This window comes from Diceros bicornis, chromosome 31, assembly GCF_020826845.1.
Source record: "Diceros bicornis minor isolate mBicDic1 chromosome 31, mDicBic1.mat.cur, whole genome shotgun sequence".
Taxonomy (NCBI): domain Eukaryota; kingdom Metazoa; phylum Chordata; class Mammalia; order Perissodactyla; family Rhinocerotidae; genus Diceros; species Diceros bicornis.
In genome coordinates, this window is record NC_080770.1 from 20,805,900 (window position 1) to 20,877,988 (window position 72,089).

At 37.4% G+C, this 72,089-nt stretch overlaps 2 protein-coding genes and 2 pseudogenes across 2 annotated transcripts; 3 read left to right on the forward strand and 1 right to left on the reverse strand.

Annotated features, from left to right (window-relative positions):
- Positions 1 to 2,497: 2,497 nt before the first annotated feature.
- On the forward strand, positions 2,498 to 3,430 carry LOC131395766 (olfactory receptor 4B1-like). The gene has a single exon (XM_058527593.1). The coding sequence runs from the start codon at positions 2,501 to 2,503 to the stop codon at positions 3,428 to 3,430; it is 930 nt and encodes a 309-aa protein (XP_058383576.1). The 5' UTR covers positions 2,498 to 2,500.
- Positions 3,431 to 34,211: 30,781 nt separating this feature from the next.
- Positions 34,212 to 35,120, forward strand: LOC131395767 (olfactory receptor 4C3D). Its single transcript, XM_058527594.1, has one exon. The coding sequence runs from the start codon at positions 34,212 to 34,214 to the stop codon at positions 35,118 to 35,120; it is 909 nt and encodes a 302-aa protein (XP_058383577.1).
- Positions 35,121 to 43,349: 8,229 nt separating this feature from the next.
- Positions 43,350 to 44,274, forward strand: LOC131395429 (olfactory receptor 4C3-like; annotated as a pseudogene).
- Positions 44,275 to 49,996: 5,722 nt separating this feature from the next.
- LOC131395769 (olfactory receptor 4C45-like) lies at positions 49,997 to 50,916 on the reverse strand (annotated as a pseudogene).
- Between the last annotated feature and the right edge of the window lie 21,173 nt (positions 50,917 to 72,089).

A 72,089-nucleotide genomic window follows, 5' to 3' on the forward strand; every position in this document is an offset into this window, starting at 1 on the left:
ATGGTGGCATCAAAGTATCTGCCAGGTCACACCTGCCTGTAGTTCTCCTGTTACTCCATAGCTTAGTCTCATCTGCTTCAACCCTAATCTCTGTCCAAATCCTTTCCTTGGGCTCATGAGTAAGAATGTGGAAAAAGGAGATTGTTGAGGAGTCTCACAATCTTATCCCTCTACCATTTAGCTGCTTAATTTTCCAAGGTGCTGAGATGGTGCCAGGCATTCCTAATGATTCTGGGTGCCTGGTACCCACAACACTGGGAAAGGGAACCACACTATGATGAATCTAGCAATATTATTTATGTTAGGTCATGGGTACCAATGTAATTTCTCTGCTGCACCCCCCTTCCTAGAAACTTTAGCTCTTGGTCAGGCAGTTTCCTATTGCTTCTGTGGAGGGCTGATTCCCCTCCCTGTCACCCCCACCCCGTTTTTCTGCCGATAACATTTGAGCAATTATATAAATTACAAAGAAAAATTCCATTGAATTTTGATGGAGGTTGTGTAAATTTGTAGATAAGTTGAGGGAGAGTTGAAATCTTCATTATGTTGAATTTTATCATTTAAACATAATTTTGTAAGAATTTTTTTGGTGGATATAAGTATGTTTTCCCTGTTATATATGTATTTTCTTATATTCCCTTAGTTTTATGGTGTTTCTCTATGTGATTGTGTCACATTTTTCGTGGTTTTTATTTTAAAAAATTCTTGGTTATTGTAAAGGGAACATTTTTCAGTTGGATTTTCTAACTGGTAATTGTGTTGTGATCTTTCTTATTGTTGCTAGTGATTTTCAGTTTTATTTATTTATTTTTTCCTAGATTTATATCCTATGGTGTTTTGCTTGCAAGAAACAGAAATGTATCAAAATAGCTTAAGCACAGAGGAGAAGTGATATGAGGAATAAAAGGCTTTCTCTGATACCCAAATACACAAGGGACTGCATCAGGGATTAAAGAGTCAAGGAATAAGGATATTCTCTGCGTCTCTGAGATGCCATTGCCACTTTCTCAACTTTTTTTCTTGCTCTACAATACAAGTTTCTCAAATTTTTTAGGTTCAGTGATTTATTTAATCTTAAAAAAAAATTCTTTACCAAAAATTGTATACATTTAATATTTACAATTTGTTTTTATATACATATATAATGAAATTATTACTATAGTTAAACTAATTAACGTATTTATCTCCTCAATTATATATCTCTTTTTTTTTTTGGTGAGAACACCTGTGATGATCTCTCGGAGGAAATTTCAAACTTCTTCATGTGTCCTACCTGAGGAATTCTGACACACTGCTTTGTTTCCGTCTGTTCACATCACTGACTTTTGTTTTTTCTGTTGATTCTGGTCCTTTCTGTTTGGGTTCATTTGTACTTCTTCAAAATAATATTACTTGAAAATTTCAGTATGAAGCCAGAGATAAAGAGAAAAGAAATGAGGATAAAATTTATAGCAGAGAATCAAAATGTTCGTACTACTTCTTTCTTACTTCTCACGGAGCATATGTGGTGGAAAAAATTCGTAATATGTCACCTTAATCCTAAGAATATTGTTTTGAATCACATGACATTGTTAGCTTGAATGTGTATTGTGATCAATACATTTTCTGTATAGTTGGGGGTGTCTGTAGATGTGTAAGAGGTGCTCAGTAAGTATCTGTTCCAGGGAATTAACTTATAGCGAATTCTTCACTCTTGTCATCATATACTTTTCTGCTGGCTACCAACCTTGAGCAAGAGTGAGCAGGCTAACCAGCCATAACAATGCTCTAGAAGACAATCTCTGCGATTCAGGATCTCTCAGTAGTTTGAACTGTGTGCCAAGAGGTCTAAACGTAATAGTGGAATGCTGGAGACAAACTAGAAAGTTGAATTCTCTCCAGAGTGTTTGAGCATTTGTCATATAAACATAGTTATTGAAGCTGCAACACTGGTGAAGGAATCTGACCTGAGTAAATTGAAGACTGGTATAATTGAGTGAAGAAACAGTACAGAGGACTTTTCGGAAAGGGAAAAATAATCAGTAGGAGGATGATTCCCTGAGGCAGAGAGGAAGGAAAGAAGGAATTGAGGAGCAGAACTGTATCAGGGGGATTCGCCAATCGGAGAGAGCATTGCAAATGCAATGAGATAATAAAAATATCACTATGAACTTGAAAGGGTCCCAAATTCAGAATATCTGGGGGTGAATTAGAAAGAACCCTGGGCTGAAGTCTGAAAGCTTGGTTCTGAGTCCCAGAATCCACCAGTTTCTGTGGGATCCTGGATAAGTAACCATTTCTCTGATAATTTATTTTCTAATATATAAACTCTTGTTAGATTGCTAATATTTAATGCTTAGGAAGAACATATAGGCTAAACAAATGAGTTTGTGATAAGTTTTTATTGTAAAGTGGTTTACACTGTCTAGCATGCTATAAATGAGGTGAATTGTTTACAATCAGTGTGTGTTTTATTGCAGGTCTCTCAGGAGCTCATGCCTAGCACATCTGAATCGATTCCATGGCGAGTACAAATAATGTGACTGAGTTAATTATCACTGGTCTTTTCCAGGATCCAGAAGTGCAGAGAGTGTGCTTTGTGGTGTTTCTTCCTCTGTACTTAGTCACAGTGATGGGCAATGGCCTCATCGTTGTGACGGTCAGTGTCAGTAAGAGTCTGCAGTCCCCCATGTACTTCTTCCTTAGCTACCTGTCCCTGGTGGAGATCAGTTACTCCTCTACTGTTGTCCCTAAATTCATCACAGACTTACTTGCCAAGATTAAAACCATCTCTCTGGAGGGCTGTGTGGCTCAGATATTCTTCTTCCACTTCTTTGGTGTGACTGAGATCTTCCTGCTCACGGTAATGGCCTGTGACCGCTATGTGGCCATCTGCAAACCCCTTCACTACACAACCATCATGAGCCGGCCTGTGTGTCGCCTTCTGGTGGCTGGCTCCTGGCTTGGGGGCTTTTTTCACTCCATGGTTCAGATCATTGTTACTCTCCAATTATCCTTTTGTGGTCCCAATGTGATTGACCACTACTTCTGTGACCTCCATCCCTTATTCAAGCTTGCCTGCACTGACACCTCTGTGGAGGGGATAATTGTGTTTGTCAACAGTGGATTATTCTCTATCTTCTCCTTCCTCCTCCTGGTGTCCTCCTATATCATCATCCTGATCAATTTGAGGAACCATTCTGCAGAGGGAAGGCGCAAGGCCCTCTCCAGCTGTGCTTCTCACATCACCGTGGTTGTCTTGTTCTTTGGGCCCTGCACCTTCATCTACCTGAGGCCTTCCACCACCCTGTCTGTGGACAAGATGGTGGCCGTGTTCTACACAGTGATCACTCCTCTCCTCAACCCTGTCATCTACTCCCTGAGAAATGCAGAAATGAAGAGGGCCATGAAGAGGCTGTGGATCAGGACAATGAAACTAGATGAGAAATAGAGCCTGAGTCTTGATATTGATCCTTGGGTTTAGAATGATGCTGAGTCCAAACTGAAGGGTAGAACGAGATAAAGGACTTATTAGGTCTAGAGTCATTCTAACTGGTTCCCATCTTCAACAACTTCATTGTAATCAGTTGTAAAATATTTTTTCTTATGGATGTACTATTACTTAGCTAGCCATTTTTCTGTTAGATGTTTAGATCCTTTTTAATTTTTTACTACTATGAATAACAGTATTTGTGAATAGAAATTTGTGAATAGAAATATTTGTGAATAGAAATTTGTGACTAGAAATGTTTGTGAATAGAAATATTTAATTATATTTTTGATTTTTGTTTAAAGCTCACTTGCTGTAGTAAATTTACTGTGTTAAAAAGTACAACTTTCGATGAATAGTGTTAAACTGATTCTCAGAAGCATTGTAACAGTTCACTTTCCCAATGAAAGTGCTCTTGATGGAATGAACATTGTCATTGAATATTTTCTTGGAGAGAGTAAGAAATTTACATAGTCTCAAACTATCTCTTTACAAGATAATTATTAATTGCAAGAGGAAAAGTGTAAATTTATAATAGAGAAATCTGGAAGAAACTCCATTAAACAATTACTCAAATTCAACATCATCAGTATTGAGAATGGAGAGGCACACAATATCATTACTGTGGGTTTCCTACCAAAAACACATAACCTGTGTCTAATCATGAAAAAACACCAGGCAACTCCATTTGAAGAAATTCTGCAAAATTATTAGCATCTTCAAAAGTCTCAAGACAAAGAATGATTGAAGAATTGTTCCAGATTAAAGATAGATGATAAGTAAATGCAACCTGTGATCCCTGGTTGGATCCTGTACTAGATGAAGGTCATTAGTGGGCAAAAGCTCTGTAGATGAGATAATTGAGTTGTATTAAAGTTTATTTCCTCTATTTGACAATTGTGCTGTGTCTATGTCAGAGAGTGTCCTTGAATTTAGGAATTACTGAAATATTTAAAGGTAAATAGGCATTATGTAGACAACTTTCAAGCATTTCAGAAAAAATTCTGTCTATTTACCTATTGAGAGAATAAATTATAAAGAAAATATGGCAAAATATTAATATTAGGTGGATGTGGATTAAAAGTATACAGGAATGCTTTGTATAATTATTGCAACTTTTTTTCTAAGTCAGAAAGTATTTTAAAATATAATTAAAATATTTTGGAAATTTGATAATCTTGTGTAATATGTAATTTTTATGAGGAGGGATGTTTTTATATTTAATTAACTTTTAGTATTGTATACAAAGTTTTCAAGGTTTAAAAGCTTTACATTTTTTCCTCCAGTTTTATTGAGATATAATTGACACACAGCACTGTATAAGATTAGAGGTGTGCAGCATAATAATTTGACTTACATCTATTGTGAATTGATTACTACAATAAATTTAGTTAACATCCATCATCTCATATAGATACAAAAAGAAAGAAAAGAAAAAATGTTTTTTACTTTGTGATGACAACACTTAGGATCTACTCTCTTACCAATTTTCAAATACAACGTACAGCAATGTAACTAGAGTCACCATGTTGCACCTTACATCCCTAGTTCTTATTTATCTTATAACTAGAGGCTTGTGCCTTTTGACCACCTTCATCCAATTACATCCCTTGCCTCCAGGCTCCCCATCTTTGCTAACCACAAATCTGATCTGTTTTTCTACGAGTTTTTTTTTTAGATTGCATGTCCAAGTGAGATTACACACATCATGTTTGTTTTTCTCTGTCTGACTTGTTTCAGTTAGGTTATTTCCATGTCTTGGCTATTGTAAATAATGCTTCAATGAACATGGAGGTGCAGATCTCTCTTAACATAGTATTTTCATTTCCTTCAGATGTATTTCCAGAAGTAGAATTGCTGGATCTTATAGTAGTTCTATTTTTAATTTTTGAGAAACCTCCATACTGTTGTCCATAGTGACTGTATCAATTAACAATCCTACCAACAGTGCACAAGGGTTCCCTTTTCTCCACATCCTCATCAGCATTTGGTATGTCGTTTTTTTGATGATAGCCATTCTAACAGATGTGAGGCGATATCTGCGTTTCCTTGTGATTAGTGATGTTGAGCACCTTTTCAGGTACCTGTTGGCCATCTTTATGTATTCTTTGGATAAATGTTTATTCAGCTCCTTTGCCCATTTTTAAATTGGATTATTTGTTTTTTTGCTCCTGAGTTGTATGAGTTCTTTCTCTATTTTGGATACTAACCCGTTATCAGGTATATGGTGTACAAATATTTTTTCCCATGCCATAGACTATCTTTTCATTTTGTTGATCATTTCTTTTGCTGTGCAAAAACTTTTTAGTTTGGTATAGTTCCACTTGATTATTTTTGATTTTGTTGCTTGTGCTTTGGGCTTCAGATTCAAACAATCATTGTCAAGACCCATGTCATGGAGATCCTTTTATGTTCTCTTCTAGGAGTTTTATTGTTTCCAGTCCTACATTTAAATCTTTCATCCATTTTGAGTTAATTTTTATGAGTGGTGTAAGTTAGGGCTCTAGTTTCAGTCCTTTACATGTGAATATCCACTTTTCCTGGTACCATTTATTGAAGATACTGCCTTTTTTCCATTGAGTATTGTTGGCTCCCTTGTCAAATATTAGTTAAGTGTATATGCTTGGGCTTATTTTCTGGGCTCTTGATTCCATTCCGTTGGCCTGTGTGTCTGTTTTTATATCAGTACCGTACTGTTTTGATTACAGTAACTTTATAATACAGCTTGAAATAAGGAAGTAAGATGCCTCTTGCTTTGTTATTCTTTCTCAGGATTACTTTGGCTATTCAGAATCTTTTGTGGTTCCATGTGAATTTTAGGATTTGTTTTTTCTACTTCTGTAAAAAATGCCATTGGAACCTTGATAGGGATTGTATTGAATCCATAATTGGCTTTGGGTAGTATGGACATTTTGACCGTATCAGTTCTTCCAATCCATGAAGATGGGATGCTTTTCCATTTTTTTGTGTCTTTTTGATTTCTTTTATCAATGTATTCTGGTTCTCAGTGTAGAAATCTTTGGGTTCCTTGGTTAAATTTATTCCTAAGTATTTTATTATTTTTGATGCTATTGTACATGGAATAAGTTTCTTTTCAGATAATTCATTGTCAGATAATTCATTGTTAGTGTATAGAAACACTACTGATTCTTGTATGTTAATTTTTATCATGCAAGTTTACTGAATTCATTGAATGGGTATAACAGTTTTTGGTGGAGACTTTAGGATTTTCTACATATAAAATCATGTCATCTGCAAATAGAGCCAATTATCCTACTTCTTTTCCAATGCTGATGCCATCTGTTTCTTTTTCTTGCCTTATTGCTCTGGTGAGGACTTCCAGTACTATGCTGAATAGGAGTGATGAGAGGTGGCACCATTGTCTTGTATCTGAACTTAGAGGAAAAGTTTTCACCCTTTCACCATTGAGTATGATGTTAGTTGTGAGCTTGTCATATATGACCTTTATTATGTTCAGTACCTTCCTTCTGTACCTAATTTGTTGAGAGTTTTTATCATGAAAGGATGTTCAATATTGCCAAATACTTTTTCTGCATCTATTGAGATGATCCTATAATTTTCTTCTTTCATTCTACTAATGTGATGTATCACATCTATTAATTTGCATATGTTGGACTATCCTTGCATCTGAATGATAAATCCCACTTGATCACGGTGAATTAACCTTTTAATGTGTTCCTGAATTTGGTTTGCTAGTATTTATTCAGAACTTTTACATTTATGTTCATCAGGGATATTGACCTATAGTTTTTTTTTCTTATTGTGTCCTTTTGTGGCATTGATGATAGGATAATGCCGGACTCATAAAGTGAGTTTGGGAGTGCTCCCTCCTATTTGATTTTTTGGAAGAGTTTCAGAAAGAGTGGTATTAATTCTTCTTTAAGTCTTTTGTAAAATTCGTCAGTGAATCCCCCTGGTCCTGGGCTTTTCTTTATTGGATACTTTTGACTACTGATTCAATCTCTTTCCTATTAATTGATGTCTCCAGGTTTTCTATTCCTAATTCAGTCTTGGTCAGTTGTACGTTTCTAAGAATTTTTCCATTTCTTCCATGTTGTCCTATAGTTGGCGTAGAGTCAGTCATAGTAGCATCTTACAATCCTTTTTATTTCTGTGATATCTGTTGTAATGTCTCCTTTCTCGTTTATAATTTTGTTGGTTTGTGTTCCCTCACTCTTTTCCTTGGATTGTCTAGCAAAACGTTTTTCAATTTTGTTTATTTTTTCAAAGAACCAACTCTTAGTTTCATTAATCTGTTTTATTGTTTTCCTGTTCTTTATTTCATTTATTTCTGCTCTAATCTTTATTATTTCCTTCCTTCTGCTAACTTTGGGCTCAGTTTGTTCTTCTTTTTCTAGTTCCTTGGGGCATAGAATTAGGTTGTTTATTTGAGGTCTTTCTTGTTTGTCAATGTAGGTGTTTACTGCTATGAACTTCCCTTTTAGAATTCTTTTGTTGCATCCTATAAGTTTTGGTATGTTGTAATTTTATTTTCATTTGTCTGAAGATAATATTTTGTTTCCCCTATAATTTCTTCTTTGATCCATTGGTTGCACAGGAGAATGCTGTTTAATTTCCATGTATTAGTGAGTTTTCCAGTTTTCCTTCTGTTATTGATTTCTAGTCTCATACCTTTGTGATCAGAGAAGATACTTGGTATGATTTCAATTTCCTGAGTTTGCTAAGACTTGTTTTATGGCCTAACATTTGGTCTATCCTAGAAAATGTTCCACGTGCACTGGAGAAGAATTTGTACTCTGCTCTTGTCAGAATATTCTGTATATATCTGTTAGGTCATTTTGGTTGATAGTGATGTTCAAATCCACTCTTTCTTTATTGATTCTCTGTTCCAACTGATCTATCCATTGTTGAGTGTGGGCTATTAAAGTCCCCAAATATTATTGTATTTCTGTGTATTTCTTCTTTTAGGTTTGTTAGGTTTTGCTTTATATATTTACGTGCTTAGATATTGGGTGCTTATATGTTTATAACTGTTGTATCTTTTTGCTAGGTTGACACTTGTGTCATTGTATAATGACTTTTTTTGTCTCTTTTTACCATTTTTAGTTTAAAGTCCATTTTGTCTGAAAAAAGTCAAGCTACCCTTACTTTTTTTGGTTACCATTTGGTTGAAATACATTTTCCCATGCCTTCACTCTCAGTCTATGCCTGTTTTTAAGGCAAAATGAGTATGTTGCTTGAAGCATATCATTGGATCTTATTTTTTTATCCATTCAGCCATTCTACGTCTTTTCATTGGAGAATATAGTCAAGTTAAATTTAACATAATTATTGATAGGTAAGGTCTTACTAATGCCATTTTGTCCATTGTTTTCTGGCTGTTTTGTAGATCCATTGTTCTTTGCTCCTTATCTTGCTGTCTTTTTTTGTGTTTTGGTATCTTTCGGTATCAGTATACTTTGACTTCTTGTCATGTTCTTTTGTGTGATTACTATAAGTTTTTCTCTTGTAGTTAAAATGAGGCTTATCTTAAGCCTCATTTTAAGATATTAAAATATCTGAAAATTATTACATTTCAATGTAGTAGAATCTATCAGTTTTTTCTTTGATTATTTCCATTGCTTCTATGTTTAGATTATCCTATTCCATTAGTTAACTCTATATTGTCCTATAAATTTCTTAAACTTTAGTTTCATGCCATAATTATATATTCATAAGGTTAAAAACATCAATAAAATAATACGGTGCACCAGTGCCAAGTTTCATTCCATTCTTTTCCCTATTCCTCCTTTTCCCTCTCTCATGGCTCCACTAGAAAACATTTTTCTTAGTTTCCTGTATTTCTTTCAGTTTCTTCAACAAATACAAGCATAATATGTATGTTCTCATATAGCTCTATTTTGTACAAGAACAATAAGATAATATGTAAATGGATTTGAAACTTGCTTTGTTTACTTACTATCTTGGTGATTTTTTTTGTATTGATACAAAGAAACCTTCCTTTTTGTCTTATACTTTTGTGGTACTCAATGAATGGATGTACCATAATTTATTTAAATAGTCTTCTACTGATAGATATTTGCATTGTTTCCAAATAGTGTTGTAGTGATAACCTTGATTTAAACATGTGAAACTAAACTGTAGGATATATTATCAGAAAAGAAACTGCTGGACCATATGTATATATTTGTAATCTGATAGACATCACTAAATTTACCTTCATAGCAGTTGTACCTGATTTTACTCACATCAAAAAATTTGTCTTTCCTGCAAAATACTTTGTTAAATTTGGGATATTACTAATCTCATAGTTGAAAAATAAGAGATCAATATAATTTTACATTTATCTTACTTTAAGTGATGTTGAACATCTTTTCATATATTTAAAGGCCATTTGTATTTTCTGTAAACTGTTCCTATCATTTTCCCATGTTTAGATTGTGGTTCTTTTTACTATGTTCCAATAACTAGTTATATATAAAGATTTGTCCCTTCTATTATGAATTATACATTTTTCTACCTGGTTTGTCATTTGTTTTTTGACAGGTTTTTTTTTTTTTTTGACATACAGAAGTCTTCGCTTTTTATGTAGTTAATTATCATTATTTTCCTTTATGGCTTCTAGGATAGCCAGGACCACACTGTTTCTTATTATAGAAGCTTTATGAATGTTTTTAATATCTGTAGGGCTAGTCCATTCTCATTGCTCTTTTTTTTCAAAGTTCTCCTGGGTATTGTTTCGCCATATGAACTTTAGAATTAGTTTTACCTCTCTTCCAGCTCAACATACCCCCCAAATAAACTGTGATAATTTTGATTTGTGTTATATTACTTTCACAAATGTATTTAGAAAGAATCAATATCTTAATGATGTGACTCTTCCCATCCAAAATCACGATGTGTCTTTCCATTTGCTGACATCTTCTTTTATGATCTTCAATACAGTTTTAAAGTTTTAAAAATATCTTTTAAAAATGTTTTCTTATTTTCCAGCTTTATTGAGATATACTTGACAGATAACATTGTATAAGTCTAAGGTGTACAACATGATGATATGATATAAGAATATGTTGCAAAGTGATTACCAAAATGGGGTTAGTTAAAATCTCCATCTCCTCACATAATCACTATTTTTTTTTTTTTTGGTAAGAATATTTGAGAACTCCTCTCTTAGCAAAACTCAAGTATATAATACAGTGTTATTAACCAGGTCACCATGCTGTACACTAGTTCCACAGAACCTATTCACCATATAACTGAAGTTTGTGCCCTTTGCTAACATCTCATTTCTCTCTTTCCCCTTGCCCCTAGGAATCACCAATTTACTTTCCATTTCTATGAGTTCCAGTAATTCACAGATTATTCTCTTGATGGTAGCCCATAGTTCATATAGGCTTTCTTCATACTTTTTTCTTTTATTTACCTCTGAATGGATAATTTCAAAGTTCCTATCTTCTACTTTTTAGATTCTTTTTTCTTCTTGATCTATTCTGTTGTTGATGATCTCTATTGAATTTTTCATTTAATTCATTGTATTCTTCAGTTCCAGAATTTCTTTGGTTTCTTTGCATAATTTTTATCTCTTTGTTAAACTACTAATGTTGTTTGTGTATTTTCTTCCTGATTTTGTCTTTCTGTGTTTTTTTGTAACTTGCTGAGATTTCTTAAAACAGCTATTTTGAGTTCCTTATACATCACAGATATATAAATGGTATATCACAGGGTATATCACAGATCTCCATGTCTTTGGTGTTGGTTTTTGGAAAATTACTGTGCTCTTTTGGTGTGGTTATGTTTTCTTGATTTTTCATGTTCCTTGAAGTCTTGTGTTGCTGTCTTCACATTTGACATAACAGTCATTTCCTCCAGCCTTTACCGATTAAATCTGAGAAAGAAATATCTTCTGTCAGCTCTGCTAAGAATTCTGAGGCTTTCTCAGACTTTTTTATGTATACACTTGCCCCATTCTTCTTGCTTCATTTATTTTTTATTAAGATATTTTTTAATCCTTATCCCAGAGGTAGAATAATTTTATCCAATATCTGAAAGAGAAGCTTCCAGTTCTTGTTATTATAGTAACTCCTGATAGAAGACCTTGCTTCCTCCCGCCTTCAGTACCTGGTCCTCCTTGCAAAGGGACCACAAAGTGCATGAGCAACTAATCAAGCAGATGTCAACCACAACCATGACCCCATGCTCACCCCTTGCTGTGTGCACAGCCTCCTCAATTACACAGTCCATGTTACATGGTAGCTAGAGATATATTTAGCTGAGAGATTGTGCATGTGAGGCCCAGTCTGTGCTGCATCTTCAGGCAGGGTCTGTCACTTAGTCCCAGGGTCCCAGGGTCTGGGGGTCCTGAGGTCGCTCTGTAGCCAGTCCCATTGTCTCAGTGCTTGATCTCCAAGATGGGGGCTTGTGGTCCAAGATAGCTAATATTTTGTCCATGTACTGCCTCAGCAGGAAGTTCTTCTCTTCCTGCTCCTTTAGGGCTTCCATGAGCTCTTCACGCAAGGCTGTGTGTATTTCTGAAGCCAGAGACTGTTCTTTGGTCTTGGTGGCAAAGAGTTTCTTTGCTTCATAGAGGTTAAGGCTCAAGATCTATCCACTCAAGTCATCATTCTGATCCTGAAGCTTAAGTATTCCTAACCTTGTATGCCGTCTCTCAATTCTGCAAAGCCAGACTGCATGCTGACAGCCTCCCTTTTGCTTTCTGTAGGCAGAAGCACACATTCTGCTGTGCTGAATGTGCAATTTTGTGGTTTCTTCCAGTCAGTCCTGCAGATTCAGGGCAACTTTCTGTGCATGCTCACTGGCTATCTAGAAAAGCTTGCTCTCTCCACCATCAGGGGTATGCACAGAGCTGGCCATGGTGTGAGGGTGTGTGTGGTGAGGTGCTCAAAATTCTGGGTTGTCCCTGGGCCATTTGTGAGGATTCCCAGGCTAGGCATCCAGCAGCTCAGGGTGGGCATCCTGGTGGAGTCTGTGGTGTTGTTTGTAGAATCCACATCACTTTGATATGTTCCCTTATGAGCCCTGGCTGGTCTTCCTCCAGCCACTCATGTCCCCTTGGGCTGCAGCTCATGACTCAGTACTCTCATAGAGTGAGAGAGAAGTGGGCCTCTTTGGCAGCTTCTTGCACAGGTACAGAGGCTGTGTGCTCACTCACATGTACTCATTTTCCTCTCTTGGGCAGGGTAGGCTCTCTCGGCATGATCTCTGCCACTTTGGGGAAGGGGTATTGTGGGTAACATCAGACTGTTCCTCTTACCCTCTTCAATGTGCCTGTCTTGGATTTTTTTTGCTCCAAACTTGTGCTGTAACTTCTCCACTGGGTTCCTGGACTTCCACCCATGGGCTCTCTCACCCACGGTGATTGTCTAAATCAGTGTTCTCCATGGGCTCCTGGACCACAGCTGAAAGGGCCTGGAGTAGACTCATGGATCACTTCAGGGTTCACAGTCAGGACTGAGTTCTGTATGCCTATTACCCGATGCATAGCTGGGTGAGATTCCTCCCAGGTCTCTTGGATATGATGCTAGTGACTGACCCTAAACCGAATCAGTTATAGCTAAGTTCTCTGGCATATGGAGCTGTTTCCAGGCCTGTAGACAGGACCATGATGGGTGAATCTGCTGCCTGGGTGAAGGCTTGTCTTCTTAACATGGCTCTTCTCTTTCTTTGACTGCACTAGGTTTTCTGTCTCTCCTACCTGTATCCCACATCTCCCAAAAAAATACTTTTGTCCATGGATGGATAACAAATTATTGTTGTAGACAGAGGATCCGAGGCCTGAGCATCTTATTCTGCCATCTTGCTGATGTTAGTCCCTTAAAGCTATTTGTTTTACATAAGTCATATTCTTTTCATGCTAAATTTTATCTGTCTGTTATTTATCTATCATATTATTGGGAATTGATTGTGTTCTGTAAGTGTGAAAGCCACTGATTCTGCATTTATTTTTTTGCTGTACATTTGCATTTCCCTGCATCACCACTCTGTACTTTGGCATTATAATGAACACTGCATTAAAAGAGTCTTTCCAAACCAGATGCAATGACAGTCCTCAGGATTGGCCAATTGTCTAGTTGGATCAGGCAACATCATCCCCAATTGGACTCATGCACCAGATGGAGGCTTACTTGAAAGAATTCAGGCTATAATGCTTGCTGGATTCTTTTTGTAATCATATTATGGAAAATGTAAATATATAGTATAGTGTAAATAATTCTTTTTACCCAGAACACAGCATCAACAGTTATCAACTCATGGCAAAGCTTGTTTCATTTTTATCCCTGTTCACACCCTCCTTGCCTCTCATATCATTTTGAAGAAACTCTCTGCTATAATGTAATTTCTTTCATAAATGATTCAGAATACATCTGTAAAAGATAATGGCTCTTTTTAAATTTAGCCACAATACCATTACCACATCTAAGGTGAATTAAACCTATATCATTATGAAATGTCCCACTTACAGTAATTTTTAAAATTATTTTATTGAGGTCATAATGGTTTATAACTGTGTAATTTCAGGTGTACATTATTGTTTAACAGTTTCTGTATAGACCGCATCGTGCTCACCACCAATAGTCTAATTTTTATCTGTCACCATACATATGTGCACCTGTACCCCTTTTGCCCACTCCCTAGCCCCCTTCCCCTCTGGTAACCACTAATCTGTTATCTCTATCCATGTATTTGTTTATCTTCCACATATGATTGAAATCATACAGTATTTGTCTTTCTCTGTCCATCTTATTTTGCTTAACATAATACCCTCAAGGTCCATCCATGTTGTAATGTGATAACTTTGTCTTTTTTTTATGGCTGAGTAGTATCCCATTGTATATATATACCACATCTTCTTTATCCATTCATCAGTTGAAAGACACTTGTGTTGCTTTCGCATCATGGCTATGGTGAATAATGCTTCAGTGAACATAGGGGTGCATAAATCTCATTGAATTGTTGATTTCAAGTTCTTTGGATAAATACCCACTAGTGGGATAGCTGGATCATATGATATTTCTATTTCCAATCTTTTGAGAAATCTCCATACTGTTTTCCATAGTGGCTGTACCAGATTGCACTCCCACCAGCAGTGTATGAGGATTCCCTTTTCTCCACATCCTCTCCAACATTTGTGATTTTTTATCCTTGTAAATATAGCTATTCTAATAGGTTTACACCTGTGATATTATAGTTTTGACTTGCATTTCCCTAATAATTAGTGATGTTGCACATCTTCTCATGTGCCTGTTGGACATCTATATATGTTCTTTGGAAAACTGTCTGCTCATATCCTCTGTCCATTTTTTGATCAGGTTGTTTGTTTTCTTATTGTTGAGTTGTATGAATTCTTTCTATATTTTGGAAATTAACCCCTTGTCAGATAGGTGATTTGCAAATATTTTCTCCCAATGGATGGGTTGTCTTTTTCTTTTGTTCATGGTTTCCTTTGCTTTGCAGAAGATTTTCAATCTGATGCAGTCCCGTTTGTTAACTTTTTCTTTTGTTTCCCTTGCCCGGTCAGACATGGTATTTGAAAAGATGCCACTGAGATCGACCTCAGAGTGCACTGCCAATTTTTTCTTCTAGGAATTTTATGGTTTCAGATCTTACTTTCAAGACTTTAATCCATTTTGAGTTAATTTTTGTGTATGGTGCAAGATGATGGTTTACTTTCATTCTTTTGCACGAGGCTGTTCAGTTTTCCCAGCACCATTTATTGAAGAGACTTTCTTTTCTCCATTGCATGTACTTGGCTCCTTTGTTGAAGATTAACTCTCCATACATGTGTGATTTCATTTCTGGGCGTCAATTCTGTTCCATTGATCTATGTGTCTGTGTTTGTGCCAGTACCATGCTATTTTGATTATTATAGCTTTGTAGTATAGTTTAAACTCAGAGATTGTGATGCCTCCAGCTTTGTTCTTTTTTCTCAGGATTGCTTTGGCTATTTGAGGTCTTTCATTATTCAACATAAATTTTAAGATTCTTTGTTTTATTTCTGTGAAGAATGTCATCGGTATTCTGATTGGGTTTCATTGAATTTGTAGATTGTTTTAGGTAATGTGGACATTGTAAGTATGTCTTTTCTTCCAATCCATGATCATGGAATATCTTTCAATTTCATTATATCTTCTTCAATTTCTTTCAATAATTTGTTATAATTTTCAGTGTATAGGTCTTCCACTTCTTTGGTTAAATTTGTCCCTAGATATTTCATTCTTTTTGTTGCAATTGCAGATGGGATTGTATTCTAGACTTCTCTTTCTTCTAGTTCATTATTAGTGTATAGAAATGCAACTGATTATTGTAAGTTGATTTTGTACCCTGCAAGTTTGTTGTAGTTGTTGATTATTTCTAATAGTTTTCTGATAGATTCTTTAGGGTTTTCTATATATAGAATCATTCCGTCTGCAAAAAGTGAGAGTTTCATTTCTTCCCTTCCAATTTGGATACCATTTATTTCTTTTTCTTGCCTAATTGCTTTGGCCAAAACCTCTATTACTATGCTGAATAGGAGTGGTGAGAGTGTGCGCCATGTCTTTTTCCTGTTCTCAGAGGGATGGCTTTTAGTTTTCCACCATTAAGTATGATGTTGGCTGTGGATTTGTCAAATATGACCTTTATTATTTTGAAGTACTTTTCCTCTATACCCATTTTATTCGAGTTTTTATCGTAAATGGATGTTGGATCTTGTCAAATGTTTTCTCTGCATCTATTGAGATGATCATGTGAGTTTTGTTCTTCCTTTTGTTAATATGTTTTATCACTGTGATTGATTTGCAGTTGCTGAACCATCCTTGCATCCCTGGTATAAATTCCACTTGATCATGTTGTATCATCCTTTTAATGTATTGCCGTATTTTGTTTGGCAATATTTTGTTGAGGATTTTGTATCTATGTTCATCAGTGATATTGGCCTGTGATTTTCCTTCTTTGTGTTGTCTTTTTCTGGTTTTGATATCACGGTGATGTTGGCCTTATGAAAGTAGTGAGGAAGCATTCTGCCTTCTTCAATTTTTTTGGAATAGTTTGAGAAGGATAGGTATTACAACTTCTTTGAAAGTTTGGTATAATTCTCCAGACAAGCCATCTAGTCCTGAACTTTTGTTTTTTGGGAGGTTTTTGATTACTGTTTCAATCTCTTTGCTTGTAATTGGTCTATTCAGATTCTCTATTTCTTCTTGATTCAATTTTGGGATGTAGTATGAGTCTAAGAATTTATCCATTTCTTCTAAGTTATCCAGTTTATTGGCATATAGCTTTTCATAGTACTCTCATAATCCTTTGTATTTCTGTGGTATCCATTGTAATTTATCCTATTTCATTTCTAATTTTATTTATTTGAGCCTTCTTTCTTTTTTTCTTAGTGAATCTGGCCAAGGATTTGTCCATTTTGTTTATCTTCTCAAAGAACTAGCTCTTAGTTTCATTGGTCCTTTCTACTGGTTTTCTTAGTTTCTATTTCATTTATTTCTTCTCTAATTTTTATTATATTCCTCCCTCTGCTGACTTTGGGCTTTGTTTTTTCTTCTTTTTCTAGTTCTGTTAGAAGTGGTTTAAGATTACTTATTTGAGATTTTTCTTGTTTGTGGATGTGGGCCTGTATTGCTATGAATTTCCCTCTTAGAACGACTTTTGCTGCATCTCATGAGAATTGGTATGTTGTATTTCATTTTCATTTTTCTCCGGGTATTTTTTAATTTATCTTTTCATGTCTTCATCAATCCAATAGTTGCTCATTAAAGTGTTGTTTATTCTCCACATAGTTGTGAGTTTACCAGCTTTTTTCTTTCAACTTTCATAACATTGTGGTCAGAAAAGTTACTCATATGACTTCAACCTTCTTAAATTTGTTGAGGCTTGCCCTGATTCCCAACATATGATCTACCTTTGAGAATATTCCATGTGCACTTGAGAATAATGTGTATTCTGCTATTTTTTGGATGGAATGTTCTATATATCTATTAAGTCCTTCTGATGAAGTGTTTCATTTAAATCCACTATTTCTCTGACTTTCTGTCTGGATGATCATTCCATTGATGTAAGTGGGATGCTGAGGTCCCCTACAGTTATTGTGTTGCTGTTAATTTCTCCCTTTAGGTCTGTTAATAGTTGATTTATGTACTTTGGTGTTCCTATGTCAGGTGCATACATATTCATAAGTGTTATGTTCTCTTCGTGGAAAGTCCCTTTTATCATTATATACTGCTCGTCTTTGTCTCTCATTGTCTTTTTTATCTTGAAGTCCACTTTGTCTGATATAAGTATGGCAACACCTGCTTTATTTTGTTTTCCATTTGCTTGTAATATCATCTTCCCTCCCTTCACTCTGTGCCTATGTTTGTCTTTAGAGCTAAGATGTGTTTTCTGGAGGCAGCCTATTGTTGGGTCTTTTTTTTTAATCCGTCAAACTATGCTGTGTCTTTTGATTGGAGAATTCAATCCATTTACATTTAGAGAGATCAATGATATGTGAGTGCTTAATACCTCCATATTATCTCTTTTTTCCAGTTGTTCTATATTTCCTTTATTTCTCTTCCTTTTTATTTCTGACTGCCATTTCAGGTTGATGATTTTCTCAATTTTCTCTTTTTTTATGAATTGTTGCTCTGCTCTGATATTTTGTTTAGTGGTTACTTGAGCTTTGTATGAAAGATCTCATACATGAGATAGTCTATTTCTGATAGCCTCTTATCTCCATTAGCCTAAGCAGGTTCCATCCTTTTTGTCTTCCTCTTCTTGGTTATTGTGGTGAGTTTGTGACTAAATTGAAGTGTTTATATGTATTTTTGATGCTTTCCTTCCCTTTATCTTTTATGTTATAATTGTTTGCTAACCTTTTCTGCTAGAGAGCTGCAGTTTTCTGGTTTTGTCTACTTTTCTCCTTGCTCAAGGCTTTGTAAACCTTTGCCTTTTTGTTTCAGCTATGAGGGCTTCCTTTATCATTTGTTGTCAGGGAGGTCTAGTGTTGATGAACTCCCTCAGCTTTTGTTTATCTGGGAAAGCTTTTATTTCTCCCTCCTATCTGAAAGATAGTTTTTTTGAATAGAGTATTCTTGGCTGAAAGTTTTTGTCTTTCAATATTTTGAGTATGTCATTCCATTCTCTTCCAGCCTATAAGGTTTCTGTCTAGAAATCTGCTGAAAGCCAGGTAAGGGTTCCTTTGTATATTATTTCCTTCTGCCTTGCTGCCCTTAGTAGTTTTTTCTTTTTCATTGACTTTTGCCAATTTTACTATTATATGTCTTGGAGAGGGTCTTTTTGCATTGATGAAATTAGGAGTTCTATTGGCTTCCTGTATTTGTATGTCCAGTTCTTTGCCCAGGCTTGGGAAGTTGTCAGCTATAATTTCTTTGAACAAGCTTTCTGCTCCTTTCTCTCTCTCTTCTCCATCTGGAATATCTATAATCCTTATGTTGTTCTTCTAAATTGAGTCAAATATTTCTCAAAGAATTCCTTCATTTTTTAAAAGTCTTATTTCTCTGTCTTCCTCTACCTGAAGCATTTCTATATTTCTATCATCTAAATCACTAATTCTGTCCTCATAATGTCAACTTTATTTTTTATGGATTCTGGATTAATTTTTATCTCATCAATTGTGTTCTTCATATCCAAAATTTCTGTTTTTTTGTTATATAGCTTTAAACTCTTTGGTGAGGAATTACTTCTGCTCATTAATTTTATTCCTGAGCACACTGAACTGTCTTTCTGAGTTTTCTTGTAACTTGTTGAATTTCTTTATGACAGCTATTTTGAATTCTCTGTCACTTAGATTGCAAATTTCTGTGACTTCAGAGTTGGTTTCTAGAGACTTGTCATTTTCCTTCTGCTCTGAATTCTTACTGTAGTTTTTCACAATGTTTGATGAACTAATCCTTTGCTGGCCTATTCATGGTATTATCATGTCACAGATTCCACCTGCTACCACTGGGGGAAAGCAAAAGCTGCGTTTCTGATCCCACCATGTCTGCTGGAAGTTGTGTGGGTATGGTGGGTTCTCTCTTATGCTGGGATAGCATTCACACATGTGCCTATCTGCTGCCCCCTTCACTTACAGCTTCTCTGGCTGCTGTCCCTGGTGGTGATGTTTCTGCATTGGGCCCAAGCTAAGGCTATCTGTTGGTGCATGGCAGCACTGTAGGTGCTCCCACTAGCCAGAAAAGCACTTGCAAATGCACACAGGCTGCAACTGCCTCTTCTTACAGCCTCACAGATGTGCCTTCCCACTGGTAGGGCCATGGTGGCACAGTTGGCCCTCCTGCCAGCTGCCGAATTGTTCGCACATACTTGTAAGGCTGTTGCCATCTCTTCTTACAGTTGTGCCCAGGCGCATTCCCATTGGCATTGCTGCGGTGGCACAGTGGGTGCTCCCACTGGCTGGAAAATTGTTTGCTTGCATGCACAAGGCTACTACTGCCTCTTCTTACAGTAGTGCCAAGGCACGTTCCCACTGGCAGGGTCCCACAGCATGGTGGGTACTCCCGCCAGCTGGGTTAGCATTCACCTGCAGTCTGGGCTGTCCCTGACTCCTTTTAGAGTAGCACCAGCCACTACATGAGGAACCGCAACCTGACTTGCTGCTGCTGGTGAGGGGTAGGGGAGTGCTTACCTCTCTCTACTATTTCCTGGGGACCCAGTCCATCCACCTTCAGATGCACAGCCATGTGGGTCTGTCAGACAGCCTGTTGTGCTGTGTGGGTATCCTCCATTGGTCAATGAATGTCTGTTTAGTTATAATTCAGAAGGAGAGAGATAAAAGGAACAGCTCACTCCATCATGTCACTGACGTCACTCTAAGAAATATTTTCTTAAGTCAAGGTCAGGAAGATACTAAAGGATATTTTATTCCAAAAGTTTTAAGTTGTATCTTTTTCATTTAAGTTTTTATTCCACTTAAAATTGATAGTTGGGCATCACATAAGGACAAGATTCAATATTAGTTTTTTCTTATATGAAAATCCAAATGTTCTGTCATCATTTATTAAATAGTCTTTCTTTTCTCAATTAATCTTCTGTGCCACTTTTGTCATATACAAAATTTCTATATTTGCATGAGTCTGTTTCTGGGTGAACCCTACACTGTCTTAATTGTGATGGTTTACAATGTCTTGATATCTAGTAAGCCAAGTTCCTCTAATTTGTTCTATTTTTAAGGAATATCTTGCTTGTTTTTAGTTCTTTCTTTTCTTTTAGACAACATCAAAACTAAACTGTCAAATTCCACAAAATAACTTACTGGAATTTGCTTGGAATTTTATTGAATTTATTGATCAGTTTGGGAAAAACTTATATTTTATGAGACTGAGTCATCATATTCACAAGTATGAGATAGTTTTGATTTGGTTTGGTTTGGACAAATTGGACAAATTGGTTTGGACAAATTGGACAAATTTGATTTGGTTATTGGACCATAAAGTTCTTTGAAAAATCTAAAGGCATAGACTTCTGTGACTAGTAACTTATTAAACAAATATTCCCATGGCCGGCCCGGTGGTGCAAGTGGTTATGTGCACACACTCCGCTGCAGTGGCCCGGGGTTGGCAGGTTTGGATCCCAGGTGACACTGACGCACTGCTTGACAAGCCATGTTGTGGTGGCATCCCATATAAAGTGGAGGAAGATGGGCAAGGATGTTAGCCCAGGGCCAGTCTTCCTCAGCAGAAAAAGAGGAGGATTGGCAGATGTTAGCACTGGGCTGGTCTCCTCACACACACACAAAAAATGTTCTTGGGGAAAGTCATATAGGGATAAAGCAAGTAGGACTGGAACGGAAAGAAATCTAAAAACATATGCAATATCAGGTAAATTCCAGAAGAGGGTCATGTCACATTGATTTTGCAGGAGAACTAGGGAGTATCAATTATGCCTGGGGTATTTATTTGAAGCAACTGAGTGGAGCTTTCATTCTCCCACATCATTTAGACGTTAGCTAAGGGACTCTCTTGGGTTGGGTTGAGCATAAATTCCCAGCCACTTTTGTCTATACATTAAATAGGGAAAATGGACTCCAGTAGCCCAAGAGCAGCAAGCGCTAGTTGTCGGCAGTGAAAACACATAAAGTTCAGAGGTTAAAAAAAGGAATAAAAACAGATACGGACAAGGATATGGACAGGCATCAGCATTCCCTGTCATGATCTCCCTTTATTTGGGTGTTCTGTGATGTTTTAGGTCAAGTTGATAAATTTCTGCATCCAATTCCTTTGATTAAATTTACTCTTAGGAACTTTAGCCTTTTGTTGCCATTATAGATATAGTTCTTAAAAATTGCCTCTTCTATGTTGTTTCATATAGAAATGCAATAATTTTTTATTATTAATTGTATAGACATCTGCATTACTAAACTCTTATTATTGCTAATAATTTTTCTGTAAACATTTTTGGATTTTCTAGTAGACAATCATATAACCTTTGAATACTGTTGGTGTTGTACCTTCCTTCCTCTATCTTCATTTTTTTGTCATTGTTTTTTACATCTCTGGGTAGGAATTCTAGCATAATGTCAAATATAAACTATGAAAATAGGATTCTTGTCTTGTTCCTGATTTTAAAGATAATGTTTCTAATTTTCCCTTTAAGAATAATGTTTCATGTAGGTTTTGGGTAGATATAATTTCTCAAGGGAAGAAAGTCCCTTCTATTCTTAATTGACTAATAATTCTTATGGAAGTTGGTGTTATTATTATTTTCCCATAAAAAATACCCAAACTAACAATTTTATGAGATATGTAAACTCATTAGTAATGAAAAACTAAATATAAAACAACAATGATATATGACCTACATCTAGCACTCTAAAAAATAATTCCTCTCTGAAAATATTTTAGACTACTGATTGAATTATTTTAGTAGGTATGGGACTATTAAGGTTTTCTAATTCTTTTTGAGTCAGTTTAGTAAAAGGTTATATATGCACATTGTAATCCATTTCATCAAAGTTTTTGAAGTCATGAAATATATTCATATTTTAATTTTAGTGGTGGGGAAAGGGATCCTTTGAGATCTTCCCTTACACTTGACAGACCAGCAAGGCTTCAATGAGTGTGTCCTATTCAGGGTCTGCTTGTTCTGCATTAAGCACATTTCTCAGATAACCTAGTCTCCTATAATGCTCCTATAGTGCCATGTTTAATTTATAGATTGATGCTGGAGCCCTTAGTTGATGCCAGAACTTCCGTATAACATGGAAGGTATTTGAGATATTCTGAAAGAGTGGGAGCTAATGATGAACTCATTTCTTTGCTAAATTTTGGCATATTTTAGTGAGCTTCAGTTTGTGTGAATCTCATTTAGTGGATTACACTATATTCTAGGTTAAACTAACCATGTTGAAATGGACATAGGTTTAAAAAGTTTCTTACAAATAATCCCCATATTTAAAATAATATCAATACGGCAAACATACATACAAATCTCTTTTAGACACTGATAAGTCTCATCCATAATGTATATTTTGCTTTATAATATAAAGTATAAAGCCATTACAGTTAGTAACATGTTTTAAAATACTTTATTTCATTTTTTTCATTCTTTAATTTTGTTGATGTATTTAAAAATATAACAAATACCTCTTAGTTAAGCTGCAAATGCAGATGATTTATACGTGTATGTATAAATCAAAACTTTTTAGGAGAGAGGTAGATTAAGAAGTTAACAGATTGCTGCTCTATTAGCCCACCATGTTTGTTTTCTTCCTCACACTACTGCAATGTTTAATTGTTTCTTTGCTTCTTTGTCCATTTTATTCCTTGAGGGCAGAGACCCTCTTTGTCTTGTCCACTATAGTATCCTCAGCACCTACCACAGTGTCCGGCGCATAGTAGCAATTGCTAACATTTACCTAGCACACGCTATGTGTAAGGCAGTGTTCTATGCTTTATACACTGTCTCTCTTTTTCTGTACTGAGGTAAAATGTGCATAACATAAAATTGACAATTTAAAATGTATGGTGGAGTGAAGGTAGTATATTCACATGTTGTGCAACCACCACCTCTATTTAATTACAAAATAATTCACCACCCACAAAGGAAACCCCATGCTCATCAAGCAGTCACTATCCATTCCCCTCTTCCCTCAAGCACTAGAAACCAGTAATCTACTCTCTGTCTCTCTGGCTTTATCTATTCCGGATATTTTATATAAAAGAAATCATGCAACATGTGACCTTTTATGTCTTGCTTCTTTCATTTAGCATAATGTTTTCAGGGTTCCTCCACACTGTAGCATGTATCGTTACTTCATTCCTTTTTTAATGGATGAATAATATTCCATTATATAAATATAACCTATTTTCTTTATTCAATCACCAGTTGATGGACATCTGGGCTGTTTCTGCCTTTTAGCTATTGTGAATACTGCTCTATGAACATTTGTGTATAAGTACTTGTTTAAATACCTATTTTCATTTCTTTTGGGTATATACCTAGGAGTGGAATTGCTGGGTCATATGGTAATCCTACGTTTAACTTTTTGAAGAAATGCCAAAATGTTTTCCACAGCAGCTGCAACATTTTATATTCTCACCAGTAATGTACAATATCTCCAAATCCTTGCAAACACTTGTTCATTTCCATTTTTGATTATAGCCATGCTAGTAGGTATGAAGTGGTATCTCATTGTGATTTTAATTTGCATTTTACTAATGACCCAGCAACTTGAACCAGGAGTGAGGGTTGCTGTTCCCTTGGCTGCCACAGTTCTAGGGTGTGGGTTATGGTGGGCAGGCAATTGAAAACTCCACAGAACTCTCTTACTGCAAAGCAGCTGCCTCATTCTTCACCAACCTTTCCCTGGCTGTTGTTAGTTTTTGACTAGATTCAAGGATTCTGCAAAAGTTGATGCTGACAGTTTTTACCAGCTCATTAGTTGTTCCTGTGTGGGGGGGAGGAATGGAGCCCTGGAGTTCCCTACTCTGCTATTTTCAGTAATAACACTCCTTCATTGCCTCTTATAATCACCATAATTCTCTGAGGTAGATAACTGTATTACCTCCGTTCTACAGATGAGTGAACTGAGGCAGAGAGAAGTTAAGTAACTGGCCCAAGAACATAGAACCATAAATAGTGGAGCCTGGATCAAGAGCATGGAATCTTTACTGTACTGAGTCTTCTAGGTACTTGATAAATGTTTATGGCATGGAATACAGCAGAATATGGAAGTTAAACTTTCTCCTTGTGTGGTAATAGTTTGGACTCTGGTTTTAGTTCAATCATGAAGGTCTATTGAAGTCTGAAGCTTTTTGAGTATACTAATAAATAAACTTTGAAGGGAAAAGAGGAGAGAGAGAGGCCAGCAAATGAGGAAGTATGGTTCAGAAAATGCAATGTACATACCCAATCATTTTATATTTTACTTCTGGCCACACAAAGTGCATTTCCTAGCCCCTTTACATCCATGTGGGTTTTTGTCACTAATGGGTGGAAATGACGTACCCCAATTTAAGCTTGGTCCACACAATGTCCCCAGTGATCCTTAATCTCTCTTTGGTCATTGGCTAGCTAGGTGTTGACTACCCAGTAGATGGTCCTGAAGTCCTGGGAGACTGGGAGTATCACAAGATGGAATGGGTCTGTATCCAAGAGTCACAGTTTGGTGGACAGCTGCCTGTGGGACCTGCCTGATTAGGCAAATCTGCACTGGACTTTTAGTTTGAATGAGAAATAAACTTTTTTGGGATAAAGCCACTGAGATTTGGGGTTGTTTTGTATTATTACAGCACTTCTAACTCATTCCAATTAATACAGGGTGCTAATAGATAGGGTTACTAATGAAATTATGCAAGAAAATGAGTATTAGGAGAAGTAAGGATGGGGGTACCTAGGAAGGGCTGGATGAATGGACCATTCTGAGAAGCACTAACCTTGGGAGCAGAAGCTGTCCTGGGTAGAGCCCTTGCCATGCTGTACCTTGGTATTGCACTGATCACCATCCCTCTAACCCTGTGGACACCTCTCCACAATGCCCTCAGCCACCTGGAGCCAGTGGGTGAACTCTTCACAACCACTGGGTTAGTGGGGGAGGAAGATCACAACTTTACTTGGGGTTGTTTCTGAACATCCCCAAGAGCATACTTGAGACCACTGAGCTAGGTGAGTAGTTTGTGGAGCAGCACTGCATTACAGAATAAATGAATGTAAAATGCTGATAATCATATCTGCCCTGCCTTATACACAACATCCTGATGAACAAAGGTGTTAATGGATGAGAAAATTATTTTTACAAAATTTAATACATAAACAAGAGAAAACACAATTCTTACTAATGACAGTCCTCAATTCTAGGCTGCCTCTGGGTTCTGCTGTTGAAAATATTGAGATGGCTTCCTAATCCCATATTACTTCCCTAAAATGCATCATATGTACTTGATTGACCACGCCATGAGGTAAGGTGCCATGTTGTGTGTGTGTGTCTCTTTTTTATTTGACCCTTCTTAATCCCAAACCCCACTCAAAGGTGTCAGTTCCTCTTGGATGGAAGGTTGAAACAGATAGGCTGAAGGCCACAGAGGTGAGGTGACCTTGACAAGGTTGTAGATTTTCTGAGTCAGATTCTAGCTCTTGATTTCCACCATTTTACCCACATTTTCATTAACTTTTCTGAGCTAATATTTTCTTTTTGTTAAAATGAGATGTTAGATCTATATAAACTTTTGATGTCGATACCAGATTTTATTTTCCATGATTTCAAGAAAAATTTAACAGGTTGCTTAGAATTTCATTTTAACAGAGGGCCACTGGGTACTCTGGGAAATGTAGCTAAGGTAAGTAAAGGGAAAATTCCAGAAGGCTTTTGGATTCACACTTTAAAAAATTGCATTTGAGTCTTTAAATATACTAAGGATGATAGCAGAATTCATCTCTGGGTGAGTATTACTGTTTTTTTAGGTAAACATTTTCCTAACCATTTTATTTTTATGGAGGCAAGGTCCTGAGTCTCTGGTGAGGAGAAATTGAGGCAAAGAAGAACTAAGATGCTCTGCTTAGTAATATATGATAAAATACAAAATAATAAAAGTAAAAACGTGACTCTCATCGTTGGAGAAGTTCTAATGATGCAAACTGGTTTTTGCTTTCTTCAAGGGGTTGGAGGAAGACATTTGGTGCTCTGGATTGGGGAAGAAAAGATCTGCAAGTGGGATGAGACTTGAGTGGAAGCAGGAGCCCAAAAGCTGGAGGTAAGCTGGTCCAGAGACTCCCTGGAATGTCGTGTGGTTGGCGGCCACTGGGAGCACTGGTGTCTGATGGTAAAATTTAAGAGTTCTTTTTTACTACTTTACTTCCTTTATGATATCCTTAGGTCATATAATTCAGCCAATCATCTATATGCTGAAAGGAAGAAAGGGAGGCATGGAGTGGCACAGATGTGGTGATGAGGTGGCTAGATGCACACGGTTAGGGAAGAGTAACTGATGAGTAATATTGACAATAATAATGATGGTCATGTTAATAATAGTAGTAGTGATAGAAAATACTTACATAGCAATCACTACCTGCCAGTCATTGTTCTAAGCATTTTATATAAGTTATCTTATTTATCCTCATAACGACCTTATGAGGTAGGTGTTATTTTTTCTCCAGCTTCATTGAGATCTTATTGACTTATATGTAAGTTTAAGGTGTACATCATGATATTTGATATAAATATACATTGTGAAATGATTACCACCATAAGGTTAGTTAACTCCTCTATCCTCTCACATAATTATCATTTGTGTGGGTGTGTGGTGATAACATTTAAGATCTAATCTCTTAACAACTTTCAAGTATACAATACACTGTTGTTAATTATAGTCAACAAAGTGTGCATTAGATCCCCAGATAGGCACTATTTTAGCCCCATTTTACAGATGAGGAAACTGAGGCACAGAAAATTAAAAGGTTAAATTATTTTCCCAAAAAGAAAAACTTGGAGCAGAAACCTGGTGGAGAGTAAATTCCTCCAGGCACCCAAGATAGCATGTTAAGCTGTTTTATTGGGAGAGCAACATAAAGTGTGACCTTGGAAGGTTGGAAAATCTGGGGCCACAGGTTTGGCACTTGTGATGAACTTTGTCCACTTCTCTATATTTCCACACCCTGGCCCTGGGCCACATTCAGTAAATGTGGTGGCCTCTGAGACAGCATCTCACAAGACTACGATGTTTAAATTCCTGGTCCAGTGCCAACTTCTTCCAGCTGGCTGGGAGGAGAGAGTTGGTCCCTTTCAGGAGCTGACTCCCCAGCTCAGACACTCAGGGAAGTCACTTTCCACTTGTTTGAGTCTTCAGGGCAAGAAGAACAGTGGGATTAAGGTGTTCCCAATCTGGTTGGGTCACATATTCAGTGATTTCATCCCAGCGGCCTGATATCAAGGCTTTAGAGCTGGGACCATCTAGGCGATGGAGCAGCCATTTCTCCCTGTCACTCTCCTCCCCCTCTGACTCCAGAGAGCCAGCAGGGACTCAGGCCCAGCTTTAGGTGAGTTCAGTGCTGTGATGGTTGCAACATGTGGCATGCTGGGAACCGCTCTTACAGGCAGAATCCAACATTTCAACTTGTATTTCAGAATTTTCAATCCTCCAGATGTTTTCTAGAGAAAATATCCAAGCAAGAGAACAAACTATATATTATTCAAATATTTCAACTTGGCTGTACAAGTAAGTTTTCCTTCATTGTTGATGTCTTTTCTATTAAATTCAAATTTTCTATGATTTCCTATGTAAAAAGTCAATGATATAACCTATTTGACTCTTTGTAATGACCCTAAGTCCATTCTTCTCTTTTCTGAATTTTGATGTTTGCAAAATCCTATCTTATACCTGGTATTAGGGTTTGAATTGAGCAGAAAAAGATATATAATTAATAACAATTAACAACCTACATTTTGTTTCCCTAGAACTTTGTAGTGTCTGCAATCTGTTCATTTATTTTCTCATCGGATCTTCTCAACACCCTTCAGAGGCAGGTAAAAGAAGTAGTGGTATCCCTATTTTACAAAGGAAGAAACTGAGGCTCAAACTGGCTGAATTAAGGAGCTGGGACCTCCACGGTTGATGGCTATTTCAGAATCTCAGGATCCAATAGCATTAAGAACATGCCATCAGACCCAGACACAGAATGTCCCAATGCAGCTTAGTGAGTCCCCCAGTCATTTGGAATTGTAGTAAAATTCTTTTACATTATTTCTTCACCTGTCCTCTACCAGCTCCTTTTGTTTCATAAAAATACAAGAAGATAGATAAGACAGAATTTTCTCAAGCTCTTTCCTAAAAAGACTCAGGTTCTTTTTAATCTAACATGTTTTCAGCCATCTCTATTTGTGAAGATCAATGCATTTACCTGGCAATTCCATGACACCTTTTTCTGTGATTCCGCAGCATTCTGTAAAAGAAATTCTTTTGATTCTTTTCCTTTCTCTGTTTGAAACTATCACAATTATAGTTGGGAGCTGAAAGCATCAGCTACGGTCAGTGGCACAGGAGATGGATGGGGAGACCTGAGGGGCTATCAGCCAGGGGCCAGGAGGTGGCGGTGGGAAGGGACCCAGGTGAGTGTTGAGCATGTCTGTGCAGTGTGAGACAGAGTGCATGGTGCTGAAGGAACTGAGTTTAGTATTTGTGAGTAGATTTAGGGTGGTTTCCCACTCTTTGTATCCAGGTTAGGGTGGGACTACCCCTCATGCTCATATAATTCTTTGGGCAAATTTCTATCACAGCCTGAATACCCTGCGCTCTGTGAAGATAGGGACCAAGCTCATTTCATCTGCTGCTTCCCCAGCAACAAACCCAATACCTGACGTAATACCTGTTGACTGAACGAATGAGTGAATGAAAAGAGGATCTAAGACTCTTTCCCACACCTCAACTCTATTTTAATCTGATTTGATTTTATTCTAGGAAATATTCTAGTATTCTAATAATTCTGGGAAGTATTCATTGATCCACTGAGGGTGCAAGGCTCCATCAGCATGAAAACTGATCAGAAGGGGACCAGAGTTGTGAAGACCACAATAGGATTTTGAAATACACTAAACTGCTCCTTTCCTAGGTTAACACTGTAATATTTTCTTTCTTTTTAAAATACAAATATTCAAAGAGTTACTCATATCTGTGAGAATGCCAGAGGGCTTTTTAAATTGGTTTATATTGTTATTCCCAGCTGACCACAATTGACCATTTAGTACTTCAGGATCATTCCTTTCAAACCCTTGATGTATATTCAAATAGCTTTAGTTAAAATCCAGACTGGGCACTTTCTGACAGGCGGAGTAAGCTTGAGCATCCTACTTCTCTTCTCTTTGACACAACTTCTTCATCGTAAAGATAGCGCCCCTCTATTTAGGATTATTGTGGAAACTGAATGAGATAATGCATGTAGCAAGCTTAGTACAGAGCCTAAAAAGTATTAAATGTCAATACATGTTTGTTTTCACTCTCTCTCTCTAAAAACAATCTCTATTCCTTGGCTGTTCACTTTCTGACTCCTCCTCCTCCCCACCATCCTTTTAGTGAGACTTTCCCCCCTTGTCTGTAAGTCAGAAAATTTTTCTACAAACAACCATAGAATAATCTTTGATATCAAACCTTGGCTGAATGAAGGAGGCTTTCCTGATTTAGAAGAAATTCTCTTGAAACCCCAACCACAGGTTACAGATTTCCTCGGTTGGTGGATTCCCTGAAATCTGTCTCCTCATGACCAAGATGCTGCAATACAACCAAGAGATGGAAATACATGTTTGGAGGCCTAGACCCAAGGTCCCAATCCATTAGCTTTTTTCTGTGCTTTAGGTTGATATGTCTGCAAAGAATCTGGAACATGGAAGATGAATTCTCTCATTACTAAGGTTGTAGCTAGGTCCATTTTCTTCCCAGGTCCCAGGGGAAGGTACTTTTTGGTAGTATAATTGTGTGTCATCCTTTCAAACCTACAGGGAATCCAGGGAGCTGGGGATGAACTCCACCTTTCTTTGGCTTACAAATAATTTGAATGTTATATTCCCTTTATGGTTTTCTGTATCTCATCTTTCAATGTGCATGCAGAATGTTTAGCATTCTTCTTTCAGACTTGCAACTGCTGAGATAAGTAACTTTGGAGACGCACAGACCAAAACTAGTGGGTTGGTGGCCAGGTATTAAAGGAGTGATCTGGATCAGAGTGGTCTCTAGGGTTCTTAAGGGGATAACTGGGGAAAAAAGTGAAAACAGATTTTAATCCTTTAGATAACACACAAAAGAAGAAACTGAGGCATAAAGAGGTTAAAAACCTGCTGAAGGTCACATCATCAGTAAGTGCCACGGCTGAGATTTCAATTTAGGTCTCAGGTGATGGTGAGGTTGCAACATGAGAGCAGTGGCTCAACACACAAGGACACAGTTCACTTCACTAACAGACCTAGTGAGTTATAGCTGATAACACTCTCTCTACCTCCAGCTTGCCTCACTTCACAGGTGAGAACCCTATGGCTCAGGAAGCTGAAGTGAATTTCCAAAGGTTTCACAGTTACTTTGTGGCAGAATCAGGACTAGAACCCAGACTTCCTGACTCCTAGTCAAACACTATTTCCACCAAATTGTGCTGCTTAGGAAAGAAAGAATTATGACACTCTCGGACAGTTTGACTAACCTAATAGAATGATGCAATGAAAAGCGTGTGGGTTTGATATGGGATATAGCTGTGGTCAAATTCTGTTTTACCACTTACTAGCCTTGGGACGGTAGGTATGAGAAGAAATTTCACTGATATTTAATTTAATCATCGATGAAAGGTAAAATACAACCTACTTTTCAGTCTCATTGTAATGATGAAACAGTAAGGTGCATAATAAAGTGCTGAGTTATACATTCAAATAGACCAATTAGACGGACATATAATTTTCTCTACCAGTTCCAACAACTGAATTGGGAAGAAATCTCATGAGGCTAGGAGGCCCATCCAGGATCCTGAGATTGGGAAACATTGATTATCCATTAAGTTAATTCTAAGTTCACTCTAAATTACTCTTTATAGCTTTAACAATTTCCAAAAGAGAGGATATATTGGATAGAAAACATAGGAAGTTTTTCAACATCGACAATGGTCAAAAAATATGAATTAAAAAAAGAAAGATTAAATTTAGCAAAAAAACAAAACAAAACAAAAAAAACCCTGATATCCATTACTGGCTAGGGTGAAAGAAATAAGTAATTTACTACATTTTGGTGATAGCTATTTACATTGACACTGCCCATTTGGTGAAAGATAGAAAAAGTCTTTATAGTATCTATACCCCTCTGTTCAGTATGTACAGCTGAGAAATTATCCTAGGGACCCAGAAATGATTTAATGCATCATGAAGTTCTTCATGGTATTAAAAACTATGACTCATTGCTGGATATATATATACTTGACAGTATAGTACGCAATCATTAAAAACAATGCTTTTAAAGAGTTTATAATGGTATGGGAAAATGTTTAAGTTATAATATTAATCAGAATAATAAATTAAGTTATGGTATTATTTCAGAAGTATAAATGAGAAGTGAACAAAAATATACATACAGAAGAAAGAATGGAAAAATATATTAGAAAGTTTATAGTTTTTCCTTTAGGATATCAGTAATAAGAGTAATTTTTTCTCCCTCTATAAATATTTTCTACACTATATCTAATCATCATGAGTTATCTTTCTAGTTACTTTCTCCCCCTTTCCATAGAGGATCTGCTGATACACAACCTTGCCAAAAACCAGAGCTAGCAACTTTGTCTTCCTTCTGTTACCTTTGTCTTCTCTGTAGGCTGAGTAATCTGGGTTCTGAGAGGACATATTATGGTGTAAGAGCAGGGTATAGGCTGGGGAGTCAGAAGACATGGTTTCTGTGTTCAATCTCCCACAATTTAGCTTCTCTGATTTGGGCTGGCAACTTGTATTTCTAGGTCAAAATGTTAGCCTATTCAAATCAAAGATGTTTGCACCAGATTATCACAAAACTCACTGTTCTTAGTGGCTTTTTTAGCAAAGAAAATGGAAAGTGATTGTTCAAGACGTCCCCTGTAGCCCATAAATGGATGAGACCCTTGACCGGTTTTTGAACCCAGATCACTTAGGATTGTGGGAGATTTCTGTCTGAGAAGAGATTAGGGAACCGTACAGTTTCTCATGGCATTTTTTCTTCCTGCAGGAACTTTCTTTAATCCTATCTAGGCATTTAACACACATATCATTCAAAACAGGAGAGGAAGACCAGATGATGCAGAAGGATGGACCAGATGAACTGTTAAGAATCCTATTGGTTCTAACACTCTGCCGTGTTATAATGTAATAAAAATTTTGATAAGAAGCTATCAACCTCCTCAGATCCAGGTATTCTAAGTTTCCTTTTTTTCTGGTTTTAGTCTTTTATTCATTCAACAGATATTCATTGAGCACTGATCTAGGTCTGGCAATATGGATATTAAACACAAAAAATTCCTGCCTTCAAGAGACTCTGAGTGTAAGGTGGGAGAGTGGAGGGACACGAATACAACATAATGTGCAAAAAGCTAGGATGGAGATGGAACCTAAGAGCTATAGGAATAGAGTGGAAATCCTTACAATCGAGCATCAGATGTGGGAAGAGATCATCTTCCTTGTGGGGATGATATCTGAGCCTAATTTTGAAGGAAGTATGAGAGTAATCCAGTAGAATTTGGAATGTGTGTATGATGGGGGAATAGCATGTGGAAGGCAATGAGGTACGAGTGAGCATGACTTGATCAGGGAATTTAGGGTAGTTTAATATGGCTAAAACACATTGGATGGGAGCTGAAAGATAACATGAATATGTCAGTAGGGTCCAGGGACTTGTAATGAGACTAAAATTTTGATTTTATCTTGAAGGTAAAGAGGATCCTTCGGAGAATTTTATACTGGGTAATAACCTGACTGAATGATTAAATTTTATAAATATCACTGTGGCCACAGTTTGGAAGATTAAGCAGGTATCTAGGTCAGACATGAGGCAGGGGAGACCAGCTATGATGTTGTTGGAGCAACCATCAGCCTATTTTGCTAATTGATTTAATTCTAGTGTCTAGAACTATGGTTGGGACATGCTAGGTGCTCAAAAATATTTTTGGAATAAATAAATGAATGGATGGATAGATGAAGCTTAAAGTACAAGATTTGATAAGATGTGGTGGGTAATTTTGGAATTATGAGATGGACTAGCAAAGGGAGAAGTCAAAAATGACTCCCATGTCTATGGTGAAGAGTAGAGGAAATATAGAAAATACAGAAGGAGGAGCAAGTGAGGTGGGGTGAGATGAGGAATTCAGCTTTTGAGGAAATGCCCATGTGCATTGAGAAGGGCAATTGGGAGCTGGAAGTGTGGATCTAAAAAAGCAACTGTAAACAATATTTAGGGAAATTATTTTCCCATAACTGGTTATTTTTAATGAACTAAAGTTGATATATACACATATAATTATAACTTATATTACAAAAAACTCCATGAATATATTTTCAACCTGAAAAAAAGAATTCATTCTTATTGGTTAAAATGCATGAGATGAAATGTTTTAGGAATTATTTTATCTGTTATTTAACTTTGCATTTTGTCAAAATTACTAATTAGAAATACAGAAAATGATTTGCATTATTAGCAAGTCCGTGCCATGGGATTCAGGATTTGGGTTATTTATATTCCACAAACACTAATTTCCCCCAATTTCTTGAAATGTCTTGAAAGAGGTAGTAACAAATATTTCTTGGAAATTCTCTTTTCACCTAAGTCCTTGCTGTAGCTCAGGATTCATGGACAATCCACGAAACATCACAGAATTTTTCATGCTGGGACTCTCACAGAACCCTGAGGTGCAGAGAGTTTTATTTGTGCTCTTTTTGGTCGTCTACCTGGTCTCTGTTGGGGGCAACCTACTCATCATTCTCACCACCATCTTCAGCCCCACCTTGGGCTCCCCTATGTACTTTTTCCTCTCATGTTTGGCCTTTATTGATACTTGTTATTCCTCATGTATGACTCCCAAACTCATTGCTGACTCCTTGTATGAAGGGAGAGCCATCTCTTTTGAGGGCTGCATGACTCAATTCTTTGTTGCCCATTTATTGGGAGGAACTGAGATCATTCTGCTCACATTCATGGCCTATGACCGCTATGTGGCCATCTGCAAGCCGCTGTACTACATGACCATCATGACCAGGCATCTCTGTGCCCTGCTGGTGGGGGTGGCTTGGTTGGGGGGCTTCCTGCATTCATTGGTTCAGCTCCTCCTGGTCCTTCAGTTGCCCTTCTGTGGGCCAAATGTAATCAATCATTTTGTTTGTGACCTGTACCCCTTGCTGGAACTCGCCTGTACCAACACATATGTCATCGGTCTACTGGTGGTCGCCAACAGCGGTGTGATCTGCCTGCTGAACTTCCTCATGCTGGCTGCCTCCTATATTGTCATCCTGCGCTCCTTGAGGTCTCACGGTGCAGAGGGGAGACGCAAAGCCCTCTCCACCTGTGGGGCCCACTTCACTGTTGTTTCCCTGTTCTTTGTGCCCTGTATATTTATTTACATGCGGCCATCATCTACTTTGTCCATAGACAAAATAGTGGCTGTGTTTTATTGTATTTTGACACCCATGTTTAACCCTTTGATTTATACACTGAGAAATGTAGAGGTAAAAAATGCCATGAAGAATCTTTCGAAAAAATAAGCAATTGTGACAGAGGATACAGGTTCAGTAGGGAAGGAGATAACCAGTCAATCTTAGTAAGAATTCATATTGTCGTGATGAGAGCTGAGAGACCATCAAAAATTTTCAGAGTAAAGTTGATTTGAAAGTTTGGCATTATGTCTAATCTATTTTATGTCCTATAATAATGACCAGGCAAATGATTATATACCCCTTTAATTTCTTTTTAACAGTTTACACTAAATTGCAGAACATGGGTGTTTCCCACTCTCTCTCTCTCTCTCACCTTTGTCTGAGATGGAGTCTTCATCAACCTGGGGTATTGAGAGTCTATGATGAGAAGAATCCCCTTGTTGAAATGTTACTAACCTAGTCTTCCAACTTTGCATGCCATAATATTGATCAGAGTAGTTATTGATAGTTCACCTATATCTGATTTCTATCTACAATAATGTCAGAAAGAAGCTGTAGCTTGGGACTTTGAGAATAAAGAAAATATATTTAGGAATGATTGAACTCAGATCATGGAAGTGTATAGAATAGGTTTATACCAAAATTAACACAAGCATGATTATATATAATAAACTATAATGTGTTGTGAAATTCTGAAACAAATGTGTAAATGTGACCACACACACACAAATGATGTATAGTTTATTGAGCACTGACTTGGTGTTAGGCATTATGTGAATCACTTTATGAAAAGGATCTCATATTGTCTCATAAGAAGTTGACATGGTTTGCTTTTTTATTTTTTTCTGCTGGGAAAAATTCGCTCTGAACTAACATCTGTTGCCAATCTTCCTCTGTTTTTTTTTCTCCCCAAAGCCACAGTACATAGTTGTATATTTTAGTTGTAAGTCCTTCTAGTTCTTCTGTGTGAGGCAGTGCCACAGCATTGTTATTGACAGATGAGTGGTGTGGTTCCAGGCCCAGGAATTGAACCCAGGCTGCCGAAGTGGAGCACATCAAATTTTAACTGCTAGGCCATCAGGGCTGGCTCTGGTTTGCTTTTTAAAAATGAAGAAACTGTATTCACAGAGGCTGAGTTACTTAGAAAGGTTGAGCTGGAATTTAAATCCAGATCTTTCTGCCTTAAAGTCTGATCTTGTCAAAATATGCAGTGCTTTAATATCTGCTGATTTTCCACTGCATGTTTTATTTTGTTCATGCTTTCTGCTTGTAAACTGTTATCAATGTCCTTATCGTCAATCTCTAATATGCACTGTCCCAGGCTTATTTGAAGTCCAGAGTCATTATCAAGTACATCATCGAGGAGGCTTTGACTCTCATCCACTTGGTAAAATGCCTGTCCTTGTAACTTGTCACCATGAGATGCCTTTGTTTTCCATTTGTATGTCTCATTATAACTTAAACCTTTTGAGTTTGCTGGTCAGCTGTCTCAGGTGTTCTGCTTCGGGGCTGCATTTTGTTGATAACACAGTGAATGGAAATTTTGAAAATATTTCTTTGGAAGGAAGAAGAATATAGACACAGGTGAAAAATCTCATTAGATATAAGAACATTTCCTATGCAATACTATTAGATGTTTTCCTGGTGTCGGTAGCTCGTAATTTTATTGTTTCACATCAAATGCTAGTAAGATACATGTTCCCCCACAATTTTATGTTCCCAGGTACAGAGATTCTGTTTGTCTATTTAAAAAAGGTGGCATTTATCTATTCATCTATATTTGTTGTCATAGAAAATGTTTACAATATGATATGGAATTTAAAAATCAGGTTGTGAAACCACATGTAGCCCAGAGATGTACATTTTTTTACTTTATTTCTGCCTGTGCAGGTATGGATAGGGATGTGTTTGCACGTAGGTTTATCAAAATAACGAAAGTCCTTAACATTGTGGTTGGAGTCTAGTTTACTTTGAACTTTTGTTTTCTCTGCGTCCTCCTGAATCTTGGCCATTGACACAGACTAGGTTGTGGGAAGTGTGCAGCACAATGAGACAACTAAAGCCAAGTTTCCAGAGGCAGAAAGCATCGGGGGCATCAAAGAGAGCAGGACACTTAGGAGAGTCATCCCATGAAGTTGTGTGTGAATTCCGGGGCCCACTTCTGAGCTGCAACTGTGTGGGTCTGAACTTATACAACATACCAGTCTTTGAGAATGACATTACAAGGTTGACCACCACCAAGTCACAGACTGGCCACTGGGTGGCACACGTGACGAGTCTGGATAACACTGTAAAAGATTTGATAACTGAACTGACATTGGAATCACAGTCCAGAGAAGGTGGTTTGGAAATTGCCACCTGCCTTGCCACTGACAATGTTAATTGCCTGCTAAAACTAAAAATTTAACATTCTCCTTAATTTAAAAAGATCTGAAGTATCATAACATAATATTCACAATATCCAGGATACAATCCCATGTTACTCAGTATACAAAGAAGCAGGAAACCTCAACCTGCAAAGGAAAAAACAATCAGCGGGTGCCAATCCTGCAATTACACAGATATTGGAATTTTCAGACAAAGACTTTAAAGCAACCATTTTAACGATAATCCCATAAGTCAGAGAGAGCATACTTGAAACAAACGAGAGATACAAAGTATCAGCAAAGAAATAGAAATTATAAAGTAGAATAAAATTTCAAATTGATAACTGAAAGATACAATAACCAAAATTAAAAATTCACTGGCTGAGCTCAATGGCGCACTGGAAATATTAGAGTCAGTGAACTTGAAGATGGATCAAACCACAGAGAGAAAAATAGATTTAAAAAAAGGATAGAGTCTCAGAGACTTGTGAGGCAATACTGAATGTCTAACATTCATGCTATCAGAGTCTCAGAAAAAAAGAAGAAAGAATGTGGTTCAGAGGAAAACATTTGAAAAAATAATGGGTGAAAACTTCCAAGTATTGGTGAAAGATACAAACTTACAGATTCAAGAAGCTCTGCAAATCTCAAACCGGATGAACTTAAAGAAAGAAATTCGCCCCAGACACATCATAATCAAACTATGAGAAACCAGGACAAAGAAAAAACATCTTTGAGTTTTAAAGCGGAACACCTGTGTATCCACAAACCATGTCAAGAAGTAGAAGATTTCTAGCCCTTCCAGAACCTGTTACATCTCTTCCCAATCACACCTCTTTCTCCTCCATCAAAGGCCAACGCTAATCTGACTTTTATGATAAAACTGTTTTACTTTTCTTTATACTTTTATCCATTTACCACCTAAGTACACCCCCCTTGCTTGGTCTACGTTAAAATTTCGAATAAATGCAATCATACAGTATGTAATCTTTTGTTTCCGGATTCTTTGGCTCCACATCGTGTTTGTGAGATTCATTCATGTTGTTATACGCACCTGTAGTTCACTTATTTTCATAGGTCTGTTAGTCCATTGTGTGAAACACCATATATTTTTTTATCTGTTCTATTGATGACGGACATTTAAGTTGTTTCCACTTTTGTGCTATTACGAATAGCTCTACTAACGCCCTCAGTGATGTGTCTTCCAGCGCACAGATGCACACATTTCTCTTGGGTTTATACCTAGGAGTGGAGTTTCTGAGTCCTAGGTTATACGAATATTTGACATTAGCTAACAATCTCCAGTAGTTTTCTAATATGTACTTGGAAAACAATATACGTTTCCAGCAGCAGCATATGAGAGATCCTATTCCTCCATATTGATGACAAACAGTAGGTATTGACAGTTCTTTTAATTTTGACATGTAGAAGGAACACTGCAGTAGTATTTTATTGTGGTTCTCCATCATAGTTCTCAGATGATTAAAGAAGTGAGCCCCCTTTATATGTTTGCTGGCCACTGGATATTTTCTTTGTGAAGTGCTATTCAAATATCATGTTCAAATCTCTGTGTTTATCTTATTGATTTTTAAGTGTTCTTTATATATTCTGTATCAGTCCTGGTTCTCTGAGAATCAGAAGCTAAGACACAGTAGAAGTGTAAGAGATTTATTGGGAGAAACACTGGTGAGGGAAGGTAGGAAGAAGCACCAAGAGTGATGCAGGTCTGACTCCTGTGAAGCAGAGATGGGTAAAAGGAAGGAAGGAAGGTCATAGACTGCAATGTAGTTCTAAGAAATTTTTCAGACTTTTTAACTCTGAGTTAAAAGTGAAGAATAGAAATTTGAGGTTGGGGAGAGGAATTATGAAGAAATTGAAGAACTTTTTAAATGGTTCTTAAGGAAAATTGGGAATATGTGTTGATTAAATAAATATAGTAGGATTGCTAGGCCATGTTGATGGGCCTTTTGAAGTTGGTGACATGAATTTATAGTGGACTAACTCCTCCCTATTTTGTGACTTTTTCTAGAAGTTCAGGGAACAGATTTGGAGAAGGATTAGACTAAGATTCATTCAGTACTGAGGAATTGCTCTACACATGTGCTGAAGAGGCAAGAGTTTTGGAAACGTAAAAGGTTGCAAATTTTATGGAGGAAAATTTGCTGCATATATCAATTAAACATGTATATCCTTGTCAATATTTATCAGTGTTAAAAATATACATAAAATGTATGAACTTGTCAATTCCATATATTTGATTTTGTAATTATTCTATTTGTTTATGCCCTTGCTTTGTTTTGGAGGTGGCTACTGCCCCTTTTAGAATGTAAGCCCCATGCTGCCAGGGACCATGTCTGTCTTATTCACTATGTTATTCCTGGCATTTCGGAAAGTGCTGTATTTTATTAGGTGGGGCCTGAAAACATACTTATTAAATGATTGAAATGGTGGAAGTTTAATTTCAATTCGGGTTATTCTGACTCTAGTTTTCTTGATCTTTTAGCACTCCACACAGTGGAGGTGTGGATAAAGGACAATGGTACTTTTCGTTCAGTTTTGAGGGGGGAAATGAAAGAGATGATGTATATGAAAGGGCCTAGGATCCATGCCTAGAACACAGATGATACTCAATACATGCTGTTGATTTTTGTTGTTGTTCAGTCAGCAATTTCCCTAAAGATGCTTACACTTCAATACCAGTTCCTGAAATATCCTAACTCCCTTTTCCTACAGACAATTTATGGTCTCTGTCTAGACCCTAGAAGGACATTGGGCACTTCTAGGAGGCAGAATAGAAGTCATTTCCTTGAGACCAAAACTATATTCAAAGGGACTAATTAAATGATGGCATCAACGTTGTTATCACCTGTGAATGAGGTGAAATCTGGTTCCAACACCGCTTCAGCAAGTGATCCTGTGAGGGGAGAATTAGCCTCCCCCAGAGAGGAAGAAAGCACATAGCGTGGATAATCCCTACGTTATCACTCCTATCTTATAAATAACCCTTTCCAGTGGAAGGAGAAAGCTTCTCTGAGTCTGTGCTGATAGGCAATGTTAGCAGAAAGCAGAGCTAACAAGCCAGCCACTCCTTCTGTGAGGCCTTCTTCCCTAGTAGCAGCAGCAGTGCTTCTCTGCTTTCTATAGAGAGAGTAGACAATGGAACGTGGAGGTTATATTGGAAAGGGCACTGGCTGGAGCGACAAGTGACCTGGATTCCAGCTGCACCTCTGCCATGAACAACACGTGTGACTTTGGACCAGCTGCACCTAATCTCTCTGAGTCTTAGATCCACTTTAAAATGGAGACAATTGGAAAAGATGATTTTCAGTATCATGGGGTTCTTCAGCAAATAAAAGAGAAATGGATAATGGAACAAATTTCAGTTGCTTGTAAATGAATCACTCTCTCTTTAGTTTTCCCCTGCTACTATTCTAAGAAACTTTCAGCTCAGATGAGTTTCTGTCATCAATAGCAATTGCCCAATCTGTGCTTTGCCTCAATGTAAAAAACAATTTGAAGTTCATCCAGGAGTTTAATCATATGAAACAGTGAAATTTGGGATGCTGTGTTTGGAGCTGGGCGAGGTGACCCTTGAAGAACTCTTCTAAGTCTACCATTCCATGGTGTTAGGATGTAAAAACAAAACAAAGCAAAACAACTGGCAACCTGTTGGTGTTCTCACATCCAGTCAATGTAAGTTTTCCATAAGCTATTTTTAAAATTAAATAAAAGAAAAATGCAACTCAAATAAAAATGTATTGGAATAATTTTACTGAAATTCTCACAATTTTCTACAAAATAATTTTGTAGAAATTTCTCATGGGTAACTCAAACAGGAGACTTCTTTTCTTCACCAATTTTTAATAATTTATATTGTACTCTCACAAATTTGAATCACAGAGATGAATAAGAGTAACATTTTTATTTTGGGGCATAAATTCATTATTTGGCTAAACTGTATACTATTCATATTGATTGCATTTTCTGTACTCTCTTGTATTCTGTATGAGGATCGGTATTAGGGCATTTTTCATATTTATAGTAAAATTATACCCATATCAATACCTGCTTAACCTTGAATGCATACACTTAGGTCTTTGGCTCCTTAAGCTGCATGAAGAATTTATTGCCCACCATCACCATGTTGATGATGGTGATATTAGAGATGCCATTTATCGAATGTTTATCACATTCAGGCTCTGTACAAACACTTGACATGCACTGTTTTCATTTGCTCCTCTCTGCAACCTCAGGGTAGAGCAGTACTCTTATTTTTATTTTATAGATAAGAACATTAAAGTTTTGAGAAGTTCTCCGGGATTAAACAGCCAATAAATGGCATAGGAAGGATTCAAACTCAGATGAGCTTAAGTGACAGTATAGTACAGCAAAGCCCACAGACTCTCTAGCAAGACTTCCTGGGTGCAAACCCTAACTCTGCCACTTACTAGCTGAATATGCTTCTGTAAATTGCTAAATGTGTGTATCACTTTCTTCTTCTGCAAAATGAGGGTAATAACAGTAATCTACCTCATGGGGATGCTGTGAGGATTGAATGAACTGATGTATGTAAGGCAGTTAGGACAGTGCTTGGTGAGGACTAAGTGCTACCTGGGTGTTTGCTGTTATTACTGCTGTCTGCTCTTGGCCTTAGTGTTCTACTCTGGAAAGGTCCCCATCAGACTCGTTACTTGCAGAGGCCATGTTTGACCTCTTGCAATAAAACTTGGAGAAAGAAAAAGGGAGCAGCATCCTGATCAACACAGGAATCTTCTCTCCAGTGTTTCTTATATCTGGGTGTCTCTTTTTCTTCTGACACTTAATGGTTCTCTCTTAATTCTTATCATACTGAGCATCATTTTTTCAGCAAGTTGGAAGATTTAGCTAGTTTAAGAAGGTCTATGTTTACAGGAAAATAATAGGTTGGTGGTGGATGGGGTTAGTGACAATTCTTTATTTAATCATAATTAAGATAGGCACAGTCATTTCCTTAATATCATTAGGAGAATAAAGATTGAGAAGGAATATTCTTCCAGATGAGATTCTAATTTATTGCTGGTTAAGATGGGGCATCTGTCCACCTGGCCCCCATAGCTTCTTTTATGTAGTGAATAGGCAGATAAACATTTAATATAATCTTTCACTGATGCTAACCAATTTTTATTTTTTTTTACTTTGACTTCTCCCTGTAGACTGCAGAGGGCCTAGCAGCCTTTAACTAGAAGGATTTCACCAAGCCCAGTGAAAGCAAAATCCAAAAATATATAAAATGTATAAAGCAAGGAGGAAGAGGAATTTAAGTTGGCTTCCTTGGCATGATGCTGTCCACATCCTGGGCAGAGAGTGGGAGTGAAAAAGCAAGCAGAGAAATGAAGTTGGGCAAGTCTCCAGCTGCAAACAAGTCAGTTTCTCTCAATCTTGCTTCAGTTTGTTTTACATCAATTTGTGTCACTATCAGAAACATTGACAGAAAGTGTAGCAAACCTCACTGCAAAGTACAAGAAAAAAGATTTAATTTAAACAGTATGGACCATACATGCAGATATTTCAGATCCTCAATATTCATTGTTTTCTCAAGTGCCATTGCATCTGTGTGGAACTATGCTGAAAATTGTCAGAGATGTACTCCAATTGAGGTAGAAAATCAATGTCTGCCAAATGTTCAATTTTAGTAGTAACAAAAGAAATTAAAATTTAGATAATTAAATTACTATTTTCACATAATAACTTGGATATCTAGTGCCCAGTGATTCTAAATTTAACAGATAGACATGTGCTCACATTTTCTGCTTAACAGAATGAATCGGTACAGGAATTTTGGAAGAGAAATGGTTAAGAGGAACAAAGGGAAGTGGATATAACTAAAGGAAACCTTGAAACACATTCTCCCTGGAATCTTCTGTTACAGTCATGTTTCTCTCTGGACTTTACGGGCAATACTGTAGCTGCATTGTCAATGTTCTTGGGAGCTATGAATATACCACACAATATCACGGGATTTTTCATGCTGGGACTCTCACAGAACCCAGAGGTACAGAGAGTGCTCTTTCTGGTCTTTCTGATCATCTATGTGGTCACAGTTTGTGGCAACATGCTCATTGTGGTCACCATCACCTCCAGTCCCATCCTGGCTTCCCCAATGTATTTTTTCCTGGCCAACTTGTCCTTTATTGACACCTTATTCTTCCTCTATGACCCCTAAGCTCATTGCTGACTCCCTGTGTGAGGGGAGAGCCATCTCTTATGAGGGCTGCATGGCTAGGCTCTTTGGAGCCCATTTATTGGGAGGAACAGAGATCATTCTGCTCACAGTCATGGCCTATGATGGCTACATGGCCATCTGCAAGCCCCTGCACTACACGACGATCATGACCAGGCATCTCTGTGCCTTGCTGATGGGGGGCTGACTGGGGGGCTTCCTGCATTCGTTGGTTCAGCTCTTCCTGGTCCTTCAGTGGCCCTTCTGTGGTCCCAATGTGGTCAATCACTTTGTCTGTGACTTGTTCCCCTTGCTGGAACTCGCCTGTACCAACACATATGTCATTGGTCTGCTGGTGGTCGCCAACAGTGGTGTGATCTGCGTGTTGAACTTCCTCATGCTGGCTGCCTCCTACGTTGTCATCCTGTGCTCCTTGAGGTCCCACGGTGCAGAGGGGAGACACAAAGCCCTCTCCACCTGTGGGGCCCACTTCACTGTTGTTGCCTTCTTGTTTGTTCCCTGTATATTTACATATATACGTCCAATGTCTACTTTATCTATAGACAAAAACATGGCAGTATTTTATGGTATTCGGACTCCTATGTTGAATTCACTCATTTATACCCTGAGAAGTGAAGAGGTAGAAAATGCCATGAGAAAGCTCTTCACACAGGAAGAAATTGCAGGTGGACAATAAGCAGTAAAGCAGGAAATAAAAATAACTTAATTTCTGCAAGTGGAAGAAACCAATGTTTGCTTTTTATTATCGTATATCATCTTATTCCATCTCATCCATTCTTTCACCTCCACAGACTTTTATGGTTTACTAAGTCTTTTCACTTGAATTGCATAATTTTGATTATAAAACAACTATATGAACTATATATGGCATCAATGATTATTGTCCCTGTTTTAGAAATGAGAAAATTGTGTCTCCAGGTGTAGTTAATTGATGAATCAAGGTTATCTAACTTCAAAGTATCTAAACCAAAACTCAAAATCAGTTATTTTTGATCCATTATCCAGATCTTTAAATAGCAATTCATGTTGATGTCATTTGAGTCTGGTTGATAATTAATTGAGTAGTTTAAACGTAACACAAAATGCAACTTAAGGCAAATAACTTCACACTTAGCCATATATAGCAGTCTGTGTGCATCTAGGCCTGGCCTCTATTCCTTCTCATCATCCCTTATGACATCAGTGGTATTGCTGGTACACTGTAGCAGAGAGGGTAAGATCTGGCTCTGGAGACAGATCAACCTGAATTTCAGTCTTATTTTCCGTGTGTAATCATGGCATGACCTTGAGTAAGTCACCAAACCTCTATAAGACTTTGATGCCTGTCTTTAAAATAAAGATAAACATAATACATGTCTAAAGTGTTATTGTGAGAATTAAATTAGATAATCTATGTAAAGTTCTTAATCCAGTTTCTGGCACACATATACCCAATATGTTTTACTTGATATTGTTATATCTATACCTCAACCTTTTCCTAACCTTCCATACAGAGGTTATTTTCTTTTGCTTTTTTATCTCTACTACGTTTGAAATATATGCTGTGCTTGGAGTAGAATGGCTTATTTTTTGGCCAATGACAGAAAATGGTATTTCCTTGTACTTTTTCTAACTCTTTCTGTTTCAAATCCAAGGGATGCTAGTGTTCTGCAATCTGAAACATACATCCATGTTCGTTACATTCTTTTTCCTGGTTTTACAAACTCTGACCATATCCCTTCCCAGAGCTTCACCCTTTAAGAGTGTAGGCTCCCATAGTTTATAATATACTTATCTTTTGTTTGACAAATAATCTGTAATTCACCATGTTGCAACATATCTACTTTTCACACTAAGAAAAAATCAACTAGAAATTAATATGAAAAGCAATTTCTTTACTATAAATATTCAAAATCATTCTCCAAAAACCAGTAAATTCTGCAGATCATCAAGAAATAATTATTATTTTACCTCCAAACTTCTATGTATAACAAAAACAACAGAGTTCTCAGGCAAAAGAAATATTGTCTTCTTTCACTGTGTCATATCTTCATAGTCTAATAACTGGGTATAACTGAGACCCTGAATTCTATATCTATTCATTTCTGCTGTTATATAATAAAAATAATTGAGCCAATTTGACAATCAACTAAGAAATATGAAATCATGGTGAAGCTTGCTAAAAAATAGCCTTTTTTTTTTTTGCCGGCTTGCCACAATTTTATCTCAAGAGACTTTCTAGAAAAGCACACTTACTTTAGTTGAAATTTGAAAAGCACCTTTATATTTAGTACAGTTAAAATATCAAATAGCATAAAGGACTGATCCTAGTGTGGCCTTGTTTCTTGTCCACATTACGATTAACCGTGACACAGCTAACTTATAAACCTGCTTATTTTTGAAAAATTTCGAACAACTAGAATAAACACATTAGTAAATATCACCGGAAGTTTTCTATAAGATTTAAAAATCATTACGAATCTTGTTTACAAAGGTAATGGTGTCTCCATTTTGCAGACTACCTAAAATATTTTTCCCCAAAATACATGTCTATTTTATTATTTTATTTTTTATGGAGAATAAATGGCTTGATTTTTTTTTTTTTCCTGAGGAAGATCAGCCCTGAGCTAACATCCATGCCAATTCTCCTCTTTTTGCTGAGGAAGACCGGCCCTGAGCTAACATCTATTGCCAATCCTCCTCCTTTTTTTCCCTTTTTCTTCCCAAAGCCCCAGTAGATAGTTGTATGTCATAGTTGCACATCCTCCTAGTTGCTGTATGTGGGACACCACCTCAGCATGGCCGGAGAAGTGGTGTATCGGTGCGTGCCTGGGATCCTAACCGGGGAAGCCACAGGGCCGGCCCACCAATTTTAAAATTTAGAAAATAAGAAAGCAATAAAGATGAGCAATATATAAGAAAATAGAGATGTGCATGTGCGGGTGTGTGTGTATGTGTGCGGGTGTGTGTGTGTAAATCCCCCTATAAGCCCACTCCCTAGAGAGAATCACTCTCAGCATCTTGGTCGACATCCTTCTAGTCCTCATCATCTTTTTCTCCTCCTCCACCTGCTCCTTCAACGTCTTCTATCAACTTGGTTAAGCCTCTACCATCTGAAAGTTACTCTCAGGGGCTAAATTATTACTTTGTGCAGCTTACAAGTCATCTTAGGCAAATAAGCTTTTCTAATCTTCAGTTTCCTCATCCAAAAATAGGTCTTTTGATTCTTACTTTATGCCCTTATGAAACGAGAATGTGTGTGAAGAGCATAGTGCCTGACGGGTTGACGGGAGCCTAATAAATGATAGTTCCCCTCCCTGCCAGGGGGAAAACGGCAACAGAGGAATAAAGACTAGAAATAACGTAAGCCTCTGAATTTTAAGTACTGTTGAAAATAGACTCGTGGAGTAAAAAGAAAAGACCTGTGTTTGAGATTTTTATCCTGCAGCTCATTGTTATGTTGCTGCTGGCGTGCTTCTTAAAAAAGTAGTTTTTCACCTACCTCTCTTGAACTCTCCTCCCTCAAGTGGAGTTGTCTTGTTTTGTTCTGTTTTAACGGACAACCATAGGATGAACACACATTCATATCAAACATATTTGCTAATTTTCATTTATCAGAGGAAATTAGTACTATGTAAGCCACAGGCTACTTTTTTTATGTACAAACTAGTGCAGATGGAGAAGAAAATAATTTCAAAGAAATTTCCTGTTATGTGGAACTCAAAACATTCGTGGAGTTAAAAATTACCAACTGGTCAATAGCTGGTTCTTTGCAGACTCATAGGTTTTCAGCCTGGCCTATCTGTGAAAGCAAGTCCACCTTCAAATTGGTTTAAACAATGAAGGCCAAAGGATTTCAAGAAGAGAATTCCAAAGATTAGAGAGAAATGTAAGAAATTTAACTTCTTGTCTGTTTATGTTAAGTGGATGCAAAATGGGTTTCATAAAGCACAGAGAGTCAACTCTTTGTTTACTCTAGGTCAGACAGGCTCAGATTTGAATTCTGATTTAGCCAAATTTTAGCTAATTGATCTTGAACAATGTAATTAATCTCTCTATCCCTTGGTTTCCTCATTTATGAAATGGGACTATCAATATTACTGCACATATTGAGTTCTAGTGAGAATTAAATAACAGAAAAAATATAAGGCACTTTTCACATAGTAAGCAAATAAATAAGAAAGCTGTCATAATTATCTGTACCATCATTGTTTTATTGATGCTCACACCATCTATAGGTAGGGTCACCACTATGTCCAAATAATGAAATGTTTTAGACCGAGGTAAGTTCCATAGTTTGGGGCTTCAAATAAATTAAGATCAGAAAGAAATTAGGGTCAGAAATCAGCTGCCTCCAAAACATATAAAGTGCTTAGGTCCAGACTTTATTCACAGAAAGTACTCAGTAAACATTAGCTATCATCCTCCTCCTTCTCCTCATCCTTATTTTTACGTTATCCTCTTTCATTCTGTCTTTCTTGGGAACTACAGCTAGATCTTTGCAAGATAAATTTGATTTTTTAAACATCCTGTTGCTTGCGTATATTTACAAGATGGTCACACATAGCAATTTATGGCAGAACATCTATTTTCTAAAGACCTTTATGTATGGTAAGATCTAACCTGATATAAAGTCCTGAGAACATGAGAAATGTCAGCATCACATGACATTAGAATCCCTGGGTGAGAAATCTCGTCCTGAAAACAGGTTTGTGGGCTCTTCCCCAGGAGTCACAAGCTCTGGATAGAGGAAGGTCTTTTAGTCTCAACAATGGGTTCTCCCATCTCCTTCTTCCAGAGGACTGGACAGGACTGGTCTATCATTAGTGAGACATATTGAAATAAGTTGTGTTTAGGCATCTTGTACTGCTCCAGCCAGCACCCCCATTTGCAACTGCAGAGATATTTAAGGGCATTTTTATCCCAAAACAGGTAGTTGGTGATCGGCTAGCTCTTAGTGCCCAGAGACCTGATCACTGGCCCCATTAAGTTTCCCTGCTGAGATAATAACTCACCATTATGCTGTCTCTACTTGTAAATGGGTGGCATTTATGACCTACTTTGAAGTGAAGTGAGGCTGGGACAGATGTTCTGTCCTCCTGTAATCTCAGTTAGGGAAGGACAGTAGTGGTGCTCTTGGGCTTCTCTGTCAGGAACTGCACACCTTATGCTCTGGGTGACATCTCTGAAGGCTGTACCGCATCTGAGCAATTTTCACTATTTTTCAGCTGACTCATTTTTGTCAATTTAAATCATTTAATTCTTACAACTTAAGGAAGTGTGTAATGTTATTTCCCTTTTACAGATGAAAAAACAGGTATAGAGGTGAAGCAACTTGCTTTAATTTACAAAGCTAATTAAAATTGAGGAAAGATGAGGCATCAAGCCTATTTGATCCAAAGCTATTTATCTCTGACTTCAAAGCTTCTATTTCTTAAGCTCTTGGCATTTCACTACATTCTCGATATGGATTATTTTCTGTAATCCAGATTTGTGATCATTGTCCAGTTCCACGACACAAACTTGTTCTTACATCACTGGCAATTTTCTATAACAGCTATTTTGTTTTCAGAGGCTTCTTTTCCTTTGTGTCTAAAACAAGCCTTTAATGTACAGATATTTTCTGACTTAACTCTACAGACTTTATCAGTTATACATCTTTTGCATCAGCCAATCCTTATTCTAATTCTTTTTGTAGAGAATTGTATACTACAGGGAATGGTGGAGATGTAATTTTTTAAATGTTCCTTTGTGTGCAAATGCTCTCTTCTTGGGATTGTGATAAGTAAATAGTTTTTTATTTCTTCAATGGGAGAATGTTTATAAACCTCTCAAACTTAAGAAGATAAAAAAAAGTATATTTTGATAAAAGTATTTCTTGAAACCTCTTTCTCCACTGTTCCACACTTTATTCACATATAGTTATTTTTCCTCTTTTAAAATAAAACATCATTCTAGCTGTAGTGCTGGGTTTATAGAGCATTCAAGAATATTGCTGTTGATCTTCATTTCCACAATGAGGGCAACATCGTGACTTTGTGGGCTTTTGGTACATTTGTTCTCATGAGTCCTTTCCCATATGGATCCTTTCCTCCATAAAAAAATATTAAAAATTATATTTTATCACTATATTGGTATAAAGATGACTCTACAGTTGAATTTGGATCATATTCATTTTTTCTTCTCATTTTAAAAGAAATTAAAACATTTCAGGGGCTCCTAAAGCTATCATGGGCTCTGGGCACTGTGCCTCTTGTGCCTTAATGGATATGTCAGCCTTGCCCACAACAGGTGGGCTCCTGAAGAAAATGGATCCAGGCAGGATAATTGAATGGCCCAAGTTTAATCAACTAAGAAGGGGAATAAATCTCTATAAAACATCATTAAATTTTTTTGCCTAAATAATCCAACCACGAGATCTATTTATTTCCAGTTTTTGCTATTTGCCCCCAGAGTTTCCTCATGACATTTTTCACTTCTGCATTTCTGAGGGTGTAGATCAAAGAGTTCAACATAGGAGTTACCATGGTGCAAAACACAGTCACAGCTTTGTCAGTGGGGAAGGAGGTCACCACAAGAATGAACAAGGTACAAAGAATAAGATGACAACAGTAACATGAGAGGCACAGGTATACAGGGCTTTGCGACGCCCTTCAGAGCTGTGAGTCCTCAGGGAGTGGAGGACGATGACATAGGAAACAACCAGCATAGAAAAAATGAGTGAACACAGTGACTCACTGTTGGCAGCAATCAGAGGCCCCAAAGTATGAGTGTCTGTGCAGGCCAGCTCCAGGACAGGAATTAAATCACACATAAAATGGTCAGTGACATTGGGGCCACAGAATGGTAACTGGACCATGAACAAAATCTGCATCGCCCCATGAAGAAACCCTAAAACCCCAGCCATTCCCACCAGGAAACCACACACAGGTTTGCGCATGATGGTCATATAGTGCAAGGGCTTACAGATGGCTACGTAGCGGTCATAGGCCATGACAAGTAACAAGATGATCTCAGTTCCAGCAAAGAAATGTTCAGCAAAGAGCTGAGTCATGCAGCCATTGAAGGATATAGTGTTGTTTTCAGAGATCAAGTCAAAGATCACTTTGGGCACTATGGAAGAAGAGTAGAAACCATCTATAATGGACAAACAGGACAGAAAAAAGTACATAGGAGAACCCAGGGCTGGGCTGATGAAGATAGTGACCGAGATGAGCAGGTTACCTGCCAATGTGATCAAATAGGTGATTAAAAACACAGCAAATAAGAGTTTCTGCAGTTCTGGATTCTGGGTCAGACCCAGCAGGATGAATTCAGTTACATGGCCCATCCTTTTCATCGATTCAGCTTGAGTTGTGAGCACATGGTCCATCTGGAAAGATCACAGTATTTCTGAGTGATGATATTTCAAATTCAATACTAAAACATTCCATCATCTCTTTAGTCCTGGTCTTTGAGATTCAGGGAGCTACATCTTCCACTCACCTCTGCCATTTTGCAGATAGTTGTAAAGAAGAAGGGAAGGAGATTCAATTTCTTCTTATTCATACTAATTAAATATTGACAATACCTTCCAAACACCAGAATATAAGAACAGTGTTATTATGAAGGTTGACTTATGCTTGACTTCCAAACTTTCTGGCTCTAAAAGTCTTACAGAAGGCTATATTTCACTTTTTGGGACAAATTTCTTCAATAGCAATTATTTTAAAGTTATATTTGTCTATTGGCATGAATATTTATAGGTATATGAACATAATATTCTTTTAAAAGTCAACTGTGTATCAGATATGAAAATACCAGGCCTTACTACGTCTATACCTGCTGTGTTCTAGTGAATGTTATTCCTTTCTGTCAAATGAATGTACTTGCGCATGAAGATAGAGACAGAGCTGCAAATGGAAATTTTTCCCTTCAAAATACCAAGGAACTATCTTCATAGCAGCTCATTGAGCAGCACTCACTCAACAGCCCCAGATGTTGTGTGTGGCTCAACGTGACTCTTGCACACTAACTCTGTCCACATCTTTGAATGTGGACATGTAAGTGTGCAAATCTCCCTGAGAAAGTCTCGCTATTTCTTAAGTGAATTTTCTGTGCAGTTGGTCTTTCATCACACACAGAATGATGCTCTGGATTAGATACATTGTTCTCCTCACATTTTACAGATGGAATTAAATGAGTCATGAAGTCTTCCTGAGTTTCCTATTGACAAGACAGAAATGTTAGGCTCACCTAAGGTAATACAATTTCCCCCTTTCGGCATAAATTTAACCAATTAGATGAACCTGAATTTTTCATTGCTAACTGGTGTCACTATTGAGTATACACAAGAATATATATGTTTTTTGGAAGGATCTTTACACAGACTTTCAATAGTGAGTACGTGTCATTACAAAAGATCATGTTTTATTACTCTCCCTTAATTTTCTTTTTTCTCCAATTCCTGTGAAAAAATATAAGCATGTATTTTTCCTCAAAAATTTCTAAACAGAGAAGTCAGCATCATGACTCTCAGCTTCAATAAAGTTGAGGAAAGATGTCTTTAGTTTCAGGAAAGCTCAGTCTCTGAGTTGTTTCTTCTCTATCCATGGCCCCGATAGATGGCCGACTATGTAGTTAGTCATACTGAATAGATTTAATTCACAAATTCTAACTTCAATGTGGCAACATGGAAGTCATGAAAAGGGGGAAGAATTTCAAATCATTACCAACAGAAATCCGCAGAATCAACCTACTTAGTGAGACATAAGTGTTAACCACAATGTTGTAAAAGTGGCTTTAGTCATTCTCAACAGTGTCTTGTCTGGCAACGTTACAGATAATGTTTTCTATCGACATTTTCATGTCATTGTGTCCAAATTCGTTTTTAGAGAAAAAGATTAAGCTTCAATTCACAGAATATAACTACAAAAACGATTTCAATGAAAATAAACTGGCTAAATTAAGTTAATCTTTTTAAAATTTGGGAAAAGATTTAATTGTCACCAACCTGGATCTAGTTGATTGCAGATTCTTCAGTTTTCAGATTGAGGTCAGTCATTGCTTTCTTCCCCTCAGGGCACATACCCCACAGCTGCAAATAGACTCCAGGAGCTAACAAGTGGGACGCTGGAATTTTTACCTCTGTCGACAACTCTCCCAATCTTGGACTTTTTAGTTTATTTTGGTTCCCATTATCAGTCTGGATTTACTCAGAAAATGAGTTGATGTAGTTAGGAACCTTTGATAGCTCTAGGGTTTAATTTATATTCACTTTCTTGGCTTCCTATGAAAGTATAAATACATCCTCAAAATACATATATTTCTTAGATCTCTTAGAACTATATCCAGTCCAAATTAAAAACAATGAGAACAATGAAAAATTCTTCAAATCAGGAAAAGCTAGTGTAGGGAACTATAAAATATATAAGTGAATCACATCCACTTGATTGGACATTGTTTTATCAAATCAATTCTGCCAAATTTTTGTTTCCCAAAAAGTCCATGAACAGTGTGGAGAAAATTCCTTTTATTCCTGATTTAAGCCCTCCTTCTAATGCACTAAGCTTGGGAACAGTGTCTCCCAAACGAATCTTCAGCTTGTTGGTACATGGCTCTACTGCTGTCATTTACTTAAAAGTCCTTCTTTGTAATTTTTCTCCATTGACTCTAGAGAATGTTTAAATAGAATTTCACAAAGTGCAGGATTTGGCAATATGTTGACCTCACAAGTCCTCAGGAGATTGGAAATTGGCCCTGTTGGAGTCTTTACTGAAGCATCAGCCAAGGTCTTTCATGACTCCCACTTGGCACCCACAAACATCATTAGAGGCCAGTTTTAGAAATGCGGTTGAGCTTTGGTTAAACATATGTCTCTGGCTGTGGTTTAGAATGAGACTTGGGTAATGTATGTTGGAAAGCATCAGTGTAGAGCTTTGTGGCTCATTTTGACATTAGAAAGCCTTGCATAGGATATGCAGCAGTTTTAGTTATAAGCAAGAGTTCAGAGAATGGATTTCTCTCCGAAAAATGACTATTCTAAAAGATATGGCTGCCCTGAGACTGGAAATGTTAGTCTTCAAAGTTATGTGCCAGATTACCCTGGGAGATTGTGACATTTTTATCAGTGAATGACTAAGGAGACAGATGGCAGGATTCCCAGCTATCAAAGATTGAGTAATTTAAACGGCATAGACATATCAACTTCCTTTGGGGAGAGATCCTAGATGACAGATTCTCATGATGAGTTCAGAGGAATATAGCTTTTCTCTCTATCCACAGAAATAGAACCATGAGGACGTAGAGTAAAGTACTACACTTTCACACAGTAGCCATTAAGAGAAATCACACTCAGCCAAGCACTAATATATAAAGACATCCAGAGGTAGAGAATAAAAGCACTATAGAAAGGAAGCTCCACTACAATCTTCTTTCTCTCAGCTTCTGAGGTGATGAAGAGCTGGCTGGAACTCTGTACAGAGTCACCGTCCTTTGTCATCAACATTTATCTTTATTTATTTATTTTAAATTTTTTGTTTATTGCAGTAACATTGGTTTATAACATTGTATAAATTTCAGGTGTACATCATTATACTTCTATTTCTGCATAGATTACATCATGTTCACCACCCAAATACTAATTACAACCCATCACCACACACATGTGCCGAATTATCCCTTTCGCCCTCCTCCCTCCCCCCTTCCCCTCTGGTAACCACCAATCCAATCTCTGTCTCTATATGTTTGTTTATTTTTTTTATTATCTACTACATAATGAAGGAAATCATATGGTATTTGACCTTCTCCCTCTGACTTATTTCACTTTGCATAATACCCTCAATGTCCATCCATGATGTCACAAATGGCTGGATTTCATCGTTTCTTATGACTGAGTAGTATTCCATTGTGTATATTTACCACATCTTCTTTATCCATTCGTCCCTTGATGGGCACTTAGGCTGCTTCCAAGTCTTGGCTATTGTGAATAACGTTGCAATGAACGCAGGGGTGCATGTATTTTAACGCATTGGTGTTTTCAAGTTCTTTGGATAAATACCCAGCAGTGGAATACCTGGATCATATGGTAGTTCTATCCTTGATTTTTTGAGGACTCTCCATACTGTTATCCATACTGGCTGCACGAGTTTGCACTCCCACCAGCAGTGTATGAGAGTTCCCTTCTCTCCACATCCTCTCCAACACATGTTGTTTCCTGTCTTGTTAATTATAGCCATTCTGACGTGCATGAGGTGATATCTCATTGTAGTTTTGATTTGCATTTCCCTTATAGTTAATGATGTTGAGCATCTTTTCATGTGTCTGTTGGCCATCTGTATATCTTCTTTGGAGAAATGTCTGTTCAGGTCTTTTGCCCATTTTTTAATTGGGTTGGTAGTTTTTTTGCTGTTGAGATGCATGAGTTCTTTATATATTTTGGAGATTAAGCCTTTATCAGATGTATGGTTTGCAAATATCTTCTCCCAATTGTTAGGTTGTCTTTTCATTTTGTTGATGGTTTCCTTTGCTGTGCAGAAGGTTTTTAGTTTGATGTAGACCCATTTGTTTATTTTTTCTATTGTTTCTCTTGCGCAGTCAGACATGGTGCTTGAAAAGATGTTGCTAAGATCAATGTCGAAGAGCGCACTGCCTATGTTTTCTTCTAGAAGTTTCATAGTTTCAAGGTCTTCCATTCAAGTGTTTAATCCATTTGGAGTTAATTTTTGTGTGTGGTGTAAGGTAAGGGTCTACTTTCATTTTTTCGCATGTGGCTGTCCAGTTTTCCCAACACCATTTGTTGAAGAGACTTTCTTTTCCCCATTGTATGTTCTTGGCTCCTTTGTCAAAGATTAGCTGTCCATAGATGTGTGGGTTTATTTCTGGGCTTTCAATTCTATTCCATTGATCTGTGTGTCTGTTTTTGTGCCAGTACCATGCTGTTTTGGTTACTATAGCTTTGTAGTATATTTTGAAATCAGGGAGTGTGATACCTCCAGCTTTGTTCTTTTTTCTCAGGATTCCTTTAGCTATTCGGGGTCTTTTGTTTTCCCATATAAATTTTAGGATTCTTTGTTCTATTTCTGTGAAAAATGTTGTTGGAACTTTGATAGGGACTGCATTGAATCTATAGAGTGCTTTAAGAAGTATCCACATCTTAACTATGTTAATTCTTCCAATCCAAGAGCACGGAATATCTTTCCATTTCTTTGTGTCTTCTTCAATTTCTTTCAGCAATGTTTTATAGTTTTGAGTGTACAGATCTTTCACCTCTTTGGTTAAGTTTATTCCTAGGTATTTTATTCTTTTTGTTGCAGTTGTAAATGGTGTTGTATTCTTAATTTCTCTTTCTGCTACTTCGTTGTTAGTGTATAGAAACGCAACTGATTTTTGTATGTTGATTTTGTATCCTGCAACTTTACCGTATTCGTTTATTACTTCTAAAAGTTTTTTGGTGGATTCTTCAGGGTTTTCTATATAAAATCAGGTCATCTGCAAATAGTGAGAGTTTCACTTCTTCCTTTCCAATTTGGATTCCTTTTATTTCTTTTTCTTGCCTTATTGCTCTGGCTAGTTCTTCCAGTACTGTGTTAAATAGGAGTGGTGACAGGGGGCATCCTTGTCTGGTTCCTGTACTTAGAGGGATTGCTTTCAGTTTTTCACCACTGAGGATGTAATTAGCTGTGGGTTTGTCATGTATGGCCTTGATTATGTTGAGGTACTTTCCTTCTATACCCATTTTATTCAGAGTTTTTATCATAAATGGATGCTGTATCTTGTCAAATGCTTTCTCTGCATCTATTGAGATGATCATGTGATTTTTATTCTTCATTTTATTAATGTGGTGTATCACGTTGATTGATTTGCAAATGTTGAACCATCCTTGCATACCTGGAATAAATCCCACTCGATCATGTTGTGTAATCTTTTTAACGTATTGTTGTATGCGATTTGCTAGTATTTTGTTGAGGATTTTTGCATCGATGTTCATCAGTGATATTGGCCTGTAATTTTCTTTTTTTGTGTTGTCCTTGTCTGGTTTTGGTATCAGGGTAACGTAGAATGAGTTAGGGAGCTTCCCCCGCTCCTCAATTTTTTGGAAGAGTTTGAGAAATATAGTTATTAAGTCTTCTTTGAATGTTTGGTAGAATTCACCAGGGAAGCCGTCTGGTCCTGGACTTTTATTTTTGGGGAGATTTTTGATTACTGTTTCGGTCTCCTTACTGGTGATTGGTCTATTCAAATTCTCTACTTCTTCTTGATCCAGTTTTGGAAGGTTGTATGATTCTAAGAATTTATCCATTTCTTCCAGATTGTCGAATTGGTTGGCATATAGCTTTTCGTAGTAGTCTCTTATAATCTTCTGTATTTCTGAGGTTTCTGTTGTAATTTCTCCTCTTTCACTTCTGATTGTACTTATTTGTGCATTCTCTCTTTTTTTCTTGGTTAATCGAGGTAAATGTTTGTCAATTTGGTTGATTTTTTCAAAGAACCAGCTCTTTGTTTTATTAATTTTTTGTAATGTTTTTTTAGTCTCTATTTCATTTATTTCTGCTCTGATTTTTATTATTTCCCTTCTTCTACTGATTTGGGGCTTTGTTTGTTCTTCTTTTTCCAGTTCCTTTAGGTGCATTGTTAGATTGTTTATTTGAGATTTTTCTTGTTTGTTGAGATAGGCCTCTATTGCTATAAACTTCCCTCTCAGAACTGCTTTTGCTGTATCCCATAAATTCTGGCATGTTGTATTTTTATTTTCATTTTTATCCAGGTATTTTTTGATTTCTCCTTTGATTTCTTCATTGACCCAGTCGTTGTTCAATAGCATTTTGTTTAATCTCCACGTATTTGTGGCTTTTCTGATTTTCTTCCTGTAGTTGATTTCTAGTTTCATACTGTTGTGGTCAGAAAAGATGCTTGGTATTATTGTAATATTCTTAAATTTATGGAGACTTGTTTTGTGGCCTCATATGTGAGCAATCCTGGAGAATGTTCCATGTGCATTTGAAAAGAACGTGTATTCTTTGATTTTTGGAGGGAATGCTCTGTATATATCTACTAGGTCCATCTGTTCTAGTGTGTCATTTAAGACCAATGTTTCCTTATTGATTTTCTGTTTGGATGATCTATCCATTGGTGTAAGTGGAGTGTTAAATTCCCCTAGTATTATTGTGTTACTGTCTATTTCTGTTTTTATGTCTGTTAATAATTGTTTTATATATTTAGGTGCACCTACATTGGGTGCATGTTTACAAATGTTATAGCCTCTTGTTGGATTGTTCCCTTGATCGTTATGTAATGACCTTCTTTGTCTCTTTTTACAGTTTTTGTTTTAAAGTCTATTTTGTCTGATGTGAGTACTGCTAGCCCAGCTTTCTTTTCATTGCCATTTGTGTGGCATATCTTTCTCCATCCCTTGACTTTCAGCTTGTGAGTGTCTTTAGGTCTGAAATGTGTCTCTTGTATGCAGTATAATATGGGTCTTGTTGTTTTATCCAATCAGCCACCCTATGCCTTTTTACTGGAGCATTAGTCCATTGATGTTTAAAGTAGCTATTGATAAGTATGTACTTACTGCCATTTTTTAACTTTTTTTTCCTCAGTGTTTTAGTAGTCCTTCTCTGTTCCTTTCTCCTTCTATACAGAATTGATGGTCTCTTTAGTTTCACCTCTGTCTGAAAGCTCTACTCTTTAACTCCCCTCCTCCCTCCTTTTATGTTTTTGATATCATATCTAACCTCTTTTTTGTGCATTTGTATCCATTACCCTCTTATCACGGAAATAGATAATTTTTCCTATTTGTGTTCTTCTCTTTTCCCCTTAAATCAGTCCGTTTAACATTTCTTGTAGCACTGGTTTCTTGGTGAAAAACTCCCTTAATTTTTGCTTGTCTGGGAAATTTATGATCTCTCCTTCGAATTTGAATAATAACCTTGCTGGGTAGAGTATTCTTGGTTGTAAGTTTTTTCCTTTTAGCACTTTAAATATATTGTGCCATTCTCTTCTAGCCTGTAAGGTTTCTACTGAGAAGTCAGCTGATAGCCTTATGGGTTTTCCTTTCTATGTAACTTGTCTTTCTCTTGCAGCTTTTAAGATTCTCTCCTTATCTTTAATTCTGGACATTTTGATTACGATGTGTCTTGGTGTATGTCTCTTTGGATTTATCTTCTTTGGGGCTCTCTGTGCTTCCTGTACCTGGATGTCTGTTTCCAACCTTAGGTTAGGAAAGTTTTCATCTATTATTTCTTGAAATAGATTCTCTGCCCCTTTGTCTCGCTCTTCTCCTTCTGGGACACCTATAACTCGGATGTTAGTGCACTTGATGTTGTCCCAGAGGTCCCTTAGACTGTCCTCACTCTTTTTAATTCTTTTCTCTTTTACCTGTTCAGCTTGGGTAATTTCTTCTAGTCTTTTGTCCAGCTCGCATATCCTTTCTTCTGTATCCTCTACTCTGCTTTTGAGTTCCTCTAGTGAATTTTTAATTTCCAGTGTTTTATTCTTCATTTCTGATTTGTTCTTTTTTATATCTTCAATTTCTTTGTTGACATTCTCACTGAGTACATCTATTCTTCTCCCCACATCAGTGAGCATCCTTAACACTCTTCATTTGAACTTTCTGTGGGGTAGTTCCTCATTTCTGTTTCACTTAGTTCCTTTTCTGGGGTTTTCTCCTGTTCCCTTACTTGGAACATATTCCTTTTCCTCCTCATTTTGCATCTTTCCCTGTGCTTGTGTCTATGTATTAGGTAGGTCAGCTAGATCTCCTGCTCTTGGATAGGTGACCTTATATAAGTGATGCCTTAGGAGGCCTGCATTGTGCTTCCCTAAGTTCTCAATGTTCCAAGGGTGACCCCTACGTGGGCTACATGTGTCCTTCTGTTGTGGCCTGTTTGCTCTCCCTGTGGCTCCCAGGGAGGCCGAGTTATGCTCCTGGCCAGCTGTTGTAATGCTCAGCTGCTTGTAGTTGTTCTGGGCCCTTCAGTCTCTTTGTCAGGTGTGGGGAGCCCCAGCACAGTTGGCTGCAAGTTCTAATACCACATTTGTGTTGCAGTATTTCTTTTAAGTGAATAGGCCCCCAGTGTGGCAGGTTGTTAGTCTCAGGGCCTTACAATTGCTATAAGCCTCCAGCCTTTATGTCTCTTGTCAACTGTCTGAGGATTGCAGCTGGGTGGGGCTGGCCTCAGGCAGGGGAACACTCAATTGTTTCAGGCTTTGGAAGGCGGGGCAAACCCCCCATGTAGGTCTTTGAGAAGCACAAGTCTTCTGCAGCTGACAAGCCCTGCTGCCTACAGGTCCACACACACAGTCCACACAGTCCTGCCCCGTGTGCGTGCCCCGACCTCCTGAAGTGGACTCAGTCTCTCCACGGCGGGAGCCCCACACACTCCACCACCACCCCACACTCTCCACCCGCCCCTTGTGCGTGCCCTGCCCCACTGAAGTCGGCTCAGTGGCCAGGCTGCAGAGAATCCAGTCACCAATCTATGCAGGTGCACAAGTTGCCTGAGGGCTTGTTGTTGGTTGGGGCCAGTCTCCAGGGTGGGTTGCCTGCCCTGGGTAAGCTGGATTAAATCAGTGCTCTAGGGGTGGGGCAGATGTGGGCTAGCAGTCCCCAGGAAGAACTCCAATGGCATCTGTGTCAGCATGCCCGCACCAGGCCACAACAATGGCCGCCGCCAATGTCCCAGTCCCTGGAGAGGTCTCACCTCTCACTGAGATACACTCAGCACCTATCAGGTGAGTCTCTTTTCACCAAAGCACTGTGCACCTTTCTGGTGATTTTATGTTGCTTTCTGAAACCGGTGAGTTTGTGCGTGGGCCCTTTAAGAGCCAGTTTTAATTTCTTTGTAAACCAGGTTTTCTGGGGGTACTCCCCAGTGTTTTAGTAGCAGGCATGTCAGACATTATGCCACTCGTCTTGATTGTGCTGGGTCCACAAAATGCCCACAGCAGGGGCTCTCTCAGCTCAGGACTCCACTCCTCCAGGGAGGGCAGTGGACCTGTGTGTTGCTCTCGGGCGGCGGTGAGGCTGGCGACTTGTGAAGGCAGCATTTTTCCTCTCCAGAAGGCAATTTCTGCCTCTTCCACCTCAATTAGGGTTGTCTTTTGTTGCAGGAGTTCTTCTTATTCAGTTTTCACTTCTCTCTCAGGGGTAATTTTTCCACGAGTAGTTGTAAATTGGCTGTGTCCGTGGGAGGAGGTGAGTTCAGAGTCTGCTTACGTCGCCATCTTGACTTCTCTCTCCAGAAAACATATAGTTTTAAGGTAAGGAAACAAAAGCATCATAATTCATTGACACTGGAACTAAACACTGTTCTTCAGTCAGCTGGACTATTTTTTTAGTCTGTTTTCACTGATGAGTAGCCATGTGATGTTGTGTGCACACCTTAGTCTTACTGCATTGAAACTTTCTGACATGTAAAATAGGAAAAATAACAAATGGCAGAGAGTAATTGAACAATATCATTATTATGTAGGCCAAAGTTTTATTCTAACGGTAAAATGCATAACTTTCCACACTTTCCAAATTCTTGATAAAAGAATAAAAATGAATAAAATAATCCACACATCATTATTCTTATCCTTGAAATATTTGATTGTTAAAGTGTTAAGAAAAACATAAATGAAGAGAGAAAATAAATAAACTAGTATTCAAGTCAAGAGGTTAGAAAAACAACCAATTATATTTAGAAAAAAGGTAGAATGCAGCAATCAATACATCAGGCAATAGAAAAATATTAGACTTGATAAATCAATTCAAAAGTTTTTTTTAGTATTTTAAAAATGCAAATAAAACTAATGACCTCAATAAGCAGCAAGTATTGTCAAATAGCAAAAGGACATTATTTTTAAAGAATATTTAAAAGTATGTTACATGTAGTTCATAAAAGATTTTTCAATAACTGGATAAGTGTTCTTCAAAAAAAGAGAGACAAAGAGAAAAAAAGAATAATACTAAAGCCTTCAAATAAAACATTGATCTGTTCAAAAAAAAAAAAAAAAAACAAAGAAAAAAACATAGATCTAATCTCTGAATGGGGAGAAACGTTTTAAGCAAAATTCAATGGTGTAAAATACAGGACAAAACCAAGGATTCAATTACTTAAAGATATGGAACACACTGGAAACATACTCGCAGCAAGTATAACAGATAACCATTATTATAGAAATAGTTTTTACAAAACAAGGTCTACTTACACCGTTATAGTAAAGAGGCAAATTTGATAAACTGATAATTCTCAGAAAAAACATTAGTCATCTAAAAAATCCTCCATTTCCCAAGTCATCAAAGAAATACAATTTAAAAACAGTGAAATACCTTTACCTGGCAAATTGGCAAAGTTTTATTACCCAGTGCTGGTGAGTGTGTTTTGATATAAAATATTCTGGAAAGAAGTTTGACTCTATATAATAGGAGCTTTATAACTGGTCATGTCCATTGGTCCAATACTCCTTATGCTTGGGAATCTATTCTAGACAAAAAATATGGACAAAAATTATGCATACAGTTCGTATTTCACATTTTTTATGATAATGAGAAGGTGAAAACAATCCAAATGTCTACATAAAGAGGAACAGCTAAGTGAATTATAGTTATGAAGTATCAGGTGGACATTGAAGTTATTTGCAAGATTTAGTGGTGTGCAAAGATTCTTCCAATATAACATTGAGTGGAAAACACAAGGTGTAAATCAGCTTATATGTTATGATCTAAATTGTCCCAAATGACGTATATACTTAGAAAAGTATCTGAAGAAAGTGCACTAAAGACTAACACAGCTTATTTGAATTATAAGTTGAGGGCTATTTTTGTATTCTTCTTTTGAAAATTTTCTGATCCAAGTTTCCTACAAAGAGAATATATTACCTTTATAATAGGTAAAATAATTTAATAAAATAAATTTTATTTTCTTATCTTGGGGCTGGGTTCATAATATGCTGAATGACTGCTTTTCAAAGAAGATTAAATATGCTGGTCATTATTCATAAAAATCTGTGATGGTAGAAATGCATGTTTAAATATAACTCACTTGTAAATCGAAGATTCTAGTATCACCTTGAGAAAAAAATACTAATAAAGAAATCACAGATAATACCTACCTCTCTGAATGCATTTGGGAAAGAAGGAACAGGTTCATTTTACAAAAAGACATCTTATTTGTAGAGCACACTTTGCATGGAGGTAGCATTCACTGACCCAGCAGTAATGCTACTTTGCAGGTTCATCTATTTTTATCTTAAGTATAATATTTTTTTTCCTGACTTAGTGATTTGCAAATGATTACCAAGAGAGACTTCCTAAACTATGCTGAGTCCATGGGCTGGCTTTGTGTTTGCTTTATAGGGTCACACCATCCTATGAGTTTGAAGCACAAGCCTCCCAGCTCAGATAATGAATTTCTCTAGTCAGACAGCTTCCAAAGCATTAGGCTTCAAAAGAAATAGATGGGAAAAAAACCTAAGCATTGGAGGACATCTCTCTCTAAGTCACCTTACTACACATTTGACAATTTTTCTTGGTGGCCATATGAAGTATATTTAAAAACCACTTGATTTGAGATCTAACCTGATTTAAAGGCCTGAAAGTGACAAACCGTGTTAAAGCAGAATAATTAAGGATTGCGAGCACCATAAAATCAGCAACAAGTGAAAGTTGCCTTGGAGTAACAAGTCCCTGATGCTAGTTCTTTTAAGCCTTTTCTTAGTGAGCCTGTGCTCAGCCCATAGATATCTCCTTTGGTCCTTGAGAGTCTGGATCCAAATGGGTTGAAACCTCAGGACAAAACAGCTTCTGTGATCCATGGCTGGTTAAGCTTATGTGGTCTTCCCCGGTCCGGATATATCAATATTTTCACTTATGGTTTCAGGGAAATATGTAAATGGATATTAATCAAGTGCAAGGAGTTAAGGAGACTCTGATCTCTCAAATCCTAGAGGATTAGAATTAGCAGCTTCAACAAAGATGGCAGCCAAACCAGTTTATCCTTTCTCCCCTGTGGCCGTAGCATCTGTGACTAAGTGGACCTTGGAGGGCCCACTGAGCTGGGTTTGCAACCTCTCTATGATTGTATTTAGGAAGTGATCTTAGAGTCTAGGACCCAAGGCACAGAATGTTCCTGTCATGGGAATATGGGTGCATGAGCCAGTCAGAGTCTATAAAACAGCCCTAATGATACTTGTCTTACAGAGTTATAGGGAAGATTGAGCAAGATAACATAGGAAAATGTCTAAGTTAGTGCAAAACTGCTATCCTTTTGTTAATACCCTGAGGATAGACACACGTAGATTAGAGAAACTGCTCTTTAATCATAAAAATCTGAATCATGCTTAAGAGTAAGAGTTTTGCTACTGGTTTCTATTGGCTACCTGTGTGATCATGGGCAAGTTCCTCAGACTCTTTATACCTGAGTTCCCACATATGTAAAAAGGGGGTGATAGGGGCCGGCCCCATGGCACAAGCAGTTAAGCATGCATGCTCTGCTGCAGCTGCCCAGGGTTCGCCGGTTCGGATCCCGGGAGCGCACTGACACACCGCTTGTCAAGCCATGCTGTGGCGGTGTCCCATATAAAGTAGAGGAAGATGGGCATGGATGTTAGCCCAGGGTCAGTCTTCTTCAGCAAAAAAAGAGGAGGATTGGCAGATGTTAGCTCAGGGTCAATCTTCCTCAAAAAAAAAAAAAAAAGGGGGCGAGATAATGGTGCCTATCACAGGACTGTTGTGGGGGTTCTATGAGAAATGCATGTAAAGTGCTTAGCATGGTGCCTGACATAAAGTACAAGCTCACTGTTGTCTGTTGTCATTTTCTGTATAGAACATCAGAGCTCATGGTTTGACAATGTGGGTTTCTGGCAAGAATTATCTCAACTCATAGATATAGCTTATCTTCTTTACTCTTATGGTTGGTAGAATCTGGGCAAATAGAGAAATTATGAGAGAAGAAAGGCCGAGTCTTAAAGTATTGAATTCTAACTCATATATTATTGTAATTCTGAAATCTTTCCATGAGTGTTTGACATTCTCTTCACTAAAAGCATCTGACAGGGAAGTTGAGAGTCCTTGAAAAGTTTGCAGGAGATAAAGGAAAAGTGGATACAGTGAGAACTAAAAATTAATGAGCGCTCTGTATTTATGTCACTCTGTTAAGCGTGGTATTTCATCTAATTCTCATATAATCCTTAAGAGGGAAGTATTAATAATTCTATTTTACATCTAAGAAAATTGATCTCACTGTGAGCACCATTTGGTCAAAACCAAAAAAGCTAATATTTGGTAGAGCTTGGATTTCAATACAGGCTGGTCTGATTTCTAAGCCTGGGCTATCCATTACATTATTTTAGTACATTAGACACTGATTCCATGATGTGTCTCATGCACTGGGAGTGGTGGGAGGGGAGATGCTGATTCTTACAGCTGTGTGTTATTTGGAGGCTTTGGTTCTACCACCAGTGGCAAGCAGAACACATTCTTCAGATGAATCCCATGTGCAGTACCTGCATGGTACTCCATATAGGAGTACCATAGAGAAAAGAGAATATCTCTTATATTCCTTTCCTATCTTTGCCCCCATCTGGGAGATCTGCCTAAGCACTGTCTTGGGAGTTTTGATTATAGAAATTTCCTGATGCCTGAGGGGTAGAAGGGAAGACTGAAAGGAAGTTCAGACTTAGGCCTAGGGATATCCTCTACATGAATGGAACATTCTCTAGGTAGAATCCTAGAGAAATAATACACAAACCTGAGTGTAATTCCCAGTTCTGCTTACTGTAAGATTCCATGCATGCCATTTAAGTTCCCAGAGCCTGTAAAACAGCCTTAAATACATTGGAATTATTGGGAGGAACACCAAAAGATAGCATGTACAATCATTCAGCTACTGCATTATACATAGAAAATACTTAGAAAATATTTTCTGAAATCAATTGAAAGAAATATTTGCAATTTCCACTACTGTAATACTATTGACTATCACTTATTGAATCCTAGCTAAACTGTGTGATCTTGGATAAGTTACTCAAGTTGTCTGTGCCTCAGTTTCCTCTTCTGCAAAGCAGAGATAATAATATTACCTCAAAGCGTTGTTATTAGAATCAAATTAGCCACTAAAGTGGGATGAGGGATTGAAGGTAAATATTTTTCAAGATAGGAGAAACTTGATCATGTTTAAGTGCCAACGGGAAAAGCTAGGTGAGAGATAAGGGAGGTGAGAAAGAGAGATGGAGAGAGTAATCAATAGAGGCATATTAGATGTGACAGACACTGTCAGTTGCCCACAGAGTAGCTATTTCCCATCTTCTTTCTTTCTAACAAAACTCCATTTGTTCTGGTGTCAGGTGCCCATGTGTGTGGGGGAAAGTGTGGTCCATCTCCAGGCCATAGGTGTGAATCTAGATTAGCCTAAAACAATTATGGTAATGCTCTTCTCCTTCTGGTGATTAATTTAAGGATAAGCATGTGACACAATTCTGGCCAGTGAAACAAGAGAAAAACTGTGGGATTTCTTCCAAGTGATGACTCTCTGATCTTAAAAAGAGAGTCATGAGGAAAAATTTCTCTTTTCTGAATAATGCCTTCAACAAGGGACGCTGGAATTGCCACTTTGTCATGGATCAGTGGGCCTTTGGACTGGGAAGTCACCTGAAACAGCTAAAAAGGACACGCTGTTTGAAAGATGATTGCTAGGTTGTTATTGGACTTTATTTGAAACTACGTTTTTTTTTAATTTTTTTGTTTATTGCAGTAACATTGGTTTATAACATTGTATAAATTTCAGGTGTACATCCTTATACTTCTATTTCTGCATAGATTACATCGTGTTCACCACCCAAATACTAATTACAACCCATCACCACACACATGTGCCGAATTATCCCCTTCGCCCTCCTCCCTCCCCCCTTCCCCTCTGGTAACCACCAATCCAATCTCTGTCTCTATGTGTGTATTTGTTGTTGTTATTATCTACTACTTAATGAGGAAATAAGTCAGAGGGAAAAGGTCAAATATCGTATGATTTCCCTCATTAAGTATTTGAAACTACTTTTATTACTCAAGGACATAACATTATTTTGAGATCTGAAATACTCATTTGTCTTGGGTTATCTAGTAGGTAAGGAAATGAACATAAGAGTTATTTTATTAAATAGAAATGAAAAGCCAAGAACATACAAAAAGGGGAACCCGTTGCACGCCTGAACAGCGGCTGCTCTGCCTTTGAGTCCCTCCCCATGAGCAGTTTTTGGAGGAAGCCTAACAGGCAGCACGGTGACAGGTGGTGGCTCAGGAGTGGAGAGCCCTCACTCACCCTGGAATGCAGCAGCATAGAGACCGGTTAACTGAAGAGGAAAATATGAATCCACTCAATGGGTGGACTTAAGAGTAGTGCTCCTGTAGCTCCAGAAGAACTGGATTATAACTATAGTAATATGGTATGCAGTTTACTGATTCTTGGCCAGTAACCAATGGATTGGCAATACAGTCTGCAAAATGGACAGAAAAGGGGAACCCTGGGTTATATCAAATGAAGGCTCTGGGTTAAAATTAACGCAAATAATAAGAAGAAGTAATTGCTGCTAAAAAGGGAGCCAATAAGTGAATAATAATGTAACTGTTATTTGGTTTTGTACTGGTATAACTGCTAGGATTAATTTGATTTCAACAAAATCTATGATAATATTTATATTGATGATCAAATGTATTAGGAAGTTGATTCTTTTTTTTTTTGGTGGGGGGATCAGCCCTGAGCTAACATCTGCCAATCCCCTCTTTTTTTTTTTTTTTTTTTTGCTGACAAAGACTGGCCCTGGGCTAACGTCTGTGCCCATCTTCCTCCACTTTATATGGGACGCTGCCACAGCATGGCTCAACAAGTGGTGCATCGGTGCACACCTGGGATCCGAACCGGCGAACCCCAGGACACCGCAGCAGAGCGTGCACACTTAAATGCTTGCGCCACAGGGCCGGCCCCAGGAAGCTGATTTTATTAGAAATAAAATCCCTCCACGATGTTCATCCAGTGACAGTTGAATGGTTAGAGGAGGAACTAAAGCTAGTTAACAGTCAATAAATTTTTACATTAAATCAAAATATTGATACTTTTCAGGAAATTCAAATTTCAGTGGTGGGAGGAGATAAAAAAGTTATCAAACTTGTGCATAACTATGAACAAGTTCGTGGTGGAGTATTTGGTTATCCGAAATTCTTCTTTAAACAATATCCATGCTTTATTTGATGACACAAGTAGTCAGCGATTTGTTTTTTTCTGTTCTATAAATGGTACAAAACACGCCGGAGAAGAAATGATTATGAGTGATTTAAATTTAAAGGCTTGACTAAGAGTCAGAGGGTGGACTTTGTAGGAAAGAGTTTACAGCTGAATGGGAAAACTCTGTCTTTATCTCTGGTTACGCCTGGCTTTGACCCTTGGCCAGCAAAGCGCGGTGGAAATTTTAGTGTATTTTTTAACTTCCAAAACTCCCCTAATGACTTAAAGGGTCATTTTTTTTTTTCTTCTTTTTACTGATGGTTTTCACCTGCCATGACTGGCTTTACCAGAAGGACATAAATACCCCACTGGGAACTTTTCTTCTGAAGCCAAGCTTTACCTCATGCTGGTCTTGGTGGTTCAAATGGAGATGAAGCTTGATTGTCTGTGTATGAACAAGGACCCTCGGGAGCTTGCGTTTGGATGTCTCTTGGATCTTCAATGCTTGCCTGCACTCTCTTTCTCTTGTTTCACATCATCATTTGTCTTTAAGTAAAACCCTTATATGAGTATGCCTTGTGGAATCTTCTGAGTCTTTTCAGATATCCGAAGTTGTGAAATCTTTGCAGTTGGTGACTCCACTGGAAGTATTTTTAGATCAGGAGGATAAAACGAAGAGTTGAATGATGATGGAATTCCACAATTTTATATCTTTACCATTTCACAAAATTTTTCTTTAGTATTTCCTGACCCAATGAGCACAAGTATGTGTCTAAATTCATGTGGACTGAAGGAAGCTGATCTTGATGACCAAGACACAATATCTCTGCAATTAAACTTGAAAATACATATTCCTGAGATATCTTAGGATGGATCATGACTCCACCTCATCTAGCCAATTTAGGGCTAACTGCAAATGCAACGCCATTAATAAATGACAAGTACAGTTCTGTGATTCTTTTCCTATCAGAACTTAGGATATCTGCCTGAGGGTGTGTCCAAAAATAAGTGTTAACAAAGCTGCTGTTAGGTCAGCCCTGTGGAAAAACAGTATGGTTAAGCAGGAAAATATGATCATAGGGGGAGATTGTGGGTCTAAAGTAACAATAAATGGAAAGAAGTGGAGGCACTCATAAGTGGATCATGATCCCAGAGAGGAATGAACTCATGTTATTTTCAAGAGACCACTCTAGATCAAGAGGGCAATTCTGTCTCCCAGAGAGCCTGTGTACAGCAGAGTGGAACCCTGTCTCGTCTTTTTGTGCCATCCTCTCGCCCTCCTGTGTTATATCAGACGATGCTCTGCTGCTATTGATAGGGGTTTCATGGCCAATTTTTTCAGAAGTGGGTGTCCAGGTTCTTCTTCCTATTCTGCCTTAGTCTGGAAGCTCCGCTGAAAACTCTCTACCATGGGTGACCCTGATGGTATTTGAAATACTGGTGGCAGAGCTTTCAGTATCACCACAACATGCAGCTGCCACAGTATAACAACTGACAGATGGGTGGTGTGGTTCCCTGACTGGGAAATGAACCTGGGCCACAGCAGTGAAGGTGCCAAATCTTAACCACTAGATCACCAGGACTGGCTATAGGCTATAGATACCATCTGTTTATTTTTCAGATGACCTGAGAAAATACTAACAATGTATGATACAGGAGCTAGAATGCTAAATAATAGACCTTCTGTGTGGCCACTAATCAATATGATATGTTGCTAAGCTGTCTGGTATAATGGGAAGTAGATTCCTGCTGCTTTTCAAGTATGTCAGAGCTTGGTTTGCTCATTTAAATACATCAAATGTGGAATGAAAAGAATGTATTTAAGGAAAGAAGAAATGAAACCCAGATAGACTTGAGGGAGATCAACTTGGGTATGCTTTAGTGGCCCAGTATTACTGGTATTTCCCCTTTGGAGACATGCAAAGGACATTTATGGGAAATGCTATGGTACACCAGATACAGCAGTATTTGGGATACAATATACAGTCTCACAGGGGCATGCAATATTTTTGGGTGAAACCTTTTCCCCAAATTGCACAAGCCCATGGATGTCCAATGGCATCATAATATCTGGTGGTTTAATGAACACTGTACCACCTTGCCAGATATTCTGCAAGGATTTTAGTTGCTTATCTTGGGAATATTAAATCAATTCAAAATAATGTTCATACAGGCTTACCATGATGAAAATCCCTTGCTTTCCCACACAGGAACACTAGAGGGATTTCTGTTGTATGAGATGGACTGTGGCTGGAAATTGGCTTGGACGAATGAAGCTATAAGTGAGTGGAAAAACTGAATAATTACTATAATGGAATATTATATGTATCATAATTAGTGAAAGAAGGCTTGCAATTTATGAAAGAAAATATATTGGCTATTTTAAATATTTATGCGATTTATTTTACATAGAGCATTACGTAATCTGATGTCTGTGAAGTCTAGTGGCCAGGGGCGCAAGAAGGCCAGGCTAGGAGGAGGTTTATAAGAACACTATGATAAGCTGAATTTATGCCAGGATGTTATTTCAAAGTGTGGTCTTTATTGTTTTGTAATGACCTGATACCACAGATATTTCTGTCAATTTTATGTTCCCTGTGATTCAAGTGGTTGAGATTGAACAGATAAAGAAAAAAAACTGTGTTGGTCCTATCGAAGAAAGGGTGGTAGATGGATCATATTACACAATGACACCCAGAAGCCAGTGTGTAAAACTAAAACCGTCCTATGATATCTGGGATATGGTTATGTCCACAAACCAGAGGGAATCCAGAATTTATTAAACAATGACCTTCAGTCACCACTCCAGTCACTGAGAATGTGTGGTGCATAGAAAAATTTTGTTTGTGTTGGGAAGGAAAAGAGAATGATACTGTAACTTTACTTGCCGAATGCCATGTGGGACACTAATCTTCCTGACATAGCTTTATGGTGTAAGAAAGGATTTATACATTCATTGCTGAGAAAATATTTTGGAACATTTATTTGAATCCTTCAATTGTTATAATACCTATAGAATTGGACTGAGCCAAAAAGCAATGAATTTGGTCTTAATAAATTAAAACAACATTATGCCCTCATTAATACATAAAAACATTTTAAATAACTGGATAATGCAGGAAAAGAGTAATTGAGCTATAAGAAAATATCAAAAGGTTCTTGTAGGGATAGGATCACTATTAGTATGATTTGTTCACAGAATTTTTATTTCCTATTGGATGGGTCCAAATTCTGTTGGTGACTGAGATATTAATAGGCTTATTCTTCTATAAAATATATTGTTGAAAGTGCTATAAGATAAGTTTAAAAAGACACTTGAGAATATGTGGAGAGGAGATATTGATCTAGGTCAGAGGATGGACTGGGAAGGAAAGGGTTAGAAGCAGGTTGACCATCCATTTTCTCTCTTTACCCAGGATGCCTTGGGAAAGAAAGTCAGATGACTCAGTTAAAGGACCTTGTGAACATGCTAATGACCTCTTAGAAAACACGCTTATGGTATTACCAGAGGGAGAATCCTTATCTATGGAATGCTTGAAGCAGATATATCTCAACTGTCTAGGGTCACTTATGGTAAACAAACCCTGTGGATTTATGGTGAATGGCTCTCTGGAAAATCTCACATAGGCTATATGGTTATCAGAGTATAAAATGTCATGACCAAATAGCTCCATTTTGTGCGAGTGATGACTGAATGCATTACTTACAGAAATCGTGTTGTGCATCAACCAGAGAACACACTAATGCAGCAAGAAAGGCGTGGAGAGCAGCACTGGAGGCCCGGACTTCTCCAGCTTCTGTTGTGTTTCATGATTCCTTGTATTCCTTAAGTTGTTAGTAAAGCTTGATGCTAGAGAAGATCTCTGATGTTTGTATATCTGACTTGACAATCTGATCCCTTTTATTTTCTCAATCAATAAAACCAGAACCTTGTCCTCTGAAAAGATTAGTAAAATTGATAAATCATGAGCAAAACTGATCAAGAATAGAAAAAGCTGGGTGTGAAAGAAAACACAAATTATATAAGGAATGAGAAAGGGACACTTACTACACTAAAACTTGTAACATAAGTTATTGGCATAAAGATTTATGCCAATAAAAGTGAATTTTAGATGAAATAAACCAATTAATTAAAAAGTCTTTTCAAAACCTATAAAAGAAGAAATAAAAATTTGAACATTTCTCCATGTATTAACTTGATTCTGTAATTAAAATCTTACCTCAATAAAAAATTCAGATAGCTTTCCTGGTGAATTCTGTAGAGTATTCAAGGAAAAAATAATAACTATTATTCGAAAAATTTTCAAGAGGAAAGAAAAGATGAGGGCCGCATAACCAT

What these genes read in the sequence shown, in the direction of transcription:
- LOC131395766 (XM_058527593.1), top strand. Translation starts at nt 2,501, where the DNA reads ATGGCGAGTACAAATAATGTGACTGAGTTAATTATCACTGGTCTTTTC.
- LOC131395767 (XM_058527594.1), top strand. Translation starts at nt 34,212, where the DNA reads ATGGACAATCCACGAAACATCACAGAATTTTTCATGCTGGGACTCTCA.